The sequence below is a fragment of the Meles meles genome, chromosome 7, assembly GCF_922984935.1.
Source record: "Meles meles chromosome 7, mMelMel3.1 paternal haplotype, whole genome shotgun sequence".
Lineage (NCBI taxonomy): Eukaryota > Metazoa > Chordata > Mammalia > Carnivora > Mustelidae > Meles > Meles meles.
This window is the reverse complement of record NC_060072.1, coordinates 1,231,217-1,301,430: the sequence shown is the minus strand read 5'-3', so window position 1 is coordinate 1,301,430 and position 70,214 is coordinate 1,231,217.

The window sequence follows — 70,214 nt, the reverse complement described above, 5'->3', positions numbered from 1 at the left end:
GGGGCACAGGCAAGGCTGGCAAAGCCCCCCGGCCCGGGACCCAGACACTGGACCGATGGGACCCCGTGTGCCTGCAGAGCCCCTGAACGCACACGCAGCTCCACTGGGCGCTGGCGCCCCTTCCCGGCACCGGCCTCCCTCCCAGCCGTCGCCCCGGACGTCAGCTCTCGGCTCTGCTACGGGAAGCACGTGCTGTGAAGGCATGAAGCCAGGACAGAACGCCAGGCTGGGTACCTGCACACATTTATGAGGGACGCGGGGTCTCCCGGCACTGCGAGCCCGTGCGCCAGCCCGTGGGGGACAGCAAGCGTCCCGTCTGTCCTTCCTCACATGTGCCCAGGACACAGCAAGAAATTGGGTCCCAAACGCATCCAGATGCCGGTGTGGAGCCCTCAGCCTCCCTGACTCCAGAGACACCCACCGTGTTGGGGAATCCCACGCGGCCCCAGCTTCCGACAGGGAGTCCTGGCCCAAGAACAGGGTCAGCGAGTGTCCGAACTGACAGCAGCCTCCCAGCAGACCCTCAGCCCAAGGAGCTGCGATCTTACCGCAGCCACGGCCTGGACACCCCAGCGGGGCCCGGCATCTCTGCGGACATGTCCTGCCGGCTGCCCGGGGTTTCCCTGAGAAGGCGCCGTTGGAGTCCAAGCCAAGCGCCCGCCCCAGCAGGTGTCTCGGTGCACCTGGAGGAAGGAGCCCTGGGTGGGCGCCGGAGCGCGTCTGCCAAGTGCGCCCAGGGGAGACGGTGGAGGGGGCTTCGGGGGAGACAGCACAGCACAAAGGGTGTAGAGCGCTCCCAGCGAGCAGAGGTGATGGGAACCACGTCTGTGGACCCACGCGGAGCAGGCACGTGGCATACACGTGGGAGACGCCAGGCCCCGCCTCCTGGCTGGGAAGACACGGTGCAGAGGGCTGTCCTGTGGCGGGTGACACCGTCTCGGCACACGGAGGCTCCCATGGGGGCCGGGACTAGGCGGCAGGCATCCCTGACCACCCCGCCCTTCCCACCGCAGGTCTGTGTGCAGTAACGTGGACGCGGGCTCTTCCCGGTCCTTGTCCTCTGCTCAGTTTGCTTCCAGCCTTCCGGTCCAAGCCGCCGCGGAGAGGGCACGAGCCGTCTGAGCCGCAGACTCCACGCAGAGACCAGGCGCCCCACAAGCCCGGCGAGGTCAGGCCACGGAGGGCAGAGCCGCAGAAGCTGCGCGGGGGGGCTGTGGGGGGGCTCCCGGAGTGGGGAGGCCGCTGCCAGCTGTTGGGGGGCACGCGAGGGGCTGCGGGCGTGGATGTCTGGGACCCGAGGAAACGCACACACGCCGCGGACGCGTGAAAGACACGCTCCCCACGGACTCGGGCCGGTCACAACTAGAGGGTCCCCTGCTTTAGGGACGACAGTCATTTCTAAGTGCAGATAACTGAATTCGGGGAGTTTTCAGGGGAGCAGATCACGTCGGGGTGAGTGGGGGCGTGCAGAGGCGCTCAGCAACAATCACGGCGCAGGAAGGAAGCCACACGCTGGGACTGAGTCCGCCCACAGAAGTCAGACCCCGGGGGCCACGTACGGCCCCGTCGGTCGCCCGGAGCGGCCGGTGCTCAGGCTCGGGTACAGCTGCTGGTGAGAAAGACTCGGTGTCCAACAGGGAGTTGCAGAAAATGCTTAAATCACGGTACGGACAGTCCAAGGATTCCCAGGCTCAGGCTTCAAGGAGAGAGAGGGGGAGAAACACGTGTGTCCTGACGGAGACACGGACGTTTCTAGGGCACGGAAGCCCCTTGCAGAACCGAGCTGCAGGGGTCCCGTCTGCCAGTCGACGTGCGTGGGGCATGTGCCCGTGCGCGTGAACTTACGTGTGCTCACATGTGTGGGTGTGTCTCCATGAGCGTGTGCGGCTCACGCGTGTGTGCGTGTTTCTGTGTCTGTGCGTGTGCGCCTGCGTGGGCCACAGTGTCCTCTCCAAACTCTGACCGCCCCACAAGCAATACGGTATGTGCAGAAATGGTTTGTTTTTGTTCTGCTGATGGGTTACCGTGAGCAGGAGTCGGGTGACCTGTGACCACTCTCGGGCCCAGCGTCATTCTTCTGCTGCTGGGCTGAGTGTCCCCAGCAGGACGTTGGGCGCAGGGAGCAACAGGCAGCCAGAGACTTTGCTGCAGAAGCAGGGACAGCACCAGGGGACCCAGTTCTGAGCTGTGACCCTGGCATCAGGCCATGTCCAGCAGCGCCGGCCCTGGGCCCATGGTCCTGGCCACTCTCCCAGGAGCCCCAGGCCTGGGCCTGCAGGAGCCTCCTCTCCCGGCCTCCACGCACACATTCTCGGGACGATTCTCCCACTTTGTCCTTTGAAACGTGCCCTGAGGAGTGGTTCCCCACATGTTCGCAGAAGACCGGAAACCTGAACAAGGAAGGAGGAGGTTGCGGTGGGACGGTCCACGGCAGAGGGCACCGCGGGGACAGTGGAACTCTCCACCTGCTTCATGGCAGAAGGTCAGCACTTGGGGTCAGGAGCTGGTTACGGGAACCGGGCAGGGTGGCCCATGACTTCAGAGGACAGCCGTGACCCCCGGGGTCACCTCCAAGACCAGGGCCCGCCACTGACACACCCGAACCTCTAAATCACGACGTGTCTCCTTCGATAAAAATGAGAGCTGCAACAGCGATGAACACCGTAGTCGGAAATGCGCGTCTCCGTGATCCACGGGGAGTGAAGCAGCCCCTCAGCCCAACCCTGGGGGCTCGCTGTGCTGGGGTCTCGACTCATACACCCACCCGCCAGTAGACCCCTCTCCCCCATCCCCTGGCTGAGCCCGCCTGTCCAGGCCGGGTCTCTGGGTCTCTCCCTGCCGGCCACACTTCCGCCAGCCCGAGCAGGTCTCCACGAAGGCAGGAGAGAACGCACCCGCCTCCTGTGTTGCTGGCAGGTGGACACCCACCCCCCACCTCCAGTCCAAACCACCGGGCCGAGCCCCGGCTCCCCCAGGAGACTGGAGGCTTCCCCTCGCTCCCCATTGTGGACAGTCAGCAGCGGTGACAAGTGCCAGGTTCCTGATTGGGTCCCCCTTCCCAGAGCCTCTGGGGACCCTGGGGTCCTTTCCCAGCTTCAGGTCCTCCCCGGTGTGCAGACCGCCCGGCTCCCCCGCGGCTTTGGGCAGCCGAGTCCTCTCCAGGCAGGGACGCTCACGTGCGTCCTGTCAGGCGGGACCGTCCTTGGGCACCGCACAGGTTGCAGAGAATTTTCGTACCAAGCGATTTCCGTTCTTCCATTGATTGATGCTTCCCTGATTGATGTCCGGAACTGCAGGTTTCCTGCCTGCCCTGCCCTAACTTCTTCTTCAAGGAATATATGAATTTTAAATAAATATTTGCATGCATAGGACAGCCGCCGTTTGAAGAAAACCTATGCGCATTCTTTGGCAACTATAGATTTTCTTGCTTCCTTGCAAAATGAATAATGTCCCCTAAATGCCTCTGCTTTGTAAATCCCGATCTCCCGTACATCATGTTTCCCGGAGCAGAGCTTTAAGATAGTAGAGGCTCCCCAGTCCTCCTTGAAGATAAGTTCGAAGAAGGAAATGCGTCTTTTGAAGGAGAGCAGTTTGTAATGACCGGGACACGGGCTTTTATTGTTCATGCTGGTACGACCCAGACACGGGCTCGGGACAAGGATTTTGTTAAGCGCAGGAGCCCCGCACCCGACGCCAGGGCTCCCACCACCGTAACTACCGCCATTCGCTTTAGTTCTTTAACTTGGGCCTCATTCGTGTCCCAGAACGTCGCCTTCGTGCAGCCGTGGGTCTCGGAAACAGACACACAGAAGCGCTGAGACGTCCTAGCACCACCGTGCATGGACACCGTGTGGGCCTGTGGCCCCGCCGCCGTGGGCTCGGCCTGCTGAGGGGTGGGGTGTCGGGACGTTCCTGGGCTGCGCGGGTTTCTGTTCGGACGGCAGTGGGGCCGTGTGGCCGCAGTAAAGCTCAGACGCGGGAAGATTTCCTCCATCTCAGACTCAGTTTCCCCACCTGTATAAGAGGGTTTTAATGACGCTAAGAATTCAGTGGCACTTGGAGCCGTCATGACTCCGCGGACGCCTCCACAAGCTGCATCGTGTCCCCCTCGACGTCCCGGGAACCGAACTCGGGCTCTAGAGAGGAGGTCCTGCCCGGAGGACCGGGAATGGCTGGCATCCTGCGGGCTCAGGGCAGGAACCCAGAAGGCGGGGCCCTGGATGGTGCCTTTCCTGATCCCGTCTCTCTGAGCGTCACCCGTGAGGCTGAGCTCCCTGCTCCTTCCACCCTGGGAGGCTTCTGGAGGTGGGGGCCAGGCCCCCAAGGCCACAGTTCTAGAGGACAGCTTTGCAAAGAAGCAGACTTGCAGGCCCCCCAGACTGGCGGAGGGCGGTCAGCCCAGCCCAGCAAGCCCTCGCCTCTGCTCCACATGACGGCCGCTGGCTCCTCCAGCGCGGGCGGATGCCGACCGTCTTGGAGCCCGCGCGGCGTCCATCTGACCCGGCCAGCCTGGCTCTGGAAGGATCCGTCTCTCAGGGAGAAACAGCACATTGTCTCACGCCGCTTCCCTGTGACAGATGGGACCCCTGGAAAGAAAGCCCGCGTCCCCCCACCGCAGGCGCGGCGTGGTAATTAATAGCCAGCTGAAGGAACCTGATTGCTGTTTCTGGGTCTAAAAATGGATAAACAACCATTATTGCCAGAAAGGTCCAAGCCATATTCATCACCATTACAGAGTAATTCAGCGTGTGCCTGTTAATCAATCACAGGCCTCACTGGGGCTCTGGCCGGCTGGTCCCCGAGAGTGGACAGCCGTCACCGGCTCGCCGGCCGGAGCCCGAGCATGATGGATTACGGCTGCCGCGGCTCCAATCTGGAGAGGACGGTGGGTGCAGGGATGGCTGCCCACGGGCGTCCATCCCGGGTGCCGACCAGGAGGGGCTGCGCAGCACGTGGTGCGGGAGACGGAGGGGAAGCCGCAGTGCGATCAGTCCCTGGAGAGGCACCTGCCCGGCCGGGTGGGGGGCTCCCGTCATGGACGTCCGCTGATCCTGGTGCTGTTCGTCCCGTGTCCAAGCTCTCACGTAAAATAATCACGTGTTCCATGTAAACCCTCGTCACCCGGACCATCGTAGAAGGTGGGGATCCATTCAGCAGGGGTGGGGGGCCCGGGTGGGGACGGCGGGCCCCAAAGCTGAGACGGGTCCTCGGAGCCGGGAAAGCAGCTGCGGGAACCGCGGCAGGGGAGTGTGCGGCCGGCGTCCTCCGGGCCCAGATGCAGCCAGTCCTGCCGACCGAAGACGCCGGGGGAGAGCGTCACCCAGGGTGGACCGTGTCCCTTCTGGTGCCAGTCTCTGGGTCACGGCTCCAGCAGGAGAGGGGCCCCGTCTGACGGAGAAGGGCAGGTGTCGGCCTTCAGACCCACAGAGACTTCACGAGGCAAGTCCTGGTTTGTCCCCCGCTTTCTGGGCAAGAAACAGGTGCACCACGGACAGCAGGGAGCCCCAGGCAGGTCCCACGCCCCAGGGGACCGTCTGAGGGACAGTCCATGCGACCCACTGGGGGAGACATGGGGGCCAGAGAGGCCGTCCAGCGGGGAAAGTGGGCGGTGCCGAGGGCTGGCTGGACGGCATGTTCAGGCGTGTGGTGGGGATAAGCACAAACCCCAGGCCGCCCCAGGGTGCAGCTGCTTTCTGGACTGTGGATACTTCTTCAGAGAAGCAGCAAGTCGTGAGAAAGCCGGAGGATGTGGGTCTGGGCTCGGCGTGCGCACAGGCAGGTGGCGGGCAGGAACCGCGCGCTCGAACACACCCGCTGTGCCGAACGTCTCGCCAAGAAGTGTCATCCCCGGTCCCGTCCGGACATCTAACCGGAAGCAGGTCCCCCTGCCAGGTCCTCAGAAGGCACCAGGCCGGTGTCCTCTCCATGTACGGTCACCCATCGGGCAGGCTCTCCCCTCCATGTCCTCTCTCCAACATCACCACGTTGGCACACCCCACTACGTCTGTGTGTCTGGCGTGGGCCACGGCACAGGACGCCCCCCTGGCTCCTCGCTGCTCTGCTCCAGCCACAGGATTCTCCACACGCCCTGCGGGTACAACGCGCTCTCTGCGTGGACGGCTGCCGGAAGTCTCCCTCGGAACACTGCGCCGTGTCCCTAGAATAAATCCAGACACGAGCGACTGACGACTGTGTTAGGGGCCGCCAAGACCCCTGACGCCAGCGCACTCCTGCCCAGGGAGCCGCAGCAGCACGGGGACGGGGGTCCGAGGGCTGGGCTGCCAGAGCCCGGACACCTGCTAGGTGTCAGCAGCCCGTGTCCTGTCCCCTCGGCCGTCCCCACCTCCTGTGAGCACAGCCCGCATCACCTGGCCTGGCAGGGCCCAGGTCACCAGCGGCCTCGGCTGCTGTCGGCTCAGCCAGGGAGCCCGTCGCCACCTTCCTTTGTTCCACAAGCGCCACTGAGCCCGGACGGCTCCAGGAGGTGCAGGGGACTCAGAGCAGAGTGGTGTCTGCCCCGTGCCCCGTGGGGAACCGCTGGCCGTGCACACACACCAGCCTCACACACACGGACACGAGCGCAGACTCTCTTCCCCCTGAACGGTGCATGGGGACAAGAGGACTGAGCCCTGGCACGGCCACCGCTGAAGTGGGGACCCATGTGGTCCAGGCTGGACAGCAGGGCCGAGCTCTGTGGGGAGCTCCTGAGCATGGCCGGCCGGGGCGTTGCGTCAGGGACGGCGATGGTCAGATCTGACCGGCGGGCCTCCGTGCTGGAGTGGCCGGCACATAGAACCGGGCTCACCCTGGGCCCCTGGAGCCCACACAGCCCTACAGCTGGAAGCGTGTTTTGTGCAATGAGTCTGGGGGCCGAGGCTGGGAAGGAGGCGGGAAGAGGAGAAGAAGGGAGGAAGGGGAGGAGGAAGGAAGGAGGAGCAGGAAGGGGAGGGCAGAGGCAGCGTGCTGCGTCCGTCCTGGTGCAGCAGGGACAGGTCTGGCCGGCTCCAGGCTGAGCGAGTGACCCTGCTGGGGGCCTCAGCAGGGCTCTGTCCATCCGTCTGTCTTTCGGGGACAGGGGGCCAAGAGCACATGCACAGGGGTCCTGCCCCGGCCCAGCAGCAGCTCTGGGTCTGCCTGTGAGTCTCAGGGATCAGCTCCCAGCGCTGATCGGCGTCAACAAGGCGTCTCGGTGTTCATGTTCGAGAGAGAGCGCGGGGCTCACCTCAGTCCCTCCTGGCTGAGTGACCCGACGGGCAGCGTGGCCACTCCCGCGAATGAACCCTCTTCCAACCTCTTTCTTCTGTCGAAGAAGGTAATTGGAGGTAATTTCCATAGCTCGTTTAACTTGCAAGGATGGTAGAAAATATTAATAAAACATTTGATATCGAGGTTTGGGCGGAACTTCAATAAATTAGACGCAGGCGCATCCCATGTTTGTTTGCGGGACACTAATCGCTTTTAAAGAGATTGTTGGAGGAGCTGCTCCTGGAGGACTTGGAGCCTTGGCTGCTGCGCTGGAAGGGCCGGGCGCCCTCCCCCATCCCTCCTCACGGGGTTCCCCAGGCCCCGGGGCGCAAAGGAGGTCCCCGAGGTCACCAACTCAAGACAGGACCCGGCTCTCATAGGTGGTGGGCAGGGAAGCCCTGCTCAGACGAGGGTCCCCAAGCTGTGCGTCAGGGAGGGGGCCGGGATGCCGCTTCCCCCTCCTGTCCCCTGACTTGTCCCAACACACCCTTGGGGCACACGTGGGAGACTTGCGCGGCCGTGCTGAGAGGGGCCCCGCAGGCTGTGCCAACGGCTTCGTCCAGGTCGCGTGCTCTGTCCCCCATGGTGGGGCGGAAGTGAGACCTGTCGCCATCAGACTCAACAGTGACATCAGTCTCTGGGAGACCCACGGGGACCAGACACATGAGAAATATTTACGAAAACATCCGTTTGAACGCGCTGCCGGCTGACGGAAAGGGAAGGCCGGTGAGTGGATTGGGGGATGGGGTGTGCGGCTGCAGGGGAGCAGGGAGCGAGATAGATCGCGGTCGGGGCGTCAGCCGGGGCCCGGAGTGCCTCCCCCAGTGTGCTGGGCCTCTGGGAAGCTGTCCTCCAGGAGCGACAGGACACAGCACATTGGGCGCGGCCTGCGGTCCAGCGGCCTCTCACACCGCACGGGTACTCAGGCTTCCAGGTCTCCCCAGCCCCGGGCCCAGGGCTGCTGGCAGCTGCCCCAAGGCCAGCCTGCAGGGTCAGGCCCAGCTGTCCAGTGGGTGGGGGGCACCCCAGGGAGCGATATCTGGGAACCAGGACCCCCGCTTCCCCTCCCCCATCCATGCAAGCCTGGGCCAGGCTGGGAGGGACGGGGGCCCCAGATGAGACCCAGTGGGGCACAGCCCAGACACACACCCGTGCACGCACACACACTCACACCCAGACACAGGCAGGCACAGAGGCACACAGGTGTACAAGTGCATGCACGGACACGCACACGTACGCACTTTTACAGATTTGTGCAACGAGCTACAGCCCGGCCAGCCAGGCCCAGGTGAAACGAAAGCCGGTCACCTGGCGGACAGGCTGGTCACCCGGCGGACAGGCTGGTCACCCGGCGGACAGGCTGACCGTGTGTGGTGCACGGAGCCCTGTGCTCGGAAGGGCCCCGGTGGGGGCTGCCGCCGTCCTGCACGCTCGGCCAAGGGGCCCACGTTGTCCGTGTGCACGTGGCCCCAGCCGTGCCGCTGTTGACCCTGCGGCTCAGAGGCGAGCGCAGGGAACTCTCCCCGCCTTCTTCCCAGGTCGGGCTCGGATGCACCGTTTTTCCCAGGTCACCTGGTCCCGGCGCGGGGCGTCCACCCGCACGTCCCCCCGGCAGGAGCTTGCTCTCGTCTGCGGCTGGGATCCGTGTCCCCAGCGTGAGCTTCTCACACGTACGCATGACCCTGTGACTGCACGTTTGCTACGTGGAGCCCTTACACGACCTGCTCGTTCATCGGAGAAACCCCAGCTGCATCTCGGAACAGTGAGACTCGATACGCGAACAGCCAGGTCCGGCCGTGCGTGCCGCCACGTCGCGACTCACAAAGCTCTTCTAGGGATTCGAAGACACGACGTGCTGGTTAGTACTTGTTTGCACTTAAAAGGGAGGCCTACGTGCGAATTTCTCAGCGATGCCGACAGTGAAACTTAAACTGCCCGCGGGCACTTTCTGCCTCCGTCTTGTGAGAACAGGGCCCGGGTTCTGGACACAAAACACAGCGAGGTGGCGACTTCTGGCTCGCGTCCGCCGTCCCGCGTCCGCTGGGGTCTGACACGTGGATGCATGCGTGTCCTTCCCTCCGAGGGCTGCTTCTCTCGTTCTCCGGTGGGCGTGTGGCCCCGTGGCTCCGTCAGGCAGGAAGTCCTCCTCGAGATGGAGGACCATCTCCCTCCCGAGTGTCCCCCTCTGGCCAGCCGGTGGTCATCCTTCCCGGACACCTTGGGCTTCCTGACACCTCAACAGAATAATGGGCTTGTGACCCTTCTGCCATTTGGATCACAAGCAGCTCCTCGGGCCGTGACGATGCCGGACGGCCCGGGTGCTCCCTGTGACAGGGGGACACGGGCAGTCTGGCCGCCCTTGCTCTGAGTCCGTGTGGCGTCGTTCTCATGTCCCCTGCAGCATCGGGTCAGGCTTATTTGCTGGACACCCTGTGCGACACAGACGCAGGGACAGACGGATGAGAGACAGATGTGAGTCCCTTCCCAGTCTGTAGGGAAGCACGAGGGAGAGACGCGGGAGTCCCCAGCCCGGCTCTCAGGGCTGGACGGCGGGACAGGAGCCCTGACTCGCCGCCCCATCTGCCGCTTCCCCGCCGCAGACACGGGTGCTGGGAGGGGCTCCGGCTCTTCAGTCAAATAACTCCCCTTAGTTCCTAAAGCAATGAAGTCCAGACTCACACGACTCGTACCATGAAAAGTTCGACAATAGTGCTCAGGCTGTTTGGTGGCCCTGAGTGTAAGAACGGACGGACGGACGGACAGACGGACGTGTGCAGGACCTGCCGTGCAGGATCGTGGTGACTGCGGCCGTTCTAGGGAGGCCTGGTTTTATGGTCAGGGAAACTGAGTCTCCGAGGGACCACCGGGGTCTCTCTTGAGTCACAGCCCCCACGGATGTCTTGGACAGTGTCCCGGCATGCGAGGCCGCCCTGAGTCATGCCAGCGAGCCCAGGCCCAGGGCAGGGGGGCTGCTGCATGAGGCCGGGAGCCAGGGGCCGCCAGCGGGGCAGGAGTGGACAGAATTCAGGCTCACCCATGTCCCCTTACAGGACAGTAGGAGCCCAGAGGCTCAGAAGGCCCCCACATCTCTGTTTTAAATTGTCCTCCATCCTCTGGAGACATCTGCCTGCCTCCCCCATGGTGCCGCAGTTACACGGGGACAGTGAGCGGCGTCGCCCGCCGCAGCTCCCGCACCTGGCCACTCACCCCAGCCTGCCTGCCGTGAGCACCGATGCTCCCGCGGGAGGAACCAGGAGGAGGAGGGCATCAGCCCCGAATCACACCTGGGACAGGTGGAGCTGGCCCAGGCCCCCCCGGGGGCGCCTCACAGTGGCATTCGGACGCTGCCTGTCTCCCAACCAGGACCGGGCATTGGACTCATTCTGTTTTGTTATTTTTGTATTGAATTCAGGCATTGAACGGTTGCGTGAAAGCTGGAAACCTACGGGATTTATACTTAATGAAGTCATATGATGAGGACCACTGAGGTCACCAGTAACCTCCTGCAGCAACCCGTTCTCCCCCCGAGGAAGGTAGGCCTGTGGCGGCACGAGGACACCGCGTCCTGCGGAGATGGGGCGCTCCCCGGTGACGGGGGGGTCGCATGCGGGGACCGTGCACGGGGGCCATGGATGGCAGGGTGTGCCCCGGGGTCTCGCCTTGTCCCCCCTCCAGGACGGGGCTGGGGCCTCGAGGCTCACTTGCTTGGCTCCCCCGGAGCCTTCGGAGCCCATGCTGAGCCCCAGGATCCCCAAGGCTTCGGAGCATTAATTTAAAACAGCTGATTGCCAGTGAAAGGTCTCATCAAAGATTCAATAAGCATAATTTAACTGAGGGAATGATAATAGATTTAGTTAAGAAGAGAAAAAAAGGAAAATTGAATTAGAATGCATATTTGAGGAAAAATCGGAGTTTAATATAATTACACTTAGAGCTGAGACAGATTACAATTACCATGTTTCAGAGGTGGAATCGTTAATTGCATTATTTAAAATCGAGCCTGGATCTCTGCCTTGCAACAGGTCAGGGTCAGGGCCTTACCTGCAGGGGAGCAGAGCTCAGGCCCACCGCCCCAGGAGGCAGAGAAAGCATCACATCTCTCTGCCCTCGGGGCCGGGATGACAGTGACCATGTCCCGGCCAGTACACACCCCCCAGGGAGGGGACACGATGGGGCCCCTGATTACTCAGACCCAGGGTCCCCACGGCCCTGCTGGAAGGCAGAGCGGCCATTGACAGATGTCTTCCACAGATGAGATTATCCTCAGAGCTGATCCAATCACCTGGGCAGAAATGAATGATTACAGCCGCCAAAAACCTCAATTCCACCCAAAATCGGGTTTCCCAGATGGTGCTATCACTCCTTAGTCCTGATCCACTCACCTTCCCAGGAGGCAGCTGACGGGGAGAGACACGGGCACACAGGCCACAGCGAAGGCAGGCGGGGCTCCCTTCACCCACACGCAGGGCCCGGGACCTGCCCTCCCCAGCACACAGACCAGCCAGCCCACACCAGCAGGACCTGGAGCTCAGTCGTTGCTGTGGGTCCAACTGTGTCCCCAGATCCCTATGTCGAGGCCCTAACCTCCAGCATCTCAGAAGGAGGTGGACATAAAACCTTTGTAAAAAGTCGCGCAGGTAAAACGAGCGAAACTGAGGTCACACAGACGGGGCGGCACTCTGACATCACTGGTGTCCGGTTAAGAAGAGGAGACGGACACGGACACACTCCCACAGCGAAGACTAAGCGAGGACACGGAGAAGCCGGCGTCCCACAGTCCAACCCTGGACCGCGGGCCTCGGGGACCAGGACACGGCGAATGTCTGAGGCCTCAGCCCCCGGCCCTTGGTGCTACGTGGCTACAGGAAGTGAATAAAATCATCTTTCAGTTTCACGAAATATACAGCTTTCAGAAATGCACATTCACATCTCGGAAGAAGAAAGGCCCCGGCCAGCAAGCCCATCTACCTGGTGTCAGGGGTCAGCCTTGGGGGTCACACATTCAGCACCCCCCAGCCCTGCAAGGCACCCCCTCCCTCTCCCACCAGCTGGTCAGCACGGGGTCCTGAGTCCATGGGGCTGGGGCCGCGGTGCTCCGCCAGCCAGCCCTACCCTCCAGCCTCAGGGGAACGGGGTCCTGCTGGAGGTCAGCGGGGTCAGGCTTCTCTGATTCGCTGTCCCCGTGCCGAGGCCTCTCGGGAAACCACGGGCACCAGCGGGCAGAAGTGAGTTTTCCGAGCGCGTGAAGGTGCTTTGCCCAAACGCAGCGTCTGGTTAGGAACAGCTGGGGCCGTCCGCTGCACCCGTCTCTCCCAGGTGAGCATAGACTCTTAGGGACCAAAAGCCAATGCTGCAGACCCAAGTTTGCGTTGGAAAAGGAAGGTCGCTTCGCTCTGGAGGCCGGCAACCTGGGAAGCGGGTGGGCTGCCGTCCGTGGACGGTCTTCAATGTCGCGGCTGCAGCAGGAGCTTCAGGGGGAGGCCCAGGGATGTGGTGGGGACGAGGGGCAGGGGACGCGCCCTCGCAGGAGCTCAGGCAGACTGGCAGGCATCAGGGACTGTCTCCTTGTCACGCGGTCCAGCCCGATCGCCTGAGTGTACCTGGTCCTTCCTTCCCGAGGGTTGAGTTCTGTTGAAATCCTGGAGAAGCCATAACTGGTCAAGCTATACACTGGAAACCCAGGAGGGGCCTCAAAGGGCAGCCGGGGGAGAAACCCTCCCGCGACGCCAGGCAAGCAAGTGTGGCCCAGGGCACTCACGGCTCAGGGCAGGGCTGCACTGTTCCGGAGTCAGGCCACACAGGGACCCACCATCTCGGGACCGCGCCGTGGCTCGCTCCTTGTCTACCTGCCCCTGAGCAGCAGCCGGACCAGAGAGCCCTCACGCCCCCTCCACCGCTGTCCTCCAGGACCCCAGACCACACCGCCCGCCCTGCATGGGCTCCCACCTGCAACTCCTCACCCCTGCACTCCAGCTTCTCCTTCTCTCCGCCCCGACTGAGCCCGGTCTCAACAGATGTGCTAACCACGACTCGGTGAGGCTGTGACGACACGTCCTGGGACCGTGCTGGCGGGAGGACACGCCCCTCCCCAGGCTACTAATTCCCAGACACAGCGAGGGACTCTCAGCAGACCAAGGCCGGATCCAGAGCCTGTGAGCCCAGCCACCGTCTTTTCTGACTCACACACTAACCCAATATTTTCTTGCCCTAAGTCCCCCGGGGCCCCCATGGACCCCAGGGCCTGGAGCCCACTGGCATCATCCAAACAATCCGATCCTAAACTTGATCAAAGCTGCCGGCCATGCCCAGCCCCTCCTTCCCCCAGAGAACACGGCTCAGCATGGGCCGCTCTCTCTCGCCCCGTCTGCCCATGACCAGCCCTGCTGTCGGCCGGCGTGAACTTACATGGACCTGTGGACCCGGGGGCCTGGGCGGCCCTCCTCTCAGAACTGAAGTCTCGCGTCACAGCTGTTGTCCACGTCCATAGCCTCACAGCGCCTGACTGAGCCGAGTCCCGGAATGTGGGCCTGCCAGGACGAGGCAGAGTGGGTCGCTTCCCGGCTTCCCAGTCACGGTGTCCAGGAGCTGTCTCCCCGCCCACTCTCCGGGCCTCCTCACTGTGTCTCCCCGCCTGGAGCTCCCGCCTTCCTGGACCTCGCTCAGCCTCTCCCACCTCGGGGCCTGGGCACCTGCGCTTGCGTGCGGCAGGCTCTGCCCTCGGACGCTGCGGGACGGACGTCCTCCCCCCAGGCCCCTGGGCTTCACCCGGGCTTTGCCAGAGAAGCCGTTCCCAAGCGGCAAGGGGCCCCCGGGAGTCCTGGCTGGAGCCTCCTGCGGGCTGCGGGGGCCCCTGTCCGTGTGCTCACCTTCTGACCCGAGGGTCCGCTGGGCTGGGCCTCCCCTGCAGCTTCCGGGAACTGGAGTTTCGGGCCCTCTCGGTCCTTCAGCTCGGTGGCTGGGCACCCTTCGATACAGAGCCACTGCCGTGTGCCCAGGGGACGGCACAGCACCTTTGCCTGGGACCATCGACCGAGTCCAAACCCGCTTTCTTAAGAGCTGGGTCGTGATTGCATTTTTCCTGCTGCAGACTCAGGTCTGGGCACCACGGGGCGTCCCGTTTCTGCTCACAGGGCGCCCCCAGGGCTGGCTCGCACCCCAGTCTGGACATGGCTGCATCCCGGCTTGTCCTCCTCACTCGGTGGCCCTGGGCCCTCAGTCAGTCCACGCCATCCAAGAGAGACGCTACTGCCTTTGGTCACCTGGCCTCGGCAGTCGCCCCCCCCCCCATCGTCTTTGCTGCTTTCTGGTCGTCCAGACAGTCCCAAAAACCCGTCTTCAGCACAGGGGTCAAGGGGGAGAGTAAGGAACACATCTCCCTGACCTAACACGGGCTTCTGGAACGGCGTGGGGAAGTACCAACGTTGCAGCGGAGATGGTGGGACATTCAGCTTGGTGCGGGGTGAGTCCCCAGAGTTTTCTCCCCTTCTTCTTTTTTTCTTTTTTTCTTAAGATTTCATGTATTTATTCTAGACAGAGAGAGAGTGCGTGGGGAGGAGCAGGGGGAGAGGGCGCACCGAACTCTGCTGAGTGCCCTCACTTTCACAGCCCTGAGGTCACAGCCAAGAGTCAGACGCTTAACCTGCGGAGCCGGCCGGGCGCCCCGGCTCAGAATTTTCTAGCATCCGTTACCTGCAAACAGGGCGAATTCAACACTCTCTCTTCAAGGCTTATAACCTACATGTTTATTTTCTCGTCTTATTTTTTGAAAGGCTGAACACGAGACCTTCGTTCTTAGTGAGTGACCGGGCCAGCTAGCTTGTTCGCACACAGTCACCCCAAGCGGAACCCCCCTGTGGGGACTCCACGAAGGGTGGCCCCCGTTGGAGCAAAAGGAAGCGCTGAGATCTGAGTGACCGCGTATGCGGGGGCCCCATGCGGATCGGGGCCGTGACAAGCAAGCAGCTCCCAGAGCCCGCGGGTGAAAAGCAGGTGCCCTCAGAGCGAAGCCGAGAAGGACGCGCGAGGCTGGGATGCGGGCTGCGCTCTGAGCAGAGGCTGGTGAGGGTGGGGAGGTCCTCAGCCCTGGGGGACCAGGGTCTGCCCTAGAAACATCACTTACATAGACAGTTCCAAGATCCAGAAAGGGCACTCCTGTGCTTGCGTCAAGACGAAACAGACATTAACCTTTTGCCATTTTTGCCTCCAAATCTCTCTTTGTAAAGACAGACAGGGCTGCCCGCTCTTGCCCATCCCCCGCTTCGGTCCCCACGCGCGTTGACTCAGCTACTGATGGCCGATGGCAGGATAAGGCGGGGCAGTGGATTCCTGTCTCACCTTCTTTGAAGGGTCCCGTCGGCTCCCATGTCCTGGTTTTATCACGTGGACTTCAGAGTAAGATCATCAAGTCCCATAGGAAGGAGAGTTGAAATCGTGCTTTGATTTTAGAGCTTCACGACTTTGAGATTTCTGATCTGCAAACGACGTTTCTCTCCGTTTCTTCAGGTCGGGTCTTCTTTCGTGTCTGCAATAAATTGTGTTTTATTTCCATAGAAACCTGCCCGTGTTCTGTTGGGTTTTCTCCTGGGCCTGGGTTCTCTACTGACCCTGTCAATGCCGTAAGTGATGCCTTTCACACGCTCGCAAGAGAGCAAAGAGGCAGCGTTTTGTGTGACTCGTCATGGGCTTGTGTTGAAAGCTCGGTAACATGTAGCTTTTATTTTGCCCTAAAGACCTTATCCTGTGTTGTATCTTTGTCTTTAAGAGCAGTTTAAATGCAAGGTGACTGTGATCCTCAGAAGGTTGAAATACGGTGCAGAAACTTGTCCAGACACAGGCGGTCGCTTCTGCGGAACACGGCCCTGCAGCCTCCCCTGCAGGTGTCACCGTGGTGAGGAGGTTGTAAGTACGTTTCTTTTTTGCTATTACGGTTTCTGATTTACTGCTCCTGGTATGGAGGAATTGTTACTATTTTGTGGACGATTTTGTGTCCAGCACCTTTTCTGGATTCATTTTTTTAGTCCCAATAATTGTCTGTAAATCCCCCAGAATTTTCTATTTGTTATCGGCAAACATGGTGAACTCAACGTTTTCTTTTCAAGTATTAGAACTCGTATGTAACTTTTCATGTCTTATTGCTTTAGCTAACACCTCCCTCTCTCTCGGGCAACGCCAAATTCAGGAAGCCACAGCGAGTAGCCGTATATGTTCTTAACATAAGCGGAGATGCTTCCAGTCTCCTTTTCAAATATCGTACTTACAATGTTTTTCTTTTTCCTTTTTTTTTTTTAATATTTTATTTATTTGACAGAGAGAAATCACAACTAGGCAGAGAGGCAGGCAGAGAGAGAGGAGGAAGCAGGCTCTCAGCAGAGCAGAGAGCCCGATGTGGGGCTCGATCCCAGGACCCTGGGATCATGACCCGAGCCAAAGGCAGAGGCTTTAACACACTGAGCCACCCAGGCGCCCCTGTACTTACAATGTTTTTGAGCTCCCAATTTCGCTAAAAGTTATCAGGTGTGAGTGTTGGATTTTATCATACACTTGGCCTGCATGTACCCAGAGGGGCTAATGATGTCTCTGTTCTGATCTGAACTGATTTTCCGATTTGGAGCCAAATGTATTTATTTATTAGTCTTGAGTCTCTTGTAGTCTTCTCTTTGAGTTTTCAGTATCTCTATTTTTAAGTTATATTCCCTTTTTCCTACTACTATAGGTTATTTTTTCCTTTCTTAACAGTCATAGTAACAAGTTTTTTTCTTTTTCCTTAAATTAAAAACATTGCATTTGTTGAAGTTGATTATTTTTTCTTCTTAACATGTTGTAACTTTCTCTAGGTCTACTTTAACTTTACTATATCCCAGAGTTGAGCATCTATTTATTTTCATTAACAAAGCCGTGTACGGCACAATTCCCATTCTAAGTGTTGTTTTAGCCACGTGCTGCACGTTTTCATGCAAAAAATCCTTGCCGTGTCTCAGTCAGTCCTGCTGCCTTCTGCTGCACTGATGTTGGTGTAAAGCCACTGTTTTAAGTTTCCAAAATGATGTTTCTCTATACGTGCATTTTCTGTATTGTCCACAGGAAAAAATATATCTATTAAAATATCAGGATCTCACTAGTGTCTATTAGCATTAATTTTATAAATGCCGGATACATACTAGAAAAGGGTTGCATATATATGGCTAACATGTATATAAACATATTGCTTTGCCTGTGGGATCCCCACACCTCTATTTTCTCCAGGGTGTTGGTTTTGTGATCCAAATCTGTAGAAGCACAATTATCGTTTATTTGTTTAACCTAAAAAAATATTAGTGTTCAACTCACCTGTTACGATAGTGGGTATATCCATTTTTCTTATACTTTTTAGATTTCTGGGTGTATTTTGAAGATTTTATTAAGCATATGAGTCTATAATGCCTTCTTCTCCTGGAATTATAAACTATTTACCATGACTGAGCGCACCTGTTCATCCTCGTTTCTATGTATCTTAAATTTGGATCTAAATCTAACATCACTACTTTGCGAGCCATATTTTTTCCATCCATTTATTTGTAAGTTTTTTGTGGTTTCATTTTGCTTATGCCTCTTGGAAAGTTTTCAAAAACACTCAATCATGTGGTATCCATATCTTCACAGTTGAGTTTAGCCTGATTATATGCAAGATGATTTCTTTGTATTTTCTGATACCATTCTTTGTATTTCCTTGATTTCTATTTAAAGCGCTGTTTTAGGTTATTTCCCTCCTCTGCCCCTTCTTTTTCTTCACCACCAGGACACCTCCGAATCCCTTGTTCAGACCCAGGTCTCATGTTGGGAGAGCAGGACTGCTGGGGTGGGGGCGGGGCGAGGGGCGGGGGCAGAGGCGGCGCAGAGGAGGCGCGGGCGGGCGTCCCTCCTGAGCCAGGCAGGTGATGTTGGCACCAAGTACTAAGCTTGGAGCCCGGATCCCACCTGCCCTCCCGGAGCCCCGCCGGGGTGTGAACAAAGAGCTCAAATCTCACGTCTCCAGATCAGTGAGAGACGCAGAGGATCCCGCCGGGAGGGCGGCTCCGAGCTGGCGTTCTTGTTCGAGGCAGCGAGCTTTCTCTGAAACGGCCGGGGTAAATACTTTCTGCTCCGTCGTCCAAGACGGTCTCTGCGGCCATCCCCCGCTCGGCCACTGGGCTGGAAGCCGCTGCAGCCGGCACGTGACAGACGCGAGGGCCACCCACGCCGGGAGCTCTACACGCAGAGCCGACAGCGGCGACGTTGGCCCGAGAGCCACGCCAGCGCGGACGGCCGGGAGCGCCAGCCGGGAGCAGAGCAGCGCCCAGGGCTGCCTTCGCATCCGGGATGTGCGCGTGGGGAGAGACGGTCTCCGAGTGTCTCCCAGCAGCATCGGGAACGTCTCAAACACGGACATGTCAGGTGACGTCGGTAGAAGGTCGAGTGGAAGCGAGGGAGGGAAAAACCACAAGGCAAGTCTTTCTGTTTCCGTTTTATTCCTGTGTGTTCACGTGTTTGTTTTCACGTGGAGCCCCTGAAATGACTTCCGGGAGGATTCTGAGGGAAATTCGTCATGCGGTGGGCTCATCGGGGCCCCGGGTAGGGTTCTGGGAAGCAGCGTTTTGTACTAAGTGTTCTATGTGGAGGTCATCGTAGGGCGACACACCAGAGACCCCGGGTGACGCGTCCCTGGTTTCCCGCGACCGCACATCCTGTGCCACGGTGCTCGAACCGCGGCCAGGACACCCACACGATGCAGCCCGGCACCTCCGCGCCGCCCCAGATCCGCCGGCCCTCGGCGCCCAGCGCTCGGCCAGCGCTCTGTTGGGAAGCCGAGAGGCCGTCGGGAGGAGGTCCGGTGACCCGAGAAAGTGTCTGCAGCAGAAGGGCTCCAGCCCGCCTCTCATCGCTGTTGTCTGCACGGCTGTCGAGGGGACGCAATTATGAAAAACAAACTCACTTAACCTGGGCGAGCGACAGTGCGAGGACCGTCCGACCCTGGGCTAATGGAAGTCAAACGGTGGTGAGCTCCGTGGTAATTACGCTGAGGTTAAAAGCTTTCCACGCAAGCCTTCCAATAACTGACTTTCTCAAAGACCTCAGGGGCCTGAATGCCTCCCGATATTTATTTGGGCTGGAACTCGGACGTGCGCGCAGACGGCCAAATTAATGAGCCTGGAGACGGCTTCCTTCCCCGACTGTGCTCTGCCTTTCATTTATCCCGCAGAGGCGCATCAGCAGCCCGTAATACCATCCATTATTTGGGATTATTAATTCATCAGTTACTCAGTCGACAAATCTGATGAGTTAATATGGCTTCTGGCTGGGACGGGGTGAGACCCGGTGAGCGTCGGAGCATCACTAGGTAATAATATTCAGGGAACACGGATTAACCAAAGACCATTTTATTAAAATATCAAGGATCAGCATCTCCGTGTGAAGCCCAGCGGCCCTGAGTGCCCCCGTGGGGCAGGGGTCCTGGTGGCGGAAATTTCACCCAGAGCCCTGGGCCTCGGCTTCCCGGGCAGGGGTCTCAGACTGGTCGTGGGGGTCCACAGGGGTGGGGTGGCAGTGGTCTGTCTCTGCCAGCGCCTGATCTGGGCCCTGCCCCCAAGTCCCCCTGCAGCAGGAGGGGTGAAGCTGGACCACGTGGTGGACCCTCGTCCCCCAGCACCTCCCTCCAGTCTAGTTCACAGAAAGCTCAGCGAAAATTAACGCAAATGAATATTGACACTAACAATCGCAGGAGAGCTGACGACACGCGGTCCCCCTATGGTGGGCAGCCTCCCGGTCGTCCTGCTGGCCCGGGGTGCGCTGGGCATCTGCAGAGACACTCATTGATGTTGCAGGATCTGGAAGGAGACCGCTGGTGCCGCCACGGCCCCACCGCCACCGCCCGGGCTGCCGAGCACGCCCTCCTAGGACGCACTGGCCCCCGCAGCCGCTGCGGGGTCTGTCGGTGGCCGCGCCGCAGACCCGGTGCCCTCCTGGTCCCTGCGACCGGCACTCTGCCTGCTCCTGCCTGCGGATTTCCAGGAGAAGCCGCCGTGTTTAACGGCCTGTGTGCAGAGCAAGGACCTTGGGAGGAACCGGAGCCTGTGAGCTCTCTGGACCCTGACCCTTGGGCAGAGCCACGGGCAAGTGTGGGGTGGGGCGGGCTGAGGCTCCTTACTCCTGGCCGCCCTGCCCTGCCCTTAGGCTTCCCCGGGGCTGGAGTCGCTGGACCTGGGGACTGTGCCGTGGAGGCCGGAGGATCCAGGGTCTGGTGCTGACTGTGGAGGGAGCCACCCCTCAAAAGTGGGGTTGAAAGGAAAAACCGCCCGTTCTCCTGTGAGCTCTAGCCCGGTGCGAATGTCACGTGCGGGAGGAAGAGCCAGGGCACGGGGCGCCCGACACCAGCCCAGAGCCACGCTCCCTGCGCACGGGGCCTTAGAAGCTCATCTGCAACCCACGGACCCACGGGGTCGACTCTGCTGTTCGCTGTGTTTCTGGCCCGAGTCTCAGTGCATGAAAACAGTCACTTCAGAAAATTCTCCTGCCTGAGGACTATCTGGTGCCCATTCCAAGGGAGGGGACCCGGGGGTCCTGGATGCTGCGTGGTTGGGGTCAGTGGAGGAGTGAAAGGACAGTTTAGGACCCGGACTCCACGACCCTGGTGGGCCACTCTCCCCTGGACCGGAAGAAGAGCCACACGTGCTCTTTCGCGGCAGCTGGACACCGAGGCCACGGCGGAGGCGGCACAGAGGCCACGGCGGAGGCGGCTTCCACGGGCTCTCAGGAATCCTGTTGCCTCTGTGGTGCTGGCTGTCCTGAAAAGCAGTCCTGGCCTCAAGAGACCAGCAGCCCCGGCCAGGTGCCGCAGAGGAGAGCTCGGGAGCTGAGGGAGTCGGAACGGACGCCGCCGGGCCCTTGCCAGCAGCTGAAGCCATGGAGGCAGAAGGGCCTGGAGCTCGTGAGCTCTGGCCGGGGCCTGGCCTTGCCCGTGAGGCCACTCAGGGCTGAGGGTCCCCAGGGTGGGCTGGCCAGCAGGAGGCCAGCGGCACAGTATGGCCCAGAGCTTCCCAAGAGAAGGTCCCAGGAGAGCAGAGCCTCCCTCCGGACCTAGACCCCACGGTTGCTGGGACCCCGCCTGCCGCCCTCCCACGTCCCGTCTTCCTCCGCAGGGAAAGCCTGTAGGGACCCTGCCCGTGTCCCAGAGTCCACCCAGCTGTCTTCTCTCGCTCCCCTGTTCCCTGCTTCACTTGTCCCCATGGCAGGCTCCAGCACCGGACACGGGTTCCGGGGTGTCCCCCCACCCCCGCAGTCCCGCTGCAGCCCGAGGCCCGGACTGGCATCCGCACAGAGCTGGGCTCAGGAGACGCGCTGACCAGGTCCAGGTATGAAGCTACTTTCACCAGCACGGGCGACCCCCTCTGCCTTCCGCCCCTCCCCACTACCCCCTGGCCACGTGGCCTCCCCCGTGACAGCAGTGGCTCCTGCCCGCAGTCTCCCTTCTCTTCCAGGCACCTGAGCTTCTGCCCGGGCCCTGCTTTCTGGGTCCGTCTGCTGCTTCTGTCTCTCCCTGACTGTGTCCCGGGACGCTGTCCCTCAGGACTATCACGGGAAGATCAGCCTCTGACCTCAGCAGCCGGAGAGCCTGGGGTCAGGACCCCAGCTTAGCTGACGCAGGGTGGAAACCACGGGCGGCAGAGACGCGCCACCCCAGACAAGGTGGGGTCCAGGCCAGAGGACCCAGGGGTGGACTCCGGACGGCCGGACAGGAGCGGGACTCTCCAAGCCACCGTGAGAAGTAGGCGAGGGCACAGACAGACGCGCATGTGGGGCCAAAACCAGCATTTCCGGCTTGTGGGCCCCCCCTCCCGAGGGTCCGGTCACCACCGAGCCGCAGTGTCCGCCCGAGTGGGGGAGGGGAGCAGGGCGCGTGTCCGGCAGCTCGTCACACGGACGCAAGCACACGGCCTCACACGCACTCAGAGTCCTGGCGCTTCCTCCCGTGAGACGCAGGCGCCCTCGCTGCGAGCGCGTCCCCGGTGACACGAAGGACGTCCGTTTCGCGCAGGCCCCGTGGGACAGTTTGAAAGGCAAGTGACCCCCGGGAGAGCTGGGAGAGCTCCCTGAAAACCTAGAAGGAGCGCGAGGAACGGTGAGAGGAACAGAAGGGCCGTCTGCAGAAGCAGTGGGCCGTGGGGGACCGCGCCCCTGGTCCCCCAGCCCACGGACCCCGGGGGGAGCGGGGCGCCTCTGGGTCCCTGGGAGCAGTTGTCATTCTGCTGTCTGGGGCAGGGGGCACTGGCCGAGGCACGTGGGGGCTTGGCATGAGGGAGGGAAGTGGGGCCGGTGGGGTGCGGTCCCCCGTGGTGCAGAGCAGCCTCTGAGGGGCCTGACGTCACGGGGGTCCTGGCCGATCTCCAGGACGGTGCTGCCAGCAAAGGCAGATGGGAGGGGCTTTGAGCAAACACAACTACCGTGAACTGAAAACGCACGTGTGGGAACACCGGCCTGTTCCAGCAAGAGCCCTCGTCGGAGAGGACGAGGCACGTTCAAGCAGGCAAGGTGGGGACGGCCGATCTTGCGGCCCAAACCCGCGGGTCAGGAGAGAGGCACAGCCCCGACCGGCGTGCCCCGACCCCCACACCTGCTCGCGGGCACACACGCACCTGCTGTGAAAATTACAACGGAGATGGTTCCCTTTGGGCAGGGCTGATAAAATTTAATTAACCAATAAAAACAGTAACAATAAAAAACACGATATACAGAAAATGTTCCAAGAACACTGGGTTGCCGGAAAGTGACCCTTTGGTCGACACAGCCGGTCCGCTCGTCCCACGCCTGCTGGCCTGGCCTCATGTCCAGGCTGCGGGGAGATGAGCAACAGGCGGCAGTCCCCGAACACTGGGGGGACCCGTTGCGTGCCTAGGGGTGAGGTCACGGGGCTAGGCCCCAGGTGCTCTGACCCAGCCTGGCGGGGACAGCTGCGAGGGGCCTGGTGTCAGGCCATCCACGGTCCCCAGCCGTAGGGGACTCGAGCCCGGTCTAAGGGCCTCCAGCTTTGCTCACGGTGTGGGGAGCCGCTCCCAGCCGGTCTCCGGACCCTCGTGTCTCCCCCACTGCCACGCTGTGCAGACGGCGCTCGGCTCCACGCGGCCCCCACACAGCAGCCGTCCAGCAGGCGGTGCTGCTGACTGAACAAGGGCAAGCAGGGCGAGTCAGCGTCTGGAGGGCGTTTAGGACACCGGAATGTGCAGAGGGCCCGTGAACGGCCGGGCTGTCCTATCCCACGTAAGAGGAAGAGGGGACGTCACTGAAAATGCCACTGGCATCCGGGGCTTTTTTGTCCCCTGTTGCCACGGAGCAACGGATAAAGACCACAGACGCTGGGTCCTCTGTGACCGCAGCCCCCACCTCAGGGACGGGTCGGTGGTTTGCAGCCTGGTGCGGACAGCCGGCCCTGGAAAGACCTGCGCCCGCTCCGGCTCCCGCGACATCAGAGTGACAAGGAGCCACAGTGAGGTTTGAAGCGAACCTGCCAACCTTACAAGCACCCTCCGTCGTCACAGCACAGCCTGTCCGCTCCCTTCCCTCTGGTTGGAGGTGGCGGCGGCGGGCGGGGAACTGCTGTGGGACCAGTGGGCGGGGACCGCGGCCATGGGCTTCCTGTCCCAACCCGCCAGACACGAGATTTAACACCTGCGAACAGGAAACCCGCCGCTGCCGTCAGCCTCGACCGGGAGCCGATCCCGCGACCCTGTGGGCCGTCTGTGTCTCCGCCATCCCCGGCAGTGCGGACAGAGCCGAACCCGGTCTGAAGGCGGATGTGACTTTGCTTTAGGCACCGACATCGCGGAAGGGGAGAAGCGGCCCCTCGGCTCACAGATGCAGTTATTCAGGTCCAGGAGGAGGGAGGTTCTGGGGCTGGAGCTCAGCAGGGGCTTGACCTGGCCGCCTCTCCAGGCTGTGGGAGCGTGGCAGCCTCCAGCCCGGGACCTGCGCATCCCCGCCCCCAAGGACCTGAAATTCTAGGGGAAAGACACAGAAAACAAATCAAACAAGTGTTTGATAAAAGCTGTATGGAGTGTCTGACCGCAGGAAGTGCTCTCGGGAGAACAAAGCAGGAGCGAAGTTCACAATCTCCGGTTCGATGACTGATGGGGCGCGTTTGCCCTGGGATGGGGGGGGGTCTCCAAGGAGGGGGTGCACGGGGTCCAGGATGCCGAGAAGAAGGGAAGACGTCGGAGTTCCAGGAGGGATTTCTGGTTTTGTTGGTCTGTCTGTGGCTTTACAGACCCGTTTTCTGTCAGACTGTCCTACTACCCGAGAACAGGGGGTTTCACTGCTTCCCTCCGTACTCACGTGCCCTGCAGGTACGTTTCTCACCCTCCTGGGCGCCCGCGCTCTGGACGGTGCTGCGCACTGACGCGGACAGATGACAACAGCGCCCGGTTCCGAGCTCGGGAACCTGCGTGCTCCACCATCCGTGGGGTTAGCTGGCGGTTTTTGTAGATGTTCCTTGCGAGGCTAACAGCCCCGCTTCTGCAGAAAAATTCTCTCACGCGTGGGTGTCGAACGTCATCAAGCATACTTTCTGCATCGGGTCCTGGGCCGTGCGACTTTTCTTGGTCGGTCCGTGGAGGTGACGGATGGCCGTGGTGGGCATGGGATGCTGAGCCGGCCTTGCATCCCCACGGGCACAGCCACGGAGCCCAGCCACGGAGCCCAGCCACGGAGCCCAGGCATGGCGCGCACCCATAGAACGCAGTCACACAGCGTGTTCCTTCTGTGCCCCACCAGACTCCGTCTTCTCACATTTCCTTGAGGATTTCTGCATCTAAGCTCATGAAGGTCCTGGCCTGCAGTGTCCTTTCTCTCTGTCTCCTTCTATACTGTTGCTGTCTGGTTGCCGTCGGGTCATTCTGACTTGCTTTTTATCAGAAAAACTAGGCGAGCGTCAAGCCACAACCCACGTACCTGATTTCGTTGGGAGAGGCCAGGCCAGCTCGAAAAATGTCCTCATGGGCATCGCACGATGACCACATGAGTGTACCTTCGACCAGGGAAGTCCAGGGGTACACGTGATGTCATGTCATTGCTACCATGACCGCCCGCATCGTTGTTGCAGTCACCATCATTGTCCCCATCATCGTCCCCATGACCCACAGCATCATGTGACATCATCGTCGCTGTGCCGCTCAGCGTCACCATGATCTCCACAGTGACCCCCAGTGTCCCCATTATCCATTGTCACAACCACGCTGACCCCAGTGTCCCCATCGTCCGTCGTCACAACCACGGTGACCCCCAGTGTCCCCATCGTCCATCGTCACAACCACGGTGACCCCCAGTGTCTCCATCACTGTCACCCCAAACCTCATCATCATCATCATCACAATCATCCTTCATCCTCACCATGACCGCCAGCGTCTTTGTCACGGTCACCATTACCTTCAGCATTACCATCCCCTTGTCCCCGTGACCCGCAGCGTCATCGTCCTCGTCACCGTGACGGCCAGCATCATGATGACCATCACCAGGACCCGGCGTCACCGTCATATTGCCGGGGTCAATGGCATGCACAGTCGTCCCGCGTCATCCCCGAGTTTGCTCCGTGGCGGTGTACGGACCAGAACCCCACGGATGTGAAGGACTGATTTCCCACCCGTCTAGACCGCCGAGGTAATCACTGCCATCCCAGGACTCAGTGCGTCTGCCCCGGGTGGTAACGACCTGTCTTTCGACAAGTCTGCCAGTGAAGGCTACGCTAGCCACCCTGTAAGCCCCAGGGACGGGCCATTCTGCAACTCCAACGCTCTGTTCAGACGGCTCCGCTTTAATTTCACGAATGCCGAGCAAATGCAGCCTGCCGCTTCCAACTCATAACCTCCCCGGGAGGGCCCGGCGGGCTCCGCCAACACGCCAGGCAAGGGACACAGCGTTCTCCACCGACTGAAGACGTCGGGACTGAGCCAGCCTCACCGAGCTCCAACGCCTCATTAGTGGCCAGGCCGTTCTGAGCATGTGAGCCCCGAGCAGCGCGCAGCGGCATCTCTGTGGTTCAGAGAGGGCTCCGGCCGCAGGGGATCCCGTTCCTGGAAAACAGTAAGCTTCTCTGGAGGGAGCGAAGGCTGCTCGCAGCCACATCCGACGGACCGGAGAAGGCTGCAGCAGAGGCGCCCTTGTCGGCGGTCACTCACCGGCCCAGCTGCGGCGTCGACGTCTCGCACGTCCCTTTCTGCAGAGCTGGTGTGGCGTCCGTGCACGTGGACCCGGGTGACAGTCCACAGCCTGTGCGCGCCTGGCCGGGGAAGCCATGGGGTCCCCCACACCGGGCTGCGGTGGTCGCGCCTACACTGTTTTCCAAATGTCCCACGTTGCTGCCGTCCACGTCCAGCAACCTCCGGGCCTCGTGATCATGCGGAGCACAAGAAGGCCACACAGACCCCGTGTCCTCCCCCACAGCTCTTCACGGCTGCTGCCACACGCCACGCGTGGCACGTGTCCCGATTGCGTAAATCACGTTATAATCAAGTGAACGGAAACACTGAAATCGGGCTGTTCTGTGCCGGCTGCCCTGACCTCGCGAGTCCACCAGCCGGCACGCGTGGGCCCTGGGGCGCGCTCACAGTCCCCGACTGCGTGGACCCTGCTCTGCGGAGGGGAGTCCTTATGAGGACCTCGGATTTGGAGTGTTGGGGGCAGCTGGAGCCTCGTCTCCTCTGAGCTCCTCCCTCCCGCCTCGGGCGTGAATCTGGGGGTGCTGCAGTCCGGGCCACCTCCCGGCACCCTGCAATCAATGCCCAGCGTGCCAACCACTTTCCTGGCATCCACGGAGATGTGCTCCCTGGGGGGACGGCCTCGAGTGACAGGAGCACACCCACGACGGCAAGGACGGCTAATTACGTGTCCTCGTGGGCACTCTGATCTCCTAATCAATTCTTCTGGGCTTCCCAGACGGCTCTCCGCTTTTCATAATACAATTTAATTTTTATGTACAGGTTTTCCTGAAGGGCATAAATGCATTTTCACTTTATGCCCCAGTAATTCAGTTTTAAACCAAGCATAAAACCTCAATAAACAGCCAAGATCTAACTGCGTGTGCCTGTGACCTTTCTCTGCTCTTTTTGAATAGATAAGAAAGTGGGTAAAAGTCCTATATGAAGTCGATGGAAGACTTTCCATTGTCGGTTAGAAAATCAGCCCGAATTGACAATAATTTGATAGTTCATGCTTGAGAGAGCTCCCAACTGGGAACGTGCGGCCCGGAGATTGGCTCTCGGGGCAATCACTGGGAGACGGACAGGCGGCGGGCCGGCGCTCCTGACCTTGAAACCACCCCCGCCCCCTGCACCCCGAGAGGCCGTCACTGAGGCAGACTCCGCGCCCAGACTCCCGGCTCAGAGGAGCAGAGGCGAAAATGAAGATTCGCGGAGACAGCCTAAGTGGATTTTTCAGTGGCTTCTCGCCTTTCGCGTGGGAGGAGAGAGGTCTGGCGGCCCGGCTCTCTGCGGAAACGGGGCCGGTGACCACAGCGATGTGAGCAGAACTTCTTCATGCCCTGTTGGAAGACGGGGCTGGAATTTCCCGAATCGCCTGCACAGACGACCGGGACCTTCGGTCTGGATCGGACCAGGGCTTGTGGCCGCCGCCCCACCCAGCGTCCCCACCCAGGCCTTCCGCCCGGACTGGGACACAGCCGGTGGCAGGACACTCACCCCTTTTCCGAAGACCATATGGAGCCTAGGGACCCTCGGGCCCCTTCCCAGGCCCCAGCCACAGGGAGACACAGCTGCCGATCGGCTCCGTCCTCGTCATTCCGTTAGTGGCTCGTGAGTGACGCTCCCTGAATGTCCAGGGGGTCCCGGGTCCCGGGCCCGGCCCCCTCGGTCTTCCCCTTCTGCAGAGTGAAAGCCGCGTGCCCAGTGGGTCGCGGCGCTCCGTGTCCACCAGCCCTACTTGCGGAGGCTCTGGCAGCCCCACACCCTGGGGAGGTCCTGGGCGTCCTTAGTCACGCCACGGACAGGTGGGGGCAGAGCACGAGGGGAGAGATGCCAGCGGGTGGACAGGCGGATGCTGGGCTCCGCCGCAGGGAAGCTACATGCCAGGGGCGCCAGGTGCGCAGAGCCCCACAGAGAAGCCAGCCGGCGTCCAGGCCGTCCCAGAGCCAGGGCTGAGGCAAAGGGTGGGGGCTGGGCTGACCTTGCTCCCCAGGCCCCCGGCCAGGGAGGGGGAGGCTGACGCGGTGCTCACTCTCAGGGCCCTGCTCAAAAGCCACGGGGCCTGGGTGGTCAGTCTCAGGCACGCGTGTTCCCTCTCTGCCCGGGGGACACCCGGGATGTCACCCCTCTGTCCCAGGGTCCCAGTCACCACCACACAGGGGTCCCCAGCTCCCGCTCACGCCCTCCCCCAGATGGGACCTGCTCGAGAGAAATCGCTAACCCCTTGTCCCGTACTAGCCGGAAACAGCCTTCGCTTGCTGAGGTCTGGGTAAAGTCGGAGTGCGGGTCCAGCCAGAACAGAAGCGGGAAAGGGAGCCAGGAGACCTCTACCGGGTGCTTCCGGTGTCCCGACCTCGCCCGTCCCGGGGGACAGGGAAGCAGACGCTGGTCAGGGGACTTTGGGGCTGGATTCCTTCGCTAAGAAACTAGATGTGAGGTTTCTGGGACTGGGGGTCCCCGAGCTCTGGAGTGAGGCAGGGCAAGTGCTCGCTGAGCCTCAGTCTCCCCATTTGTGAAATGAGCCGGTGGGGAGAGGCCCTCGCAAAGGCACCTTCGTGCGGGAAGCTTCTCTCAACCTGCCCCACGCCGTCCTGCGAGCCTGGTCTGGCACAGCCATCACCCCACAGCCAGCCTGGGCCCCTGGACGCATGACGCGCGTCACAGAACACGTGCCGCATCCGCGCTCAGGCCCCACGGAGGCGCCCGGCCCCGAGGCTTGCCGGTGGGGACCTGGCGGGAGGCGAGGTTAGTGCAGGGGGCGGGTTCTTCAAGCCCCCGCAGTCCTGTCCGGCCCCAGATTAGTGCCCACCAACCCCCTTCCGTCGTGTTCTCTCTGCGGCGACAGCGTCAGCCTCTCAGGGCGCTGCCCTGGACAGGGAATGCTGGTGAGCTGCCCCGCATCCCAGCATCAGGACACCCCCACATCCCAGCATTCCCGTATCCCCGCATGCCGGCATCCTGACATCCAGCATCCTGGATCCTGGCATCTGGGCACAGCCTGTGTGCTCACGGCCCCGTGGGCAGGCATAACCCTCCCCTGTGCTCCCTCGTGTGACGTGTGGGGGACAGCTCAGCGGGAACCACATGCCGATGAGCCTGGGGCACAGGGAGAGTCCCAAACCACTGTGTTTCCTGGGGACAGTTCCCTGGGGGACCCAGAGCAGGGACTTGTGTGTACCCACGGCCACTGTGCGCGGCTGCCCTGTAGAGCTCGGTCCTCCGTTGGGAGAGCCCCCGGCTGCTGCCCCGGGCCCCTTGGCCCAGCGTGGTCCAGCAGGACCGGGTGCAGCTGTGAGGAGAGGCCGCCCCGGCCGCCTGGCCCTGTACCCGCTCGCAGCTTCCCCTTTCCGCAGCCTCATCACCCGAGGCCCCCGACCTGAGAAGCCCAGTGCTCCCAGGACAGACGCCCAGGCAGGGTCAGGGGCTGGAGGGGGAGAACCTGGGCTTGGATAGGTAGTTTCTGGACCCCTGTGTGGTGGTGACTGGGACCCTGGGACAGAGGGGTGACATCCCGGGTGTCCCCCGGGCAGAGAGGGAACACGCGGCCTGAGACTGACCACCCAGGCCCCGTGGGCTTTGTTCATTCGGCGGAAGGTGCGTCGCGCAGTCAGGTGGGAAGGATTCAGAGGTGAGTCAGGTCGGGGCCCGACCGGAGCCCACAGGATAAAACCTCACGGAGCGAAGGGCTGGTGCCACGGATTCTCGGGGACTCACACACCACGCAAGGGGCCCCGGACCTTCCCGGGAGGCCCACAGGGGGAGGTGATGTCGGTCACTGCGGTGACGCAGGTCGGGGAGCCTGAGACACCTGCTGGTGGCATCCGGCCGCTCCGCCTGGGGCTCGCTGCGTGTCCGAGCAGACCTTAGAAGAAGCTCGCTCAGCTTCCTGCCGAGGTTTTGCCAGAGTTTTGACCGAGCTTGAAACCTGACCACGCGTTCATTCCGGCGAGAGTCTGCATTTTCACAGCAAGTTCTGCCGTCCGAGAGGGCGATGAGCCCTCACCCATCCACGTCTTGGTTTCCCTCAACAGCTACTTTTGCGGTATCTGCGCTTCTCGGTGTAGAAGGGCCACGTGCTTTTGTCCAAAGTGTTCCTTTGCAGAACACCTCGAAGGTGTCTTGATGTTACAGCAAATGATACTGTTTTCTTTATTTTATTTCCTACTTGTCTGTGGCCAGCGTAATTAACAACATCATTGACTTCGGATGCCGGCCTTGTCCGGGGACGGCGGGTCTCGGTCTGCAGACTTGTCAAGGGTCTCCAGCCACGAACTCCGGTGAAAGGTGGCACCGGTCCCTCAGCCTTTCCGGTCTCTACCCTCACTTTTGTGTCCTCTGTGTATGTATTCATCCCACGTGGGTCTCGGCACCGCGTGGAGGGGACCACTGGTCACCCACGCAAATGCCTTCCTCCCGCGATTACGACTCCCACCACCCGCTGACAGGGCAGCCCCGTCCCCCCGAGCCAGGCAGAGTGGGACACTCGTCCATCACAGATTTAAATCCTACCGTGATGTGTGCCCTCGGGGGCTTCGTAGGAAATGCAAGGGGTCAGCCCCGTCCTGGCCAGGACAGTGTGTCCGTCCTCTGCTCCCTCTTCCTCCTCCCCCGTCTCGGTCTCTGTCTCTGTCTCGGTATCAAAGTCCGCATCTCAGAAGCAGAGTACAGCAGGTGCGTCTGTGCCTGCAAAAGTCCGACTTTCCTGAGATGAGCGTCGGTGGACGGGCCTGATGGGTTTGGAATGACGACAGGCCTTGCCCACCATGTATGTTCCAGAAACGCAATGAATGATGGAAGGGGAGAAAATACACAAAATACCACGTCGCAGTTTCCGTTCTGTGCAGCTACGTCGTCTTCACAAACTTGGACTTCCATCTGAAAACCTGGGACACACGCTGGGGATTCTCAGAGTAATTTGGGGGGACAGCAGCACGTTTAAAGACGGCCGACCAGAAGGCACCCTCAGGAGGAAGCAGGCAGGAACATTCATGGCACGAAGGACAGTGAACCCTCCTCCGCGTTCATTCAGCAGTCGGCACGAACGCGAGCACCGGTCAGGCCTGGGCTGGGCACGGGGACACAGGGGTTGGGGACCTCACCTGCCCTGTGGACAGGCCGTCCGCCTGCTGTCCATGACCCTCCCACAGCCATCTTCCTCCCAGTGACCGTGGCTCAGAACCCCCGGGCGTCCAGGGATCCGAGGGGCCTGTCTTGTCCCTTTACACACATACACGCATCCACACTGTTGGGGAAACGCTCAGAAACAAAGCCAGCTCTTCTCAAACACAGAAAACGTCCCCAAATGGGAGTGGAGACAGAAAACAGGTCTAGTAGTGAGCGAACACTAAGGCAGGACGGGACGAGGGTCGTGGACAATCTGCTGAGAAACCACAAAAATGGGGAGGAAACGGGCCCACACGTGGCCAGGAGGATCCACCCCATCCGTCTGTGTTCTCAAGAGGAACCTAACTGCCTGCGGGTATGAGGGGGCTGGCAGGGTCCCCTTTGTCACGTGGTCAGGCCCACTGTGATCGTGGTTGCCGGGAGACCCCTGGTTGGCCGCCTGTGTCTTCAGGACGGGAGGTGGTCTGCAGAGTGGAGCGAGGGGCCCCCCAGAGTCAGCCCCCAAGCCCTGGGGGTAGGGAGCCCAGAGAAAGGGCACCATGTCTGACCGGCTCTGACCGTGGAGACTGGGCTGCGGGTGCGGAGACGGCATCGAGCAGAGCGCGTCCCTGCGAGTGCCTGTGAACGTGGATGGAGGCGTCACCTTCGTCCCCATTTCTCCTTCCGGAAGGAGGGGTGGAAGGGGCCCATGGCTGTCCTGCCGAGATCCCAACCCGCCGGGACGGCAGGAGTGCACGTCCTCCGTTCTGCGTCTCTTTGACCTACGACCACGGAACGCGGGTCTTGGTACATCTGTGTTCGGCCACCAACATGCAGAGTGTTGACGTCTGTGGGGCCGGAGGGTGCCGCGTCGGGAGCGGGGACACCGGACGCTGCCTTCCTCCTTCTCTGCACGTGGCCGCGAGCTGGGTGCTCCCCTGCGACGTCGCTCCTGGAACACGGCTGCAGCACGCGGGAACCACCGGCACCCACAGGTCGAGAACTAATGCTAAGAGCAAAGACGAGCGCTCGCCCGCCGCCGGCCACAGGAGGTAGATCCCCCCACCCCCCGCTCCCACGCGCCGTGGTCATGAGGTGCTTCTCCTTTATAAGGTAAAATCTGTCCTGAAGTTTCATTAACCTTCCCGTGCTGTCCAGATAGGGCTGTTTCCCCGCATAACCCCAAAACAACATTCTTCACGTTGTCTCGTTTGGAGCATCATAATCAACGGACGCGGCAGACTAGATTCTGTGGCTTGTTTTGTTCTTCCTTCAAATACCGTGTTCCTGAGAATAACCGGTGCCTGACACGTGTAGTTCAGACTCGCTGAGTTCGCCGCCACCGTGCTCCCTGTCCTCGCGCCCTCCACCTCCGCGGGCTTCGGGACGGCCTCCGAGCTACCCCTCGGACACGGCTGCTGTGCACATGGCTGCACGAGCGAATGTGTGCACACCCGTGACTCTCCGGAGCACACGCCAACAGCGGACGGCCGACCCGCTCGCCAGGCACGTGTCCGGGTGTCGGGGGACCCCAACAACAGTGTGTGCGTCCCCGCTGCCGCAGGCTGCTCACTCACTGACCCCGGCCACTGAGGTGTGTGTGCAAGGGTATGTGTGTGCCTGCACGGATGTGCCTGTGGACATGTGTGGGCACGTGTGGGGTGTGTGCATGAGTTGTGTGGGTGCGGTTGCGTGCACGTGGGTGTGAGTAGGTGCGTGCACGTGTGCGGGTTGACACTGTCTCGTGTCACTCCCCGTGTCCGAGCACGTGAAGGACGTCGAGGGTCCCTCCGCGTATTCGTGCACCTTATGTCTCGGGCAGGCGCTGGGCACCCCTGCGTGCGGACCTCCTGCTATCAAGCTTGCACTGCTGAGCTCCGACCGGCCGACCCCCACACAGTCTCTGTCCTCACAGATCAGCCGCCACGCGACGCGGCTGGAATTCAGGATGATTTAACCCGTCGGACTGGTGCCCGGTTTGTACTTCCTATGTCCCGTGAGGACCCTTGACCTTCCCAAGGGCATGAAATCACCCCCAGCGTCGACGTGGGACGTCCGTTACTCTTGCGTTTGGCCTTTAGTCCAAACAGAAGGGATTGTTCTTCCCGGTGTGAACTGGGATCAAAGTCCATTTTCCTGACCGTGAGAATGACCGGCGCCGCGGGGTGACGTGTGCCCGCGACAGGCACGCCCGCACCCCCGACGCCCCTGGGCGAGCTCGGCCGTTGCTGGGGACGTTTCTCCTTCAGGAAAAAGAGGGCGATGAACGCAAAGAAGAAGGGGAAGAGGAAGAAGATGTCGGATTTTTAATTAGAAACGAATTAGCTTTATGACCTAGTTTGAGGGAGTCAACGTCTTCGTGACAGAGCCCCTAACCAAGCCTGTGGCGCACCTGCCCTCCTTCGTTGCTCTTACTGCTTTCCCGGGTTTAGTAATTCACCCCAAACCGGCGTGCGCACGGCTTCTTAGATGGCGACTGGTGGCGACAACGACTTGGCTGCGAACGATCGATGTTTTATATTACGGTAAATTTCTTCTTATTCAAACGTCCGGTTTTATGAGACAATTTAACTGAATCGATTGAGAGGAGCATGTCGTTTTGCTCCTTTGTTTTATTAGCGTAGAGAAATGCAAAACTGATTCCTGCTGTTGAACACCCACGCCTCCTGGGGCAAACACAGATCAGAATGACCGTCTTCCTTCCTTATGAGCTTCTGCCTTCTCTTCGCCGCATTATGACGAACTTTATGTCTGTACTCACGGACACTCATCGTCCTGTTGCTGTTTTTCTCACGATGCCGCTGTCTTGCTGGGGATCGATGGTTTTCTGCTGTTTTCGGAAGCTGGGCATTGTGATTTCTTGGTGGGAAGAGCTTTCATCTCTGAATCAGATTCCTCTGCGGTAAGATGAGCTTTAGACGTTTCTTCCCTCTGCTCCCATCAGACGCCGTCCTTCCTGTCGTCCGCCCAGTTCGCCTGATTTTTATCATTCGTTGGAGATAAATTATTCCAACTGTTCTCTTTCTAATCTCGGCTGCCTCTGAAGGTAGGGTCCTGTGTTATTCCCCAAAACGCACGCTGTGGGTTCGTCCCTCTGCCCACTGGTCTCGGTGGGGACCTGCGGACCCGCTGGTCCTTCTCAAGGAGCTGCCCTCCGTGGGGCGAATTTCAGTCTCCAGCTCACCGATCTCCGTGCCGCGCTCCCTGGGCTGTTCTTAAATATCTTGCTTAATACGCTACCTTTTAGCTTACCGACATTTTAATTAGATATTAACGTACGTAATGAGGGAACGCTAGATTTGCCGGGAGAAGAACATGCTTCGTCTTTCGATTCGAATAGGCTCTTTTCCTAACGTTTGCAGGCGGGCGGTTTCGTTTGGAGGGAACGTACAGTAAAATGGACATTAAATGCGTGTGCACAGTGACGGGTTTTAACACGTACTTGGATTCTCAAGGCCTCCGAGACGGTGGGGACGAGAGATTCCCAGGAGCCTCTCCCTGTGGCCCCCACCCCTCAGCCCCCTTCTCTGTGTTCTGCTTTTCCCAGCGTCACTGAAAACACCTCACAGAGGAGGCTTGTCTCACTCGGCACGTCGTCCTTGCACACTCAGGCCCTCGTGTGCCTGTGGGTTCCTCTGAGAGCCGAGCAGCGCCCCGTGGAGACTCCAGGGCCTGGATTCCGTGCTGTCCGGCCCTCCCACCGCAAGCCGGGCCCGTCTGCCGACCGCTCGCCTGTCGGGAACACGCGGATGGTTCTCACGCGTGGTTCTGCATACAGCCGCGGCGGCATCCGTGTGCGCGTCCCATGAAGACACGAGTCCCAGCTGTCTCGGGGAGACGCCGACCTGGGGTGTGTGCGGCAGGCATCTCTAGGACTCCAGAAGAAAGTGCCCACGGTCGCCCACGCAGCCGAACCACCCGTCTGCGTTCCACCCTGGCGATGAGCCCGGCCCCTTCCTGCCCCAGCGAGCAGGGGGTGCAGCCTGTCCCACGTTCAGCCGCTGTAAGGAGAGCCCGCGGCCCAGGAAGGAGAACGACCACCCTCGTTTCTCTCAGGCACCGGCCGACACTTTACAAGGGTCACGACCCGCTCGCATCCAGAGTCTGGATGTCTAGAAGGGGATCCCTGCTCTAAGTTCCCTCTTGGCTTTTCCCTGGGGCCTCTCCTCCTCCTCCCCATCCCCAGCCTCCCCGCACTCCTCCCCGTGCTGGTCCCTCTCCTCCTCCTCCCCCTCCCCGCTCCTGCCCCTCTCTCCTCCCTCCTCGTCCTCGTCCTCCTTTTTCATCTTAGTCCCAGTTAGTTACCCTACAGCATAAAACTAGTTCCAGGCGTAGAATACCGTGACTCATCAGTCCCACGGGGCGCCCGTGCACATCACAAGTGCCCTCCTTCACCCCATCCCCATGTCCCCATCCCCCGACTCCCTTCTCTGACGCCATCGTGACGCTCTCGAGAGCTCAGATTCTGTTTCCGGGATTGCGTCTCCTTCTCGCCTTTCCCTTTCCTCTTGGATGCCACACGACTGCGGTCACACAGCTTCATCTCTCTCTGACCTGTTCCACGGACTGTCACTCTCTAGCTCCCCCTGCCCAGGACGCCTTCTGAGAGACGCACTCAGAAATGACCCCCAAACGCAATGACCTCCGCCCCAACCACCTTGTACAGACCAGGTGCTTACCGGCGACCCTTGGTGGCCGTCTGCGGCTCACTTGTGACCTGGGGCAAGGGCTGCCCTTTCTCAGGTGCGTTGTCATCCCCCAACCGTGAGGATCAGGGATCAGGGGATCGGGGAGCCGTGAAGAGGCCGTGAGGGAGGTTGTGTCCCCTCCGCAGTGGGTCACGATCTGCAGGATCCTCATTCAGTCCCCTGCCAGGGGCTCCAAGCCGCGTTCCTGCGAACCCTGGTTGACCATGTGAACCCTTCTGTGTCCTGCTGCCACCCGACCTGCTCAGAGGATGCCTCCGTCCATGTCCTCTGCCCACGTTTAAATAGCGTTGTGTGTCTTCTCCCTGTTGACTTTCAACCGTTTTCCCTTTATAATCCAGGGAGAAGGAATTGTCGAGGACGTGGTTTGCAGCCTCATGGCTTCCCTCCCTGCAGTCCGCGCCCCCCTCCCCCGCTGCCGGGTCACGGGACTCTCTGCGCCTCCTTCCGAACGTCGCGTCGCGTCAGCCCGTCTGGGGTTACCTTCCGCGTCCGGAGCGAGAGCTAAGTCAGGGCTCCTTTTTTTTTTCTTGTAAACAGATGAATGGACGTCCACTTTCCCCGACGCCTTTGTCGAAAGACTGTTCTTCCCACCGAACGGTCTCCGTGCCGTTGTTGGAAGCGCATCGCCGGCGTCCGTCTGCCCGAGGGCCTCCCCCTGCGCCGGTGGCCTCTGGGTTTGCTTCCTCGTGCACGGGGCAGCTTCCTGGTGGTCGGCGTGAAGCAAGTCTCGGGATGAGGCACGGCATCCTCCAGACTTGGTCTTTTGTTCGGAATTTCCGGTTTCTCTGTCCTTCTACGTGAAGTTCAGAATCCGCTCGTCCGTGCCCGCCAAAAAAGGTGCGGAAATCTTAACTGGACTTGATGTAAATGTGTAGAAACAACTTTGGGGGAAAACGTGTCATTTTTCCGGCACTGGGTGTGTCTGCGCTCGCGAGAGCCTCCGTGACCGCGCCCGTCGGCGTCGTGTGAGACCCCACATGCGTCCCGTTCACCTCGTCTCCAAGGGTCCCCTTTCCGACCTGCTGCCACCACATAGAAATGTGACTGACTTCTCTTCCCTCGTCCCCCTTCCATTTACTTGCTATCGATTCTTTGCTTTTTTCCCAAAAGTAGAAAGATAAAATGGTTGATTGTAGACCCTTTTCTTGTTAATATCAGCGATTAAGTCCACGAGTTTCCTTCTTAGAACCTCCGTTAGCTACAATGCTACAAATTTGAATACGAAATGGTCTCATCTTCGTTCAATTCAAACTATTTCCTAGTCTCCACTGAGACCGGCTCTTGACCCTTCAATCCGAAGCCCTTACTTCTCTCTGCCTGATCATTTAATTCCGTTACGGTCCGAGAACACACTTCCCACGATTTTGGTTCTTTACATTCTATCAAGGTTTGTTCCGTGCGCAGGCGCCGGTCGGCCGTGGTGACCGCTCTGGGGCCGGAAAGGGCCGAGGGCTCCGCTCTTGGCACCGGCAGGTGCCTCGGGACCTGGGCCACCCTGACGCGCCTCCGTGGGTCGCCGAGAGGGAGCGTTGACGTCTTCAACTGTAAGAGTCTGCCCGTTCCTCCTTCGGTTTCTCAGACGCACGGGCCTTCAGCCCCTGCTGTGCCGTTGGGGTGAGCTGACCGCGACCGTGCCCAGGGCGCCGTGTGCGCTTCCTCCTCCCCTTGGCTTCTTGACGCCTTCCAGCAGGTCGCTAATGGAGCCGTTCCCTCCTGCTTCCTCCGACTGGGGTCTCCACAGCACATCCTGCTGTATCCTTCCGCCCTGAAATGAGGCTTATCAAGATGGTGAGAGGGAGTTTCTTGCAGATAGTGTGGATTTGGGCCGACCTTTCCTCTCTGTTCTGATCACGCCCTCGGTCCGACTGTCCACACCGTGTGCTTGTAACAGAACGACGGGCATGTTTCCATCTACCTCCTTGCTAACGTGTTCGGATCGTGCCAGCACTTTCTGTCCCATTTCTCCTTCCTCTCTTGGGTTCCCTGAACAATTGCTGATGTTCCGTTTTCATGTTTAATCCCATCCAAGCCTCCGGGTCTTCTCAGCTCCCAGGGAACCCTGTTGTCACCCTGGAGCCCCAGCTGGAGCGGGGCACCGCGTCCCAGCGGGGGCCACCCAAGCACAGGTTCTGGGAAGCCCCGGGCCGCCCGCGGCACACACGGCGTTGCAGGGCTCGCCCTTCCACGAGCCGTTTTTTATTTCACTGGCTTCAACCTGGAGGAAAAGTGCCGTGAAATCAGAGCCAATCTGTGTATTTACGGGTCTTTGTTGGGAAAGATGGGGCGGCCCCGGAGGGTCAGCCACAACGTCACCAGCTGTGGCGGCGTGATCCGGTCTCCGCGCCCGGTGTGGACGCGGCTCTTCTTACTTCTTCCGTCTGCCTGCGGTTCCGTCCAAGACATTCACTCGATTCTGAAACCGACAGACACCTCCCCTCGGTGCCCTTTCCGTCGGGTTTCTTCCCTGTAATCCTTTTGCTTTATTTACGTATCTAGCTGCTGTGTTTTTGCGCACACCACATGGAGGCTGGTAAAATTTATTCAGAAATTATATTTCTGGTAGTTGAATCATGAACGAGCTTGCACCTGCTCAGGTCGGGTCTTTCGGGTCCCAGTAAAGTCCCACCGGCCCGAGGACACTGAGGGGAGCGTTTTCATTCTCCTCCTTACTTCGCACGTGCTGGGATTTCTGCTCATGTCAGCATCTACTCCTCCTAAGCGTATCTCACGCAAACAGCAGGTATCTGGGTTTTGTTTTAATTAAGGTCTCGGCCAGGCGCGTCCCTTGCGGGGGGGTTCGGTTGCTGACACTCGGTGCAGACAGACTTGCGTTTTCTCCTTTCCTCATATTAGCCCATAATCCTGCTTTCTTCCATGTGCTTGTCCTCAGAATTACTGCTACAATCGAGCAATGCTGCAGAAGTAATAGAATCACGACATGAAACGCGATCACGATCCGCTAGAAAGCTCACCGGCTCCTTCAAACTGCCGCCTCGCCGGGTTTTCCAGTTGAACAAGGGAGCGCTGAGCCCCATCCTGGGCCGCCCCCCCCCCCCCAGAGCCCTTTCCTCCAGGGCCGCCCTCTCACCCCACCCACAGCCCTTCCCCGCCTTGGCCTCCCCCTTCAGGCTCCCCCCCACCGCTGCACCCCCAAAGCCTACCTGGGCCCTTCTCCCCTTCTCCCCTCTCCCCACCCTGCAGCCACACACCCATGAACCCTCCCCAGGCTCCTCTCCAGGCTCCTCCCACCCCCGGCCCCTCCCACTGTGCCCACTTCCCTACAGTCCCTCCCCCCAGGCCCACACCCCCCCCACACACACACCCCCACCCTCCACCCCCTGCAGCCCAGAGGCCCTCCCCCCAGGCCTTCTGCTTGGTCACCGCTGACTCAGTGACGGTCTCCCGCATCCATTCCTGTGTGATCTCAGGGACCCCATCCCCACCAGGTGTCACGTCTGTGCTCTCAGAGGCGAGCGCTGGGTGATGGGGAGCTGGGGCGGAAGTCACAGGGCTCCGGCAGGCCACGTCGCAGCTCCTTCCAGGGAGAGAGGCTCCCAGGCTCCTGCGGAAGTGGCTACAGTGGGTGACCTCTCGGCACTGAGGCCCAGCCAGTCGGAAGTTCCTGCTTCCACGGGGGTCCCCCACCACCGGGCAGCGGCAGCCCCAGCCTGAGTTCCCGGTCAGGACAAGGAGGGCATCCGGGAGAACGCAGGGTCCCCGGTTCCTGGGACGCTAGACTGGGAGGCACGGGGTCCGCATGCCACCAGGTCGGGGGATCCCGAGGGGCAGCCGGAGGGAGGCTCACCTGGGACAGAGGCCCGTACCTGCAGCCCACACAGGGGTGAGGCCGGGAGGAGGCGGGGGTCAGCCCGGCCGAGGCTGCGCCCCCAGAGGGAGATAAGAGGGCGCAGCCTTGACCTCCAGGTTGAGTCCAGCTCCCCTGTGGGTCCAGTTTCTGCTTCCCCTTCTGGGGCGCAGGTCGTGTGGTGACAAGGACAGGAAACCCGTCCCAGGTAAGGGGATAAAAATGGACGTGAGGCGGCCCAGGTCGGGTTCACACGTCTGCTTCCGGCCCAGCGGGCAAACCACACACAGACAGTCAGACGGACGGGGATGGGGGGATGGGGGATGGGGAGGAAGAGGCCGGTGGGCGAAGACAGGAGGAGGCAGAGACCGGCCGACGCCCACGTACACCTCCGTGCGCAGTTCAGACCCAGCGTCGCAGATGGGCGTGGGTGTGGGCATGCGGCTGACCCTCCGCACACACCAGCCGCGGACCTGCCCCTGCTCTGCCCGGGACGCCGCTGGAGCCTGCGAGGGTCCGCTTCTCTGGGTCTGCTGAAGACGGCCGGCCCCGAGCCTCCTGTGGACAGAGAGAGCTGGTTCTCCTCAGAGCGGAGCTCCAGAACCAGCGTTCGGTCTCCAGCTCAGAGGGCGCGCTGTCCTCGGATCTGCGGGACTCGGTCTGGAGGAGGCTGAGGGCCTGAAGGGTGACACCCTGTCCCAGGGGCTTCGCGACGGTCTCCCCGGCCTCTGCCCTCACGGGGGGCTGCCTGAGGAGGGGCCGGGCGGTGCTGCTGCAGCTTGACCCGAGGACCCCAGCCCACGGCTCAGGGACTTCCACATCCTGAAGCCTCACCCCTGCACACCTTCATTCCCCGAGGCGACCCCAGGACATCTGTCCTGCCCTCTATGCCGCAAAGCCAAGAGCAGCTGTGGGGGCCACTGGCGTGGTGTGGGGTGTCCTTGGCCATACCTGCCCTCGGCACCTCAGTTGCTCCTCTTCCTCCAGATGAGCTCTGGGGACACCTCCTCCAGGAAGGCTTCCTCGGGTTCCCCCACCACGGTGACTGTCTCTCTCCCTTGGTGCTCTGTGTCTCGGGGCCCCAGAGGACAGATGGCGGGCGTCTCACTTAAGCTTATGGGGACGTGCGATCCCCGCAGACAGACAGCGATGGGACCCATCCCGGCATCTGGCAGCAAACGACCGTCTGCACGGAGCGGTGACTGAAGCCGTTTTGTGTTTAAGTTGCCCAGTCTGGTCAATAAAAGAGAACGATTATCCTGTACCAGGAGTCCCTGCTGAATTAGCTGCCGGAGATCCCCTCTGGGAAGAGAAATCGACGGCAGTGACTCCGTCCCGGCAGACGGCTCGGCTCTCACGGTGTAAGTAACTTTTCCAGGCTCCTGGGGGGCCGGCGCTAGTCCACTTTTACTATAATAATTTCCTCCGGGTATTTCCTTCAGCTCCTCCGCTTCATGCAAAGCTGCTCCAGAGACGCCAGGCTTGGCAGAAAAAGTGGTGTGATCCATGGCCCATCACGCCTGAAATGACGGCACCCTGTGCCTGGTGCGAGCGCCCCAGGGGGTGCAGGGGGACATGGGGCCGCCCGCTCCTGCCTTCCTGGGGAACTCATTTGCTGAGATACCAGTGGGCAGCAGCAGTCCGGCCTCGGCATGGACGGAGGGGCACGGAGCCTCTCCCATGGGCAGGACAGCCGGGGCGGTCCCGTGACATGTCCTCTGGAGTCACAGACCGTGAACTCGGAGGGCGGGTGGGCTGTATGCAGGACTGGCCGTTCTGTCCTGACCGGAGCACGTCCCACGAGCCTGAGCAGGTGTCCTGAGAGCCCTGGGGCTGCTGCCGGTGGGGCGGCTGCCTGGTGAAGCCAGGCCCTGCTTGGCCACAGCTCTCGCTGCGAGTCTGGGCCCAGAGCCGCAGACACGACAGGAGAAGGAGAGGGCTGTGGGGCCCCAGGCCGCAGCCTGGTCCAGTCTGGGCGTCTCTGTCCTCCAGGTCCCGCTGTTTTGGAATCGAGTGCGGGTTTAGAACTCACGTGTGAAAAACCAAAGTGAACACGGTGAGTGCAACTCGGACGTCAGTGTCTTCTCGCCGCATTCAGAGCTGGCGGGTAATGCTGGTTCCCACGCGGGTGACAGACTTCCGTAAACACAGTGACCGGAGCGCCCCTCCCGCTACCGTCCCACGGCGTCCAGGCCAGAAGTCCACGGGTGGTGGGGCCAAGCTGACGCGCACAGACCGCCAGGGCCCGAGTGGGCTGCTGGTCAGAAGCAGATTCTGGTGGGCGAGAGCTCATGGCCTTGGGTCGGGGGCCCCACGGGGGCGCTTGGTTTAGAAACAGAAAAGAAATCTCAACAAACAGGAGAAAACCACCACTTCCTGCTACCATGGTAACAGCTCGCGGGGGTCAGGGTGGCGTGGGGAGCCAGGGAAGGGTCTAGAAGGCCACAGGGATTAGCTCCTGCCTCATCCTCCAAGACCCAGGGCGCTGGCTCTAGCTGCTTCCGCCCCGGAGCCCAGCCTGTCTGGGAGACGGGACGGGACGGCTCTGAGCCCCCACCTCAGGCTGCGGCCCGGGACCCCGCCTCCGTCCCCTCCTCTGGCATCTGGCTTTCCCGCTCCATCCCTCTGCGCTGCGTCCTCGCACAACCGCGCGACGGGGCTGGAATTCTTGCGTCTCAGCACACACCGCAGGGATATTCGAGCAGGACCTCCTCCCAGGCTCGGGGACCACGCTCAGCATCACTCTCCAGGACAGGCATGTCGGAGCCGGTCCCAGGCTCTCTGTTGAGAGGGACTCCGAGGGCCCCAGACACACAGCTGCCTGGGAAGTGGACCGGACTGGGCTCCAGCAGCCCCTCGGGGACGGGGGTAGGGACGCAGACTTATAGGGAAATCCACATTCTCTGAGCAGGCTCCCCAAACTCTCACCAGTGGTCGGCCAGAGAACGGGGCCAGGGACCCCGGACCATGAGCGAGGTTGGCGATCTCAAGGCAGCAACCGTGTTCGGTTCGGATGAGGAACTGAGGTCCCAGAACCCTGGCGATCTGGCTGGGAGGTTCAGGACAGCGGCTGAAGGCTGGGGAGGTGTCCCGCAGGGCTGCGGAGGGCTCTCCTCCCAACACGGAGACGTGGGCACCCCCCCAGCAAGGCCCATGGGGGACCACACAGCTGGCCAGAGCCAGGACCAAGCGGAGGCAAGGGGCTCCAGCACGCCCCCCGGGAAGGCAGGACCCCGGGTGCTGGAGAGCATGGGGGCATCAGGATCTCTGGGTCCTGCTGGGTGCGGCCTGAATTGGTGTCCCCCCCACCACCCGGGGTCTCTGCGGCAGCTGCTCCCTCTAACGTGCGTGCGCCTCCGACCGGACTCCCCCGCAGGCACGCGCCCGTAGAAATGCTCCGAGAACGCGCACTCCACCCCTGGTGGCCGTGAAACGGAGCCACCTCAAACAAGCATCCGAACCACGGAGGTGTTTGACTAAAAACAGAAGAAATATGTCAGTCACACAAGGGCGGTGGCTTCAGATCTGAGGGGACAGGAGGCTTAGGGTGTTGCCAGGTCCTATGCAGTTGGCATCTGGGAGGAGCGTCACCTTCACTCACCCCTCCCCGCGGGTCTCTGCTGCGATCTCGTGACAGAGGGCAGGGAGCCCTGCAGGTGGGGGGCAGGGCCGGCAGGTGCGCAGGGGTCGGGGTGCAGAGGGCAGGGGTGGGAGGGGTTCGCAGGGGCGGGATTGAGGGTGTGCAGGGGTGGTGCAGGGGTATGGGACTACAGGGGTGCCCAGGACGGGTCCAAGTCTGGGGGTGCCGAGGGCAGGTGCAAGTCTGGGGGTACACGGGGGGGCGAGGGCACACAGGGGCGAGGGTGGGGTGTGCTGGGGCGGGCCTGACCAAACAGCCTGCAGAGGCAGCGGCAGGAGGTGCGGGGTCCCCTCTGGGCCCCGGGAAGGCCGGGTCTGGGTCCTGCTCCCAGGCGGGCGGAGGCAGGTGCTCCCACAGCTCCTGTCCTGACGTGAGAGGCGTGTGCGGCCGCAGCTGGGCTGCTGGGGGCTCCTGTGTGCTCCGGGCCTGAGCCGGCTGGACATCCCCCCAGGACAGAGCCCAGGGAAAGCCAGGGACACTGTTCTTCCCAGCTCCAGGCTCCACCGTCGGGGGAGGAAGGGGTCACGTGATTCCCACCATCCAGCGAATCGGTTGCCGGCGGAAGGAGTGTTTCCTGACTCACCGAGCCAGACACGGAGACTGCCCTGGGGGAGAGTCCCTGGAGGGCAGGACCCTGGGGAGGCCGCCCCTTTGCTGGACGTCCAGAAGCCAAGACCCTTGGGCAGTTTCCTAAACAAACTTTGCCTGACCCAGGGGCCAACACAGCCAAGGACGGTCTGGGGCCTGGGTGGGTCCTGAGACGTGCGCGTGGTCGGGCTCCTTCCTTTCCATGGAGAGAGCCGCGTCCCCACCGTGGGGCTTTCCTGTCCCAGGGCCGTCCGCGTCCCAACCAGCTTTGTCCTTGTCAGACCTTCCCGGTGGCCCTCAGCGGGGGATGCCCATGTAGACGCGCGTCCCACGGCCGCGCGGGTCCTTCCAGGGCGAGACTATGCCGGTGCGGGGACCGGGAGCCCGCGGCCGGGCGGAACAGCAGCAAACGCAGATGTCACGCCGCTAATTACCGGCAACGCGCCAGAGCAAATTGAGAAATGATGGATTTAATAAATTCCTGGATTTTGTTTACACCAACAGCGATGGGGGTGCAGGAGGGTGGGGGACGTGCTCTGCCTGCCGAGCCACACCTGCCTCCCCGCGCCTCCGCAGCCTCAGGGCTGAGCAGACCGCGGCAAGCGGGTAATTGCGTTCTTCTCCCCGCGTGTGGCCGTGGGGACCATTTCAACTCAGAGAGCCGCCCGGCTCCAGGGAAGGGCCGCTCCGCACACTCAAATCACGGCCGGCACGGCCACGCACTCACCAGGCCCCGCGGGAGCTCTGCGGGCTCAGCTCTGCCTGGGGCGGAACCGGGAGCTGAGCCGCCACGGAGGGCGTGGGAGGCGGCGGCCGGGCTGCTCATCAGGGCCGGCTTGGAAGATGCGACTCAGGCGGGCTCAGCCTCCCCCTGCCGCTGCGTGATGCTGAGCAGGCGGAAACTGAGCGGAGAGGGCGCCAGGACACCGGGATCCCGTGTCAGTCAGCGCTGCATCCCCGTGCTGGGACCCGACTCCCGCGGGCCCCGGGGCTCTGTGGGCGAGGCGGGGAACGGAAGCGCTCAGGTCGCAGGACGGCACGGAGCCGCGCACACCTGTGTAACCGCGGCCCATCCGCTCCCCAGTCCCGCCTCTGAGCCGCCCTCCGGGCTGTCCAAGGACCCCGCTCACAGGACTGCAGCGAGGACCCTGCGGAGAACTTGCCGGGGCTCGGTGAGACGCAGACTGGGGCCGGCCTTGGTGCCGCATTTGCAGGACTGAGAACCGCGTCTGCTTGGAGGTCAGGCTGCCTGAGCAACGGTTGGCAGATGTCTACCGAGCCCCGTGGCAGGGGCGCCTGCCCAGCCCAGGCAGGCGCGGGATCTCAGGCAGACGGGGGTCTCTTCTCCAGTGGGCCGTAGTGGGTGGGCTGTGCCTGACTCGGTGACCTGCTCCCTCCCTGTGACACAGACGTGCGCAAATGAGGGAGTGTGTTGTCGCTTGAAAACCCCAAGGGCACCGAGGAGGGGACACTCACCCCACTCTGTGGCCGGCATCACCTGTGGCTGCTGTGGCCCCACTTTTCAACTGAGAAACCGGGGCTTCGTGAGCTGGCCAGGCGGGAGCAAACCCAGGAGAGCAGGGGAGAGGGAGGGCCTCAGGGCAGCCGGGGAGGATGTGGACTGAGAGGGTCAGGACACCACCCCAGCCAGGGCGACCCCTGTCACGCCCTCCAGGGCCTCGTGCCAGGACCCGCTTCCACACAATCCGTTTGCCTCCGGCGTCCCCTCCCCCGGCTCCCAGGTGGACTCGGTGCCGGGTCTGGAGGACTGCGGCCGTCGCTGCCACTTCTCAGGCTCATGGGACTCAGCGTGAATCCCCCTCCGCCTCTGGGCCACTGGGCTGGCCCAGCACGTTCCCTGTCCCTGCGTTCCAGGACAAGAGGTCCGTCCCAGTGCCCCTGCAGGGCACACGGAGCCCGCGTGTGTGGCAGCCACCAGGAACACCCCCCACCGTGCTGCCCGCACGACCAGCAGGTGCGTCTCCCTGAGACCCAGTGACGCTACACTGGGGGGCCCTGCTCTGCCCCCCCCAGCCGCAGGGCCACACCCCGCCAGGAGGCCAGGCACCCTTCGCTGAGGCGAGACATCGGCTGTGGCGTCGGCACCGGGCCAAGTGGTTGGCAGAGCATCGGCGGCTTTCCCTGGAGCGCGTGGGGGACCCGCAGGACGGCGGCGAGACTCCCCGGCGTGGGGCCCCCTGCGGTCGGCGGCTGCCACGGCACGATTCACAGCTTCATCTCCTTCTGCCAACTTGGGCTCCGCAGTGACCAATGGGGGCCGCGGAGCCCACGCCGGCGACACCACACAGCGGGAAGGGCTGAGCCCCTCCGGCTCTGACCCCATATCCCGACCCACCACCTGCCCTCACTGTAGCTCCAGACGCGTCAGCTGGGCCTCCCATCCCAGGCAGTGGCCTGGGTCCCCACCCCCACCCAGGGGACCTAGCCCAGCAGCCGGGGAGTTCCTGGAACAGCTGTGCACAGCCACGGGTTCCCCTCGGTGCCTCATCGTGACCGGCCGGGTCTGGGGGCTTTGCCACGTGACCACTCCATCGTTCCTGGACCCTGTGAGGTGCGGGCGTCTGCTGCTCTGTCTGGAGGTGGGGAGCCAAAGTGCAGAGCCCGCAGCGATCTCCCGAAGAAGGGGCAGCTGGGCACAGAGGCCTGGGGTGACGGCGGGTGGGGGCCACCAGCCGGGACTCGCGGCCAGTCCAGGGTGGCCATGGCAGGTCGCCAATGACAGCTACAAGTGATGGTCTGGGTTGCTCTTAGGGATGGAGGTTCACGGACTAATGCAGGGACACGCACTCAGAGGTTCCTCTTCTCTGTGCCGGGTCCCAGGGGCTCAGGGGGAGCCGCAGGTTTTCGCGGAGCAGCCCCCGCACCAGAGCACACAGCACCCAGCAGGACCCCAGCGCAGGGAGGGGACAAGGCCACACAGCCCTTCCCCATGTGTGTGGGGTCACAGCCACGGTCTGAATCTGCAGGGTCAGGCTGAACACACCGCGGGCACTCAGGGAGGTTTGGGGACTAGAAGACCATGGGGAGTTGGCTGCAGGACGGGGCTGTGGTGCGGAGCATACAGACCAGAGCCCAGAGCGAGGCAGCCAGGGGTGGGGACATCCCGTGTGTGTAGTGGGGACAGCCAGGTGTGGGGGAGGAGCTTTGAGGAAGGTGGGCGGGGCCGAGCTGGGGAGGAGGAGTGCTCCCGCAGAGGCGTCAGCATCCGACAAGCACTGTCCCTCGGGCTGGGACACAGGCACGCAGCCAGCGCTGGAAGGAGCCGCACAGCTCATGGGACAAACAGGCCACATGTCCCTCAAGCAGCCAGAAGGGTGGGGTGGCCAGGTGCCCCCATCGCGCTTCTCCCTCCTGATCCGGGGCAGGCATGGGCGCGCAGCTGGTGGACGCTGACCTCCGGCTCTGTCCCCACGCTGACCATCCCTGAGTCTGAGGCAGCTCCTTACCCAGGAGACACCACGGGGCTGCAGAAAGCGCAGGACAACCCCACAGCCGCCGTCAGCCGCTCCCTCCCACAGCGCTCAGCTCAGGGTCCCCTGACGCCCAAGTCCCCTCCCCCCCTCTCCGGAGGGTCAAGGTCCTGGGGGAGGCCGTGTGTAACTGGGCACCTGGAACAAAGATGCCTCCTTGGGCCCCTGACCTCTGACTTTTGACGCAAGACCATGGGTTCCCGACTGCTGCGGTCCACACTGGTCTGGAGTCCAGAGGAGTGGTCAGTCTGAGGACAGAGCCGGTGGGCCAGGGGCGCATGGGTTTTGAGCTCTGTGCTCCTTCCCGCGGTGTCTGATTGCATGCCTCTGGGGGCCGTGGCCGCGGTCCTGGGAAAGGGACCTTGGAAATTGCAGAGACAGGTCCAGGCCGTGCCCGCGGCTGCTCCCGGAAGCACGGGGGCAGGGCACAGCCCACTCCCAGCCACGCCATCAGCAGAAGAGCCTGGCCATCCGTCTGAGCTTTAATTTGGAAATTAGACAGTGTTCACATCCCATTATGTGGCAGAATTAGTTGCCAAAGCCAGGGGAGCCGGTCGGAGCGGATTGTGATCTATGGTTTCATTAATCAGGGGAGACAGCAGGGGGAAGCCGGGAGGCCAGCAAGGTCACACGAGGAGGAAGCGCCGGCAGCCCCGGGGACTGGCAGCACCTGACACCTGGGCCCCACCTGGGCTGTGGGCTCTGCCCCCAGAGACCCCGTCTGACCTGTGCCACGGGCACCGCCGCCCACAGGCCCGGACCGCATTCCTGGACGTTCCCCGATTCCAGACCAGGCAGGCGGGCGCTCTGGGGCAGGTTGGGTGCTCCCAGGCTCCCAGTGCCATGGAGGGAGGAGAGCCCCCTGGGGCCCAAAGGCGTAGGATCTGCCGGGTCCCCTCCGGGTCGGCTCGCCTCAGAGACAGAGCTGGTCCGATGGGCACTGTGGGCATGGAGATGGGCTGGCTTTGGGATACAGGGGTCATGTGAAGACTGAGGCTCAGACTGGAGGGACAGAGGCAGGAGAGAGCCTGCCCTGGAGTGTGCAGAGGGGATGCAGCCCTGTGGACACCTGATAGACACTGCGGAGGGAGGGGTCTCTGTGGTTTCGCAGTGCGCACTCGGGACGTGGCCCACCTGCAAGCCTCCGCGCTGACCGTTGACCCCGCTGAGAAAGGGTCCCCAGGCCTGACCAGTCCCTGCGGCCAAGGCCAGGGTGGTCACCTCCTTGATGCCAAGTGCCAGGCAGAGGAGGGTGGAGCGGGACCCCGGTCGCTGTGGGACGGGGACAGCGGGAGCCAGCAGGGCGTCCATACTTAATGCCCCGAACCGTGCCCTGAAACGTGGATAGAACAGTGAGCGTTGTGATAAGCGCATCGAGGTCACGTGTGTTTGTCGTCAGATATAAAGACGGAGGGGGGTGTCCTGCACGCCTGCTCCCCATGGCTGTTTTCTGGCCTCGCTCGGGTCCCCATCCTCTCCCGTGGTCACCACCCCGGGGCTCACCCGGCCCCTCCCACCTTTGTTAATAAAGCTTTATTGGCACACAGCCACATTGTCCACATGGTCGGCTGTCACCGTCTGTCCGCTGAGGGGCTGGGACAGACACTCTGGGGCCTGAGAAAGCTTGAGGCCCGGGCCCGCGGGAGCAGGACGGGCCCGTCTGCGTCCAACCCCCGGGACGATGTTCTGCCACGTGCTTGGGACGGTCTGCTCTTCCTCACGACGACACGAGCTCCAGAGCCAAACTCCCCTCTCGCACGGCCCGCGTTGTGGGCAGACCCAGGCCCCCTCGGCCCCCCTCTGGGCTTCCACGTTTGCGGCTCAGGGCCAAGGAGACCACATGCTGCTGGCGGCCGGGAGCAAGTCGGGAACCTCTGCTTCCTCCACGGGGACTGTCCAGGGAGGAAGCCGCAGGCTGGGTGGACACTGCCGTGCCGTGGCCGTGCACTCTCCCTTGGCGGCCCTGCACCCGGAGCTGACCTTGGGCTGTAGCCGGCGGCTCCCCGGGGCTGGGGGCAGGGAGGGACTCTGATTCCCACGCTGGCCTCTATTGGCTACCCACATGAGAAGGAAGGAGGAGGCCAGAGCCCTGCTCCCACCCTGTCCTCGTCACTCAGCCTGAACGCCGGAGGCCGGGGCCGCGGCTGTTCGTGGGGGCGAGGCTCCAGGGCCCGACTCGGGCTCAGGAGGCCTCGGAGCTGCGGAGAGGACGCAGGGCCAGGAAGCTGAGGCCTGGACGCCGGACGTGGCTTTACCTCCATGGCTGGGGCCCCAGGATCCTGGTCCCTGCACGCTGGGGGTGTGTCCCTGGGCTCTGTCTGTAAGGAAGGGAACGGCGGGGTCCCATCCAGCCCAGAAGCAGGTGCAGCAGGTGTGACCTTCTTGTGTATGTGACCAGGGCAGCCCGGCCAGGTGTGGGTTCTCTATTCCATGATCCCCTGCTCCCCATGTCCTCCCAGAGCTGCCGAGGGGGGAGGTGGCCCACGTGCAAGAAGTGTGGGACCTGCAGGCCCCCTGCCCCGCCCTGCTTCCCGGAACCTCATAGCTGGGCCTCCCTTCAACTCGTCGGGACTCAGCAGGAGCACCCTGAGCCCTGAGCCCTGAGCCCTTCCCGCTCATCACTCCAGAGGGGGCCCCTCTTGGCCAGAAGACCCCAGGAAGCCGGAGCCTTTGCAGGAAGAGGCGGGACCCCTGATGACACACTAAGGGACAATGGTGCCCGCCACCCCAGCCTGCCTCTCCCTCCCTCACCTCTCTCCCCTCACAGAGCTGGGTATGGGCAGCGGGACAAGGAAGGTGCCTGTGCGGTGGTCGAGCTTCTCCGGAGACCCCTTCGCCAGGAAGAGGTGGACCCTCAAGTTGGGGGAGGACCAGCTCAGGACTTGGCGGGGCTTCAACTGCCCCCCCACCCCGTGCCCGGAAAGAAGGACATGCCCGGGGAAGCCAGTGCCGTTGGGCAGGTCGGGGACACACAAGTCTGCTGGGGTGTGTCTCCGTCGCAGTGAGAGACATGGGCTTGACATGCCTTCCTCGCTCATTTGGGGACAGATCTGAGGGTCCACAAAGGTGGGAGGGGAGGGTCCGAGGGCCCCAGGGGCAGGGGGTGCAGGGCAGGACACCCCACTTCTCCAAGGCACGACCCAGGGCCCCAGACCCCTCCTGGGCTCAGGAACCTCAGGACCGATATAGAATCTGTCATGTTCAATTAGGCTGTGAAGAAAAGCCGGCGGTCTCTCACAATTCAACACCCCATTAGCCGATAATTCAGCACAGATTCTCATCTAATGTGACGATATTTTATACAAATTATTTCGGACAAGAATTCAGTCCCTAATAACATTGATCTTCATAAAATTGTCGCCGGGCATCTTGTCTGGGCCCCCGGGCTTCTGCTCGCTGCTGCAAATCAGAGCGGATGTCGGTCCACCGACTACCTTGTGGCCCGGAGCCTGTGGGGACACCATGGGGTCAAGGGTCCCGGGGACACAGCCTGGAGCGCCCCGGGAGCGCGTCCAGGACCCAAGCCCAGCAAGGACGGTCCGCGCCCCCTCCCGTCCCACCCCCCAGCGAGCACCCTTCAGGTCTGCTCTGCTCCCGGCCGTTTGTTGCAGGGTCCGGGTCCCAGGACACATGAGGGATGAACCGAGAGCCTCCTCCAAGGGCCAGGGACTGTGCGCGCCTGCCGACAGGCGCCCGCCGGCATTTGACCGAAGATGGATCGTGTGACTCCGGGACACGGCACAGCCGTTGCCCTAATACGCTATCAGGCTTGTCGAAATATCAATTTTGCACATGGCTTCACACGGCTGCCTGCGGCCCTGCTCAGGCCTATTACTTAATTCTTGTGTCATTAGGAAATCCAATCTCTGATTCCAGCGGCATCGGAGGGGGCGTGGGGGGGGCATTGGCTAACAGACCCCAAACCATCTGCTAATTGCGGTTCCTCAGACCCCAGCGAGCAGGAGAGCGGACGGAGGAGGTGATGGGAACCAGGGCTTGGCTCGCAGGAGCAGGGCCCGCGCGTCTTCAGGGTCGGACGCCGTCCACCCTCTGGCCCTGGCGGGACTGAGCACGGCCGCGTCTCTGCAGCGTACCGGGTCTGCCCGCCTGCCCCCCAGCACGGGGGCCATGGGGCCAGCCATGGCCCCGGGAGGATGCCCACGCCCTCTCTGCTTTGGCAGTCGTGCCCTCGTGTCCTCCACGGCCTCAGCTCTGTAGGGCGGGTTCGCTCAAGGACCCCCTCCCCGGTCCCGAGATCCCTCTCCCCTCCCTCCACTCAGGACGCCCTTGGAGTGATGGATGGCGTCGTGGGCTTCCAGCCCTCTCCTCCTCCAAGGGAGGTTTGTTGACAACAGCTTTCTATACCCCAAGCCCCTTTGTAATTGAGGACATTAATTTATTTCTCCGTCCTGTTAGCTCCATGCTAAGCGGGTCCCAGCCCTCTCCCGGTGACGTCTGTGTTTGCCGACCATTAATCATCACCGTCCCCTTCGGAGCCCGTCCCCAGGCACACCCGTGGGGGCTGCCCCACCCTCGCCGTCTATGCCCGGCCCGGTGAAACGAGGGCAGGTGTTCCCAAGAATCACCCCAGCCGACATGGCCGTAAACAACGGACTCTCTCCGGGGTCCAGCGCGCAGCTGCCCCGCGCCCCTCGCAGGGACGGCGCGGCCACACGTCAGTCCCGGTCTCTGTTCACAGCTGCTGCTCATCAGCGTCCAAGCCCGAGTACCTGTTTTGGCTCCAACTCCAGGTTCCCGTTGGTATTGTCGGTAGTTTTCAAATAAATGTGCCTGAGACAATGAGAAGGAGGCTGGCCCGGGGCCGGCCCGCCCTGTCCCCTCCACGGAGCTGACCGTTCCTCGCCCGGGTCTCCGTGAAGCCCAGGGAGCCTGGGGCTCCTGCTGTCCCCACACAGTGCCAGGCTCTAGACAAACTGCTTCTCCTCAAGCAAGATGTGTGTTCGGGTCTTCAGCATCGCCTGTGCGCCGGGAGAGGGAGAGGCTTGCGGCCCGTGGAGGCAGCCGGGACAGCTTGGGTCCTAGCTCTTGGGTGGCGGCGAACCGAGTGAGCGGTGGATCCAAGACATTGGCCTATTCACGGAACGAAGAGACCCGGAAAAACTCCACTTAATGAGAGATTTTGTCATTTATCCATTGTTATTTGCTAACAAGGGAAGTGGACAGAATGTCCTAAAACTCAGTTAACTTTGGTTATCAGGAAAGTATAGCAGGATAGAAAAAGTCAGGATGGGAAAGGGGGACGTGTCCCTGCCCTTCTTTCATCTTTCTGCCCGTCGTGCTTGGTTCGTCCGCCCACCATCCGTCCATCCATCCATCTATCCATCCATCCTTCACTCATCCATTCATCTACCGTCTATCCATCCATCATCCTTCCATCCACCATCCATCCTACGGCCTTCTCCCTGTCGGGTTTCTGCGGGGGCTGTGAGCAGAATCTAAGGCGCTCGTGGCGGGATGGGCTCTGGATTTCCCAGGCTTTCTGTGGACCTCACACTTCCAGGGGCTCCCACCTTAGGGTTCGGGAACCAAGAGAAGCCTTGGCTGCCTCCACCACAGGCCTCCCTTCTGTGCACCCCATCTCTGCCCACTACTGTGGGGATCTCCACGGTGCTGGAGAGAATTTGCCGAGACCAGTTATGAGGCCACAGCAGAAGCCATGGGAGAGGATCCGGGGACTTGGATCCATGGGATGAATACGGTTTTTGTAGGAGGCAGCGTCACTCAGCACAGGGATGGAGAGGACGCAGGAGCTGGGAGAGGGATCTGGTAAAGCTCAGGGGTTGGGCCGGGATGAATGGTGGGAGTTGGTGCCTCTGGCTGCGACGGGAATAGAAGGAAGGGCTGGTTCCATGTGGAGGTGCCCGTTTTCACTGACTGAAGTCCACAAGGCCAGGGACCGTGTCCCTCTTGTTTCCAGTGTGTTCTGGCACTGGCACAGATTTCAGAAGATAACGTTGGTGACTGCGCCTTTGCGGGGAGCCTCCCAACAGGTGCAGCTCTGTGCGGCCAGTGACAACCCCATCAGGTGAGCTCCCTCTTAAAGCTCGAAGCCGGTCACCTGCAGATTCCTAAGAGGTTTGGCCCCTTTCCCTGGGATACCCGAGATCAAACCCTCTCCACCCGTGGGGAGATCTAGCAAGCCCCGGGGACGACCCGGCTCTGAGGCAGAAGCGCTCCCATCCTGCTCCCTTCCTAGGATCCCGGATCGTCAGTTCGGACTCCAAGCCCCAACTTGTGCACCTGCAGTTTGAAAACAACCCTGACCGGCTCCCGTGGTAGCTGGAGGGTGAGCTGGAAGGATGCATACATCGTGCCTGGGACCACGTGTTGCCGAATGGGAACTCGAAATGCCTGTGTGGTCACTGTCATCAGGAACCGAATATCAGCAGACCTCCCCAGGTCCCCCTCCGCCCCTAAAAGTACCTGTCTCATGCATGGGGTGCCCAGCAAATCTTCCCCCGAGGAACTGTCCACGAGGACAGCACCTACCCTGTAGCTCGGTGACTGTGGGTCTGCACACATTCCTGTCCCCAACCGCCGGGAAACGTCGGAGGGCGCATCGCATGATCTTCCACGCACCACGGAGCCTTCCATGTTAATGGTGAGAAATGCAGAAGGGTCAGATCGTGGGAGTCCTGGGTGCTCAGGGTAAGCAGCGGTCAGGGACACGCAGCCGTCTCAAGCAGGTGGCCTCCAAAGCATCTCAGGGAGGGGGGTGTCCCAGAAAACCCAGCGGGAGTTTCTCTGGTGGCCCAGCCACTGCGGCCACCTCCAGTGTTGGCTGGCAGGTCTGCTCAGGGGCGAGAGCAGCGGGCTCCCGGGCCCCTCCTCCCGACAGGAGACCACCTTCCGGCTGGCTGTCGAAGGACGCTGGTCCCTGATCGGTGGAGCGAGGAGGAGCTTTGGGCTTTGCCGGAATTTCAAATATGATCTGAGCCGGAGTGGGGCTTCCGTGTCAGAGCTCAGAGGAGAGGAAGGGGTTTCGGAATAACGGAACACAACCTCGCGTTCTGTGCTTCATTTCCCTCATCTGGGATCTGGGATCAGATGGCCCCGGGTCCCCAACGCAGGGGCCAGACCCGCCAGCAACAGCTCCGATGAGTGCGGACCACGGCCCAATTTAATTAGTTCGTCTCAGCCGTACCCTGTGACCCGTTTACTTAAAAAGAAAGAAGAAGAAGAAGAAGAAGAAGAAGAAAAAGAAGAAGCACCGTTTCTCTCCCCACTGGTTTCCTTTACCCAGGATGGAATGTTCCCGCCAGCTCCACGGGCAGCGGCTACACCTTGCCGGGCGCCAGGTGCGAGGAAGGGGAGCCTGTACCCGCTCTGCCCAGCAGCCAGAGTGATGGGGCTGCCCCTTGGCTTTCTGCCCTCAAGGCTTGGGAACCTCAGCGGCTGGTTCTGGCCCCAGTCATTTCTATGGACTGAGCAGCTGCCGGACAGAGATGCTGCTCTCCCTTGGGGACATTGCTAGGTTGCCAGTGAGCCTGGGGCTTCCATTCTCTGGGACCCTGACCCTCCAGGAGGGTACAGACCGGCCTTCTGGGAGCTAGAGGCCTAACAAGGACCCTCTCGCCTCCCTCCAAGCCCCCCAGAATGGAGAGATGAGGGTGTGCAGAGAACACAGGGTGTTGCTCCCAAGGCCCCTGGGATGAAATCCCTAACGCTTCCAGAGTCCCGAGCGACCCAGCCCAGGGCAGCCCAGCAGACGGCCCTCCCACTGCCCACCCGCCTCCCCTCTGCCTCGAAAGCTTGTCCCCACCCACATGGGGCCCCGGAGTGCGGGGGGTCTACTCCCGGCGTGATCGTTCTGCACAGACCGACCCTTCTCAGAGGCGTCCTCCTGCCCCGAACCCCACTGATGCAGCGCTTAGTCTCCATCGTCACTATCTGAAATCGTTCAGGACTTTAAATGTTTTCGTTACTTTTGTGCTGTTCACGGTGCATCTCTAATCTCCAGCCTCACTGAGGCAGACCCGCCTCTGACTTGTTCCGTGGTTTCCCCTGGAGACGTACGTCGCGAGCGGTGGGCGATCGTCACCTACCTGTTGAGCAGCGAGCCGCTGTGACATTCCTGCGTGACGTCTGCAGAGGGGGCGCTCGAGCCCAGAAACGCACCCATCTCCGGGCCACAGCGTTCCTTGCAGCATCTTCTCAGGGAGAACACACGACTCCAAACTGTAGCTGTCCACCTCAGGAAGGGGGCAGACACCCCACTCCTCACGTGCGGGCTACGTGTACTGACCGCCTCCCCAGTGCGCAGGTGGAAACGGGAAAGAGGCACGACACAGCGGAGACGCTGACGGACACCTCATCGGGGGACCCGGACGTCAGGGCAGGTGCCTGGCTTGATGACGGTGCGTCCTGACGCGATAACATAAGAAGTCCCCACCTCTGGGTCTTCCCCGCCACGCGCCACGGCCCCGGGCTACTCATAAGACAAACCTCAGACGAGCCACAGCCGAGGAACATTCCACACGTGTGTCCAGCACCCCTTGAAACAGTCAAGGTCATCAAAACCCAGGGATATCTCAGACGCTGTTCCAGCCCAGGGGAGCCTACGGAAATGTGACGTCCGAATTTTACCTGGACCCTGGCAGGAAAAGGAAGGCAGAGAAACTAAGGATTCTAAACAAGGTAGGGACTTGTTTAGTTAGCAACAGTGTATCAGTGTTGCTCCGGGTTTGTAACAAAGACACCATCGCATTCCAGGATGTCAGTAACAGGACTGGGTGGCGATTCTCCCGAACTCTGCGTTCACAGTGTTTTCTGTGAATCTACAGTGTTTTAAAATAAAATGTTAATTTAAAAATGTCCACGCACAGACGGGTTTCTTAAGATGTCTCTCAGTGCAAGTGGATGGCTCTGTGCGGGCGGAGACATCGCGTAACGAACTCCTTCGGGACCACCAAGACGGACGGCCAGACCCTCCCCTACCTCCCGATGGGCTCAGGTTTTAACTGTCGCTGGAAAAGCAGAATTCAGACGCGGCACAGAGAGATCATCGCAACTCCGCACGACGCTGTTTCTAGAAAACTGGAGGGAAGAGGCCCCATCGCAGGCACCGGCGGCGGGGGGCCCCGGCGGTCCAGGGACCATCGCTGTTTTGCTGAAGACTGAGTGCGCGTGAGCAGGGGGAGACCTCGGCAGGCAGGCGGGCAAGGTCCTGCAGCCCAGCTTCTGGGCGGCCGCGCGTTCGTTCGGGAGCAGGAGGCAGACACAGTGTGGCAGGACGGAGCTATGGGACACTCAGATTAATCGCTATCGCCACCGAGCGCGGTGAATGCTCCGCCCTCATGTTGCTAAAAACACCGCCCTGCCTGCTGGGAGCCTCCAGATCCGAAGTCGAGCTCTGGATCCGACACGGCTCTGGTCGCTGCCCGCTCTGAGCGTCTGTGCCAGGAGCCGCCACGGAGCCGCCGCAGCCAGCGTGAGCCACCCCCCTCCCCGTTAGGAGGCATCTGCCTTCTCTGCTCTGAAGATTAAAAATTTGGGGAGTAAATCCAGGTGTTGTCAGATGTGACATTTCGGCAGTGAGCGCTGGGAGACTTCTGTGCTCCGTGGTAATAGGATCACACGCGGCAGCAGTTCCGGTAATTCCCGGCCCTCCCCGCTCCCTCGCCTCCCAGATGCACGTCTTTGGGGCCGCAGTCTCGGTGGGAAACCAGCTCCGAGGAGGGGGTGCCAGGCAGAGGCAGGACCCTCGCTCGGAGGGGACATTGTTCAGCAGGAACGTCAGGAAGGACGAGAAGAGCCGCTCACCGTCATCCCCTCGCAAAGCAGGGCCGGGGTCTGACCTCCCACAGGCTCACACTCCTGAGCCGAGAGAGACACACGGCTTTGGACCGGGGGCTCCTCAGGTCTGAACCTCAGGACCCTGTCCCAGGAGCTGTCGCAGAAGGCGGACTTCGCGTCAGGCGGCCGTGACAGGAGCAGTGGCCCGGGCCTCCCCGCTCAGGGCACGCTCTGCCATGAGGGCACAGAAAGGGAACCTTAATTAAGAAGCTGTGCGTTTGCGGTCATCAGCAGGGTGGCCGTGTGGACTGTGAACATGGATATTACAAGAGGGCGACTGAGTCTGGCTTTCCTGATGTGCAGGAAGTCCGGGAGCCGGGAGCTGGGCCCCGTGGAGATGGTTTTCGGATGAGAAGGTTGGCCTGGCACCTTCTGAGCCCTAGCAAACCCCCCGCCCCAGCCTCCAGACCACAGGGCCTTATTCTGACCCACGGGAAGACTCTGCTCTGGCCTGCGGCTCCCACCATCACTCAGCCCCAGGTTGGAGACCCCACAGGGCTTTGCTGATCCCAGGTCCTCTTCACGTGGGCCCCTCTGCCCACACTGGGGCTCCTGAGCCCTCCCAGGGTCAGGTGGGCCCGTCTGCCAGAGGCTTCCAGAGCCTCCCCCCGCCCCCCACCGGGCTGTGTGCGCACCGCTGGGCTTGCCGGGGCCAGGGTGCTGCCTGTCTGCCCCTAAGGTCAGAGCCTGGGGAGGACGGAGAGCCCGCTTCTCCGCCCTCCCCTAACGTGACCAAGGGTCGTGCTGCCCCAGCAGGTCACAGGTGCTCTGGGCTCTTCCCGCTGCTCAAGTCAGAGCTGGGGGTGCCGGGGGGTGGGAGGCAGACCGAGAAACAGACAAACAAGGGGACGGAGAGGAGGGAATGACATGTCACCCTCGAGGAGCACAGAGTCTACAGGCTTGTCAGTCAGGTCAGAGAAAGGCCCAAGAAGGACACCAGTGAGAAAAGAAAATCGAGTTTCTATGTAGCAAAAAAACCAGTTCTGGCTCAGGGGAATCAACCAAACTGCCCCTTAGCAAACCCCGAGGACCCTGTCCTCCCGGTTCTCCTTCAGCCGGTGTTCTGCAGGGCTCCTGGGTCACTCCCAACACCTGCTCGCTCCAGATTTCCCGTGGTGGCCCCCGTCCGCCACAACCGAAGGCCACCTTCCGGCCGGGTCCTGCTCCTGCGGGTCCAGTCCTGATGCCCAGGAGGGACACGTCAGGGTGCATTGGTCTCCGACGAGCCAGTGCCCAGCGTCCTGTGCTCACATGTGGGTGGAGGGAGGTGAACAGATGGAGAGACAGATGACAGACAGAGAGGACGGACTGATGGACAGACACCGATGGCAGGTGGATGGATGGATGACGTACCAGTTCGGGGCATCAGCCGGGCAGGTGCTGGGGCAGATCCCTCCACGGGAGACGGGGTAGTGACAGGGTTTCCTGGAGCCCAGCCCTCCACCCCACCCCCGTCTACTCCTGCAGGGGAGAATCCCAAGCCTTCTCAGCACACGTCGGAGGCCAGGAGATTCCTCTACCAGGTGCACGCGTGGGTCACGCACCTGCACGCCATTACACCGTCAGAAAGCTCCGCGGGATGTGGCCGTGTGCCCACCCGGCTCCGCGGGGACACTCCGGCCACCCCCACCCCTGGCCTCGCACGGCCCTTTTGCCCCGACACAGAGAGCCTGGCCCTTCCGAGCTGGAGCTGCCGTGGAACCCTGTGGGGGTCCACTTGGCCCCAGCTCCTCCCCGTGGCCGTCCTCGCTGAAAGCAAACGCCTCTGGGGCCACATCATCTCTGTAGGGAGCCCCGGGTGTCCGCGTGGGCCGCTGGCGGGAAGGGCACCCCAGGTTCCCCCCCAGCGGCAGAATTGGGGCCCCTCCCAAGCTCACACCTCCTATCCCCCTGGGACAATGGACCGGTCCCCCACCCAGCTACGTCCCCAGCTCATGAGGGTCCGAGACCACTCCATGTGCCTGATTGCTGGAGGCCGTGGAGCTCTGCCTGGTTCTGACTTCTCATGGATGGGCCCCATTTGGACTTGTGGCCCTGCCTTACCCACCTGGGGGGCCTCAAATGACTCCACGGCTGCGAGCGCGAGCAGAGGTCTGAAAGGAAGCGCTCGAGGTGTCCAGCCTCCGGGAGCTCCCCGTGATGCTCATGCTCCTGAGAACCCCTCACGCAGCCTGGAGATGAAGCCCCACGGTGAGTGCCCCTCTCCTCCCCGGCTGCAACTTGCTGTCTCCCGCTTCCACGCAGACCTGCGCGTGGTCCGTGTCTCCGTGGGGAGCACGTCTGTCTGGGTCCAGGACGTGGGGCTACTCAGAATGGAAAGCTGTGGGCTGGTGACAGCTTGGCCCCAGGCAGGGGTCTCCTTCTCTTTCACACGTTACATTAAGGAACAGTGAACAATCGTGGGGCACTTGGGGGCTCCTGACTGGGGCTCAGGCTCTGATCAGGGTCGTGGGATCCGGTCCCGCGTCGGGCTCCACGCTCCGTGGGAAGTCTGCTTGGGCTTCTCTCTCGCTCGGCCCCTCCCCCTCGGCGTGCAAGCACCCGTGCCCTCTCCGTCGAGTAAATAAATAATTCTTTAGGAAGCGCGAGCGAGGACAGTGCACACTCAGAAGCGGGCAATGCCATAAACGCGTCGTTCTGAACTTTCACGGACTGAACGTGCTCGAGTAAGTCCTGCGCCCACGAGAAATGGAAACGCACCGGCTCTCAGAAACCTCCTTCCTGCCCCTTCCAAGTCCCTCTGGTCCCACGGGTGACCCTGGTTTCCAAACCCGCGGACTCGGATCGCCTGCCCACTCTCCGGGACGGGGCACGCACGCTTTGCCGCCGGCGCCTTCCACTCAGGGTGTGTTCGCGAGGCGGCCCCCGGGGCTCTGCCCCCCGCAGCAGGGGCCCTTGCGGCTCTACAGGGAGGAGAGAGTCACCCCATGTCTCCGCTCAGGCGTCTCGGGGTCCTGTCCAGCCTGGGGCGATGACGGGCAGCGCGGCTGGAACCTCTGGCCCGTCTTCTCGGGCGCAGCTCTGCCTTCTTCTGGGCGCCCCGCGAGCCCCTCGCCTGGTCTTATCTGGTACCTGGAAGGGCCTTGGGGCGCTGAGCACCTACGCCCCACTGGCCACGCGTGAGGCTCTGCAGTTACACGCTTCTGTCCTACCCAGTGTTTTCCGTCTCCTGCTTCGTCTCCCCTACTCCGCTCCCTTCCTCCCCCTTCCCCCGCATCTCTGCTCCTTCCTTCCTCCCCTCCCGCTCCCCCTCCTCCTCTCCTTCCTCCTTCCCCTCCCCCTTGCCCCAGACCCTCTGCGGAGAGGTCAGTCTTACACGCGACGGGACAGGATGAGACTGATCTGGACAGGACGGGTCTGGACAGGACAGGACAGGAGGGGACGGGACGGGATGGGAGGGTCGGGAACACCACCCGTAGCAGCGGTTCTGCCTCCTCGCTGACTCGTCCCTTCAGCACCGCCTGGCCTGCGGTCACTCGTTGCTGTCCAGTGCAGGGGACACTGGGCACCCTTGTCTCATTCCACCACATCTCGTGGCCTCTGCACCTCGGGTTGGCCGGTCCACCAGGAAGCCCGTCCAGAAATAAGTCATCGTCAGAGGCAGCGTTCATGCGGCTCTGACGTCCCTGATTTCCAACGGTGACCTCATTTCCTCGTAGATAACAGAGAACGTGAGCAGAACCTGTCGTTGGAACAGGAGGAGAAAGAAAGTTCCCAGCACGACGTTTTAGGAGGTCGGAATTCTCTGGGTGAGCTGGACGGCTGGCATGCTGACGGTGGATGTCCCCATCTGTCCCCCGGACCCCTCACCTGCCGGAGCCCCGGGGGAGCAGGTGCAGCTGGTGGCGAGGCGTCCACCGGGGTCGTGGCCCTCTTTCCCGGCCTAAGTCCTGTCCCAGACCCTCTGCTCCCGCTCGGCTTCCCTCTGATTTCTCCGACCACAGAGGCCCGGTAAGCCCCAGGGAGGGTCGCCCTCGAAGGCAGCAGAGTGTCCCTGGGCTGGAGGCCCACGTCTGTACCCCAGGGGTGTGAGCTGCGGGGTGTGAGCCTCTCCGTGCCTCGGGGGCAGCCCCTCCCTCACGCACAGTGTCTCCGTGAGGGTCCCCACCTCTGTGTCCGCCCATCTCTGGGGCACGTGGCGGGAGCTGCCCGCCAGCCGCCGCCGACCAGCGTGGTGGTGGTCAGGGAGGGTGAGAGTGAGCAGAGCGAGACGGGCAGCCCAGGCCACTCACCTGTGGGGACAGAAGCACTTTATCCTGCCGGTCCGTCCCCCTGGGCTCCGCAGGGCCACAGCCAGGCCATCTGATGGGCTGGACGGAGCCCGGTGCCCTGGGGTCCGTGCCGCCGCCGGAGGGGCTCCCTCCCACTGTCAGGCCCAGCACCGCCGGTCCCAGGGTCCGCAAGAAGCTGCCCCCTCGTGTCTCCTGCGACAGAGCAGGGGTGAGGCAGCCCCTTCCTGCTGCAAAGTGCAGCTTCTGCCCAGAACGTGTGGTGTCCTTGGCGGAGACCTGGGCCATGTGAGGTGGGGTGTCCAGCACCGCGGTCGGTAAGGAGACGGGGATGGGCCTCGGGGGTTCTGCTGCCGCCTTGGGGGCTCCCCTGGGGAACTGGGCGTCGTTGCATGGGACAAGGACATCTGCTTTTCGGCTGTTTGGTGAATTACTAAAAAAATCAGCCTTCGGCTTCAAACGTGACCGAAAGTGATAAAAGCTCCGCGGGGGGATGTGCTGCCAAATGTTTTCTCATTAAAAACCATGACGCAAACCAAAAGAAGGGAAGAAGAGAGAAGAGGCGAAGGCTATAATATCTGTGAGAGAGCTCAAGTGGTCTGACCGGGTCTCCAGAGTAATCTCCTTAAAAGGTTTTCAATAATTTCAGACTTTTATTTGCTATTTGAGTCACTCTGGAAGCTGGGCAAGGTTTGTGGCTGGGGATTTTATGAGTTTATTTAATGCCTGCTGTCTCAGGGTTTCGACCGTTAATTTGGCCGAGTCTGGGGCCTCCACGGCCTCTGACCCCTCCGTCCCCTCACCGGAGACCACACAGTGTGCGGAGGGGACTCTCCTGGAAAGTGCTGCCTCTCGGGGTCTGCCAACACCCCTGCCCACCGGGCTCAGGCCCTCGCCGGCTCCGGGATGCCCCTCTGCTGGGGGCCTAGGGGCCAGGGGCCGTGGGGACTATGGGGACGTGGTTCAGCCAAGTAGACACCTGCGTGAACCGTCACAGACCTCGCACCCTCTCCTCCAGGCCGTCCACGTGCGCATCTCCCTATGGTCCGTGCTGACTCCACACACAGAGAAGAGGCAGAGGCCCTTAAAAGCAGCTGACATGGGCTCCCTCCCCCGATGCCGAGGGCGCCTGCGGCCCTCTGAGTCTGGGGCACACCCAGAGGGCACTGCGGAATACCCTCTCCGTCCAGGGGAACAGCGGGGACGCCCACACATCCCGATGCAGTGGGTGTGGGGCCCATCTCAGAGGCAGAGGGATGGTCACCATCGAGGGGGCCATCTGGGAAGCCCCACCCTTGGGCACTTGAACTCCAGCATGACCCCCGTCTTCACGGGGCGGCCATGCCCGCTGTTTGTGCGGCCCCCGTGCTAGCTGGTGCACGGGGAGCAGCAGAGCGTCCCAGACACCTGCTCCCGCAGCGGGGCCCGGCCTGGCCGCTTCGGAGTGGACGGGTCCTGACGCCAGGTCAAGGGCACGTGGCGCTTTGACCCGGTTGTTAGCTGGCCCGAGCTCTTTGTGTGCTGGGGTGAGGCTTCCCGGGTCGTGCCCGCCCCTGCCTACCCAATGCAGCGCTCTGCCCTCGTGGGGTGAACTCACTCGCGAGTCCCCAGGCCAGGGGCTCCAGCCAGCTGTGTCTGCACCGGGGACAACGTCAAGGAGGGAGGAATTCAGAGTAGTTTGGGTGAAGGATGTGTGATTCTGTCTCATTCCCCGGTGACTGGGGCCGTCCTCATCCCCAGCGGTGACAGGACAGCCTGAGCAGGAGCTGTGTTTGTGGGGACACAGAGACACCCCGAGAGCCCCCCGAGAGAAGGGCCTGGGACTCCGCCGCCCTCACGCGTGGGTTCTGGGCACGGAAGCGAGGACTTCCTTTCCTGCTTGTTCGCGTTCCATTCGCTCCTGCTCGTGCCCCGAGTCCTACCGTCACCAGCCCTGAACCAGAGACTCACCGACCGCCTTCATCTGCCACCACACCTGCCCGGGGGCAAGTCAGGCTGCCCGGCTTCCTCACGTGCGAATCCAGGCTGCACCCGCCCCAGCGGCACGACGTCCGCTCACTCCTTCCCTCCTTTATTCATTCAACAAACTGCAGTCGCCCCCCACCAGCCAGACCTCTGCTGGGACGATGATCGCGGACAAGGCAAAGGAGGCTTCTGACGCCCGGGAGCACCTTCCCCTGTGGACGGAAGGGCCCGGCCAGTGCTTCTGTGCGTGAAACAATTTCCTGCAGCAAGAGGATTGCAAAGTCACAGAACAAAGCGACAGGAATGACGGGGTGAGGGGCAGGAGGGGGCAGACGGGTCGGTGACAGCCGTCAGGACACCTGCACGACCACGGGGCGACCCCGAGCCCAGCGCTTGGTCAGGAAGGGCCACCCTGTCGCAGCTTGTCAGGCTCCGTACTGAGGTAACACACGCGTCACGCAGAGCTGGTCGTCCCGCCATTTTTAACACACGCGACACTTTGCTGGGCAGCCGGCAGCTCCCGGGCCTCCGAGCCGCGCTCTCTGCGAACAGGCGGGTTTTCCAGGAAGGAGCCGTCCGCGCCTTGAGCGACCCACCCGCGAGAGCAGGTGTTCTGGGCGCTGGGGCCTCAGGAGGGCGAGGGGCGGTGTGCGCACCCTGATGCCCCCAAAGGAAGACTCCGCGCGGCCTCCAGGGCGGGAAGGCGGGAAGCTGAGCCGAAGCCGCTGGCCCAGAGCCCCGCACCCACGGCTGAACAGCGGCTAGGGAGGGCAGGACCCCGGGGGACCGACGTCCTTCCCGCTTTCCCTGCCACAGGCCCCCCCACATGTTCTCAAACATCCCTGTATGTCCTCCCGCGGCCACACCTGACCGCCTGCCACAGACGGGCCCAGAACGCAGACCCAGGCGGCGTCTCACGGGCAGGGGCCGAGCTCTGAGAAGGCGCCCGCAGGACGGTGGGGGACCTGGAACCCGAGCCACGGCCACAGGCGGCAGACGCGCTGGCCCAGTCCGCCTGGCCTCTCCCACCACAAGGGCCCGTCCAGGGGGAGCGCCGGCCAGCACGAGGGCTCCGGGCCGCACCTGAGGGCCCTGTGCCGTGTGCAAACATCGGCTCCCGCGGCGGGGTGCCACCCTGCACTGCTGGTGGGACGGGAACGGGAGGGGCAGGACAGGCAGGGAGGCTGCGTGATACGGCTTTCGGCATCCACCTAGCAGGCTGGGTCTCCACCCGCAGAGCGGGAGAAGCTGAAGGAACCCCCGTCGGATAGAGACATGGCTCTGAGGTGTACGGACGCCCCGCCACCCGCCCCGACCGACCGTGGTCCTGGGGACCCCGTCCCACTGCCCCCCCTTGACGTCCCACCCACTGGCGTGGCTCGCTTGCTGGCATGGCTGGCTCACTGGCGTGGCTCGCTTCTTTCTCTCCTGATCCCTTTGCAGTCTCGCACGGGGGGACTGGCTGGCCAGGGATTCAGGGTGCCCTGAGCACTAGGGCACAGCCCTGGGGTCCCAGGAAAGGGCCAGGCAGAGACCCGGCAGTGATGTGTGGACGTCCTTTCCGGTGCAGGCCCTCGGCCACGGAAAACCATGTTGTCTGCAGGGTCGGCTCACGAGTTCCGCGCCCCGGCTTTGCCTCCCTGGCACGGGAGCACAGGACAAGCCGGGGGGCCACAGAGCGGAGAGAAGTTTCCCGGAGCTGCTGGCCCCGGGGGTCTCGCTGAGAGAGAGCTGCCTGGGTGAGCGCTCGTGCCAGGCGCCAGGCGGCAAAATGGGCAACCCCAGCAGCTCTCAGGTCCGCTCCAGGCAGAGGTGAGGCGTCTGCTCACGTCTCCACAGAGCCCAGGGCAGAGGCAGGTGCCGCGTCACTGGGAGGGCTCGCGGGCACCTGCAATCCCGTGCTCACGGCTGCAGCTCGGCTCCCGGGAGGAGGTGTCCCAGGCGGTGTGTTGGTTTCGCTGGGTCAACGCACGGTGCCGCCAACCCGGTCTAGGAACACCCCGGGTCGCTGCTGCCTCGGGCTGGGGCCTCCGGACAAGCGGACGGGAAGGGGCAGGGGACCAGCTCTGCCAGCTCGGGGTGCTGAGGAAAACCCAGAGCCGGAGCAGCGGCTGCAGGACAGACATCCATTTCTCAGTGTTCGGGGACTGCGGTTCTGAGGTCCCTGCGCTGGGGGACGGGGCTCCTGGCAGGAGCGGGCCGTCGGCCGCCTTCACCACGTCCTCGCCTGAGGGAGGGCTCCGCCATCTTCTCTGCTTCTCCAAGGGCACCCACCCGGCGTGAGGTCACTCTCATGTTCCCCCCAACCCCAATCGGCTCGCAGAAGCCCGACCCCCACAAACCACCACACTGGGGGGAGGCCTTCAACACAGGAACTTGGGGGACAAGCCTCCTTATCCTGGGAGGCCCCAGCATGCCGGGAGCAGCGGGGAGCAAACTCCCCACAGAGCCGCTCTCCGGAGTGAGCCAGGCCGGCTGCAGGGCCAGAGGGAGGGCCCCAGGGCCCACGGGGTCGGCCGCCCCTGGAGGGATGGAGAGTGGCTGGGTGGGCCCGGGCGTACGTCGCCCAGGACCCGACAGCCCCCTGCTGGGTCTCAGTGCACGTCGTTGGGCCCCAGAGTCCCGTCAGGACACGTGTCTGAGCGCGACGCCCAACTCGTGATTTTCGGGCACCCCCTGGTCTCACAGCCGGACCAGCGTCCTGCCTAGAAAACAAATCGCAGTGAGAAAATCTTTGGGAGGAGAAGGGAGTTGGGGGAAACCGGAGGGGAGTGGGGGATGGGGGGCCTGGTAGTGGCTGTCACAGAGGGCACGGACCGCACGGAGCCCTGGGTGTGGCGCGTAAGCCATGAATTCTGGAACACTCAAAAGAAATTTAAAAAAATAATACAAATTTTTTAAAAATAATAAAATAAAGGATCTTGTCCACTGGCTGCAGGGACAGCCGCCTGCGCGGGGACCGTGAGTGCAGTTACTGCTCCTGTGGTGAGGGCCCACGAGGACGCCCGTCCCCGGAACCAGTCCCTACGAAGCCCTGAGACAGGCCGGGAGGCGGAGTCCCTCCAGTTTCTGGGCCAGCTCCCGCCACGCCCCCACGCCTCACCCTGCCCCCGCTCTACACCCTGACTCCCCCGTCCACACCCACCCCTGCTCCATGCCCCCCACGCACTGCACGCCCCCTTTCCAAAGACAGCGTCTAAGTTCGGGTGATTTCTGCTCAGGATCTCGTCTCCTCCCAGGCTCCTCTAAGACGCAGGGGGCGGGCGGCCAGGGGCAGGGAGCACAGGGGGCGCAGGGGAGGGGGTGGGGAGCAGGCGGAGGTCTTGGGGGAGGTGCAGGGCTCAAGCAGGTCCGGGGCTTGGGGGTGCAGGTGAAACACAGTCAGGCTTCTTGGGATCGTTCACCCTCGTGCTGATCTCTAACCCCAACCATGAAATGTGCCTTCTTACCGTCCGCAGCCCGTCACCTCCCGAAACGGGCCCCCTGTTGCTTAAAGGACAGAGGTTCTTGGAACAAGTGGAACAAGGAGGAAAAGACCGAGATGGCCGAGTGGGACACGGTATGGTGAGCGTGGGCCGTGGGATCGGGGTCTGGAGAAGGGCGGAGCTGTCCTGCGTCCACGGCCCCATCAGGCCACCCATCCATGGGACACACGCCACGACCCCAGGACCGGGCCCCGGGTCAGGCTCCAGGTGGCGAGCCGCTGTGGGGAAGGCGGGCGCCCGCCCAGGGGTTTCTGAGACTCCATCCTCCCCATATCTGTGGCTACTACCGTGGCCGCTCCGTGTCACAGGAAGCTACGCGGAGGCCAGCCGCGGTCACTGCTGACGGATGACTCCAGACGGGACTCTGCCCCGAGATACACGTAAGAACTGAGGGAACTACGTGTTTTTGATGGAAATCTGAATTTCAAGCTGTCAGAACTTATTGGAAATCAAAGGCAGATTGATTTCACACCCTCTAGACAGGCTGTGTCAGAGAACTGAAAATAGAAAGGCCCTCGCGCCCTCCAGCCCCCGGGAAACGCCAACAGAGCTTCTCAGTGACGGTTCTCACGAGCTCACACCCCACGAGCAAGGGCCCGCAGAGCCGCCAGGACGCAGGGGCAGCTGCCAGGAGCCCAGCCAGCATGGGGCCTCCCAGGAGGGTGCCGAATGCCACGGGGATGCAGCGCGCCCTCGGGCCTCCGCCCGGACTGGGGTCAGATGGAAGCGGTCACAGCCCAGCAGCTGCTGAAGGTTCTCGGGTTTCAAGGCCTCATGCGCGGTTCCCGAGCTCAGATCCGGGACGCACAGGGAGGTGTGGGCCCTGCGGTCGGGTCCCCGTGAGCACCGACCCCGGCTTGCGCACGTGCAGGCACACATAAGGCCCCCCCGGGCCAGGTGACGATTGTGTGCACGCCCCTCTGGTCCTCCTGAGTCTGTCTGGTGGACAGGGGCGCACGTCCTATCGTCACTGGGGACGCGCCTGTGGCCAGGGTGCTACTGTGCGTGGGCGGCGCTCAACACGGCCACACGGGCCCACGGGGTAAAGGGCTGATGAAGGAAGACGTCCCTGTCCTTGGGGGACCGGTGTCCCGCTAGCCGCCCAGCCCGCCTCCAAATGACCACGAGTGGCAGAGGCACCCTCCCCGTGGAGCTCGCTGGACCCCTGCCCCGGTTGTGGGGCACGGCCCGCCGCCTGAGTCTCTGTGGAATCTCGCATTTGTGAGCAGCATCTCCTGGAATGACCCCCAGGGGCTCTGGCCATGCCTGACCCGCCGCGAACACGGAGCCTGGACCCACACTCTGGTCCCTTTGTCGGGCCACCCCCACCATGCAGGAGCCCCAGAGCCCCGCAGAGCACACAGCCTGCCTTCCTGAGGGCTGGGAGTCTGCTGGACCAGCCCGGCGTCGCTGACCAGGCCATTGATGTGCTCTTCAGGGCAGGGGTCTCAGAGGCACTGCAGCCCCCTGTGTGGGTAGAATGGAAATCTGGCTGGTTCCGGCGGGTGTAAAGCAGGACTGAGGGCACCCCGAGCCCTCCAGGACAGCATGGTTTCCCATCCCTGCAGAGAGCCCCACGACCTCAGCCTGCAGACATGTCAGACCCCATCACCAAGGATGGAGCAGGTCGGCAAGTGCCACAGGGACGGGGTCCGAGGACGGCCGAGAGGGATGGGGTCTGAGCCTGAGCACGTGGGCTGGGAAAGGGGGAGGACGCTGGCTCCAGACCCTAGACGAGGGACCTTCCACAAATTTCCGAGAAGGCTGAGTCCCAAGAGGTCAGAGGTCCCCTTGAACTTACCTAAGGACAAGCAGCAGGACCCACGGCACCCAGAGAAGTCTCGGGTTTATGGGAGACCACCCCAGGATGGCAGGGGGACCCCGAGTCCAACATGGAGCTGGGATGTGCTGGGAGGGAAGGGCCAAGCCAGGCACCGGCCCAGGATCTGAATGTGGCCCACACGCCGGCCAGCCGAGGGGTCACGATGCTTCCATCACACGGAAGCCTGACACGGCTGACGCGGGACAGGGACGTCAGCTTCCTCCAAAGGGGCCAGACGCCCTCGGGACAGGCCATGCCAGCTTTGTCCGCGGTGAGAGACATGCAAACCACAGCAGCTCTTGGACTGGGGACACCCCAGTGCTGTGTAAGGCACCGGGAGGGAGGCCGGGTCCACCAGCCCAGGGAGGTTGGCATCGGCAAGGCCCCGGAGGGGACAGGTCAGTGTGCACACACCCGACCCCAAACCTCCGTGTGAGGGGCTCCCCCAGAAGAGGCACCATCTTCTTTGTGTCTTTGTCTCCATGGGACCGAGGCCCGGGGTCCACCCAGGGAGGAGGGCAGGGGGTGTGGGGTGAAGCCGCCCCCCCTACACACGGCCACTGCCACATGCGAGCACACACACGGTGACACAGAGACACACATGTATTTGCCGAAGGAAAACAAGAAGGATAAGCCCGGGATGAGCAGGGACGTGTCCTGGACCGTGAATACCGGTGACGGAGACAGACACCGGCTGTGTACTTCCGCGCGGTAGGCCGGGGCAGGTCACGGTCGTGACCGTCACGGGAACCACCGCTGTGTCTGCAGACAGAGCGCCCAGTTCCCAAGCCTCAGTGACAGGGAAACCTCGGTGATGGGAACGGCGCTCAGGGCTACGCGCAGGGTGGGAGCTCGGAGGCCCTGGTCGGGGGCGCGGGACACAGGAGCTGCATGTCGGGGGCGTCCGCGGGCCAAATGGGCGCTGGGTGAGCACAGCAGGGTGCTGGTTGTGGGTCGCGACGTTTCCGATACCCGTGCCGGGAGACAGCGGGGACGATAGAGAAATTAGGGAAACGCTGGAGAAATTAGAAGCAGCAAGAGGGAAGCAGCGACCGGCACAGGCTGGCGTGCAGGAACCTCTGGGCGCCGTCGTCACCGGGGAGCAGGACCAGGCTCTCCC